This window comes from Capricornis sumatraensis, chromosome 3 (assembly GCF_032405125.1).
Source record: "Capricornis sumatraensis isolate serow.1 chromosome 3, serow.2, whole genome shotgun sequence".
Classification (NCBI taxonomy): domain Eukaryota; kingdom Metazoa; phylum Chordata; class Mammalia; order Artiodactyla; family Bovidae; genus Capricornis; species Capricornis sumatraensis.
The window spans coordinates 163,270,811-163,341,974 of record NC_091071.1 but is presented as its reverse complement, the minus strand read 5'-3'; the positions used below and the strand labels follow the sequence as shown (position 1 = coordinate 163,341,974).

Genomic DNA, 71,164 nt, shown 5'->3' with positions numbered 1-71,164 from the left:
GTATCACACAAGGCAGTCTAGAGATTCAGCATAATCTCAATCAAAATACCAGCGGCATTTTTTACTGAACTAGGACAAAATATGCTAAAATTTGTATGGAAACAAAAAGAGTCCTTGGGCTGGAGAGCTGGGACACAGAGCCTCCACCTGGCAGGACCAGGGACAGGTCTGGGTTTCAGGAAGGCCTCACTGGTAGCTGTGTGTAGGCTGTGAGAGACTTGGGGAGACGAGCTGAAGCTGAGCACAGTGGTGCTTAGAAGACAGCGCTGAGAATGTTAAGTCTAGCAACAGACTCAGGGCTAGCTGGAAAGGACAGGGAGTATGGAATGGGTCCTATTCCCCACCCCCAGCTGAAAATTCAACCAAACCTCTAATTGCACCTTGCAGTCTCAATGCAATCTTCTATGGCCACGACTATGCCCATGCTCTTTGACTGTATTCTTGCCCTTCATACTGCGGCGTGTGTGGCAGGCTTACATCCAAATACAGCTGACTGAGGCCAAAGTTGGTTGCTTCACCACATCTCATAATTTCCGTCTTCACCTCACCTGTATTAAGGTCATTTCCTAGCACTAGCATCAGCACTTTCATTTTTCCATTTTCCATTCACCATCATAAACTATAAGGATTAACCTCAGTTAAAATCCCATGAACAGCAAAACTAGGGTGATACACAGACCAAGAGAGGCAGATGCACAAACAGCTGTGGGTTGCCAGACAGGTGCTCCAGGCCGTAGCTCTTGGGTTGGACAATTAATCATGAATTAATTTTTTTTCCTGATTAAAGGAAAAAATAAAACAAATAGCCAATGATCTCTTTGGGAGTCTTCCCAGGTGGTGTGGTAGTAAAGAGTCTGTCTGCCAATTCAGGAGACACAGAGATACAGGTTCAATCCTTTGGTTGGGAAGATCCCCTGGAGTAGAAAATGGCAACCTACTCCAGTATTCTTGCCTGGAAAATTCCATGACCAGAGGAGCCTGGTGGGCTACACTCCATGGGGTCACAAAGAGTCAGACATGACTGAGCACAAACCCATACACAGATCTCTTTGGGTTGAGTGTGTGAAAGGGGTAGAGAGTGTCAGTCTGGACTGTGGCCAAGGGCGATGGGGCTCTTGGAAAGTTGAATACGCCAAAGTCAAACATGGGAATGTTGACAATGGCTTAGGTTGACCAAGGTCCAGCATGAACCTATGCCAATTCTTATTTACTTTGCGGGGTTCTCTAGAATATGGATGTGCCTAAGACATTCTGATCTCCAGTTTGGGGCAGTGCGTCAAAGAATCCTAGTAGAGTCCTAAAGAACCACACTGGGCACCCACCTACCGTGGCCCTGGTAGGCCTCAGAGGTCCTCAAGGATTCAGTGGGCAAGTCCTGCTTTCTTCTTTCACCACTGGAGCAGAAACTCAGCCCCGGCAGGAACGCACCTTGCCCTACTGGGACTCCCCACCCAGCAACCACAACAACCAACTTCTGCCAAAATTCTTGCATGGATTCCCTCCCTCATTACTCCCACTGACCTCACAACATGTCAGCCTAACACATCAGGGCGTGTCACTTCTGTTGAGGACACTTTTTAAAATTTCCATATAGTAATAGTTGATTTACAATGTTGTGCTATTTTTCTGCTGTATCACAAAGTGAATTCAGTTATACACATACTAATATATACATTTAAAAAATATTATTTTCCATGATGGTTTATCCTAGGAGATTGGATACAGTTCTCTGTGCTGTAAAGTGTGTGTGTGTGTGTGTGTGTGCACATGCTCACGTGTGCTCAGTCGTGTTTGACTCTTTGCAAGTCCATGGACTATAACCTGCCAGGCTCCTCTGTCCATTGAATTTTCCAGGCAAAAATACTGGAGTGGGTTGCCATTCCCTCTTCCTGGGTATCTTCCCAACCCAGGGGTCGAACCTGCCATTGAACCTGAATCTCTTGTGTCTCCTGCATTGGCAGGCAGGTTCTTTACCACTGTGCCACCTGGGAAGCCCATGCTATATGGTGGGACTTTGTTGTTTATCCATTCTAAATGTAATCGTTTGCATCTATTAACCCCAAGCTCTCAGTTCATCCTTCTCCCTCTTCCCCTCCCTTAGCAACCAGAAGTCTTGAGGACACCTTTTAATGCAACCATCACCCATCTTAGCTTAAAAAAAAATGAAAAGTTAGTCTTTAAAATCATTTTCCACCCAATCTGTACTCAGATTTGCCCAATTGTCTCAAGAGTATCTTTTTACAGCTAGTTTATTAGAATCAGGTCAGGACCCAAATGTGGGCACACATTGCATGCATTCTCTTTCCTCTTCCTAACTCTTTTTTTTTTTTTTCCATGTCATTGTTTTTCAGAGGAAACTGAGTCACATGTCTGGGAGTACATTCTTAATGCTCAGCAAATAAGTGAAAACCTCTTCGCATTACTCACCCTCGAAATCTGCTTCTTACAGAGGGCAGCTGCCTCCTGGGACTCCCTCTCCTTCAGCCTTTCTCTCTCTTCAGTCTTAACCACCCAAGCCTACCTCTCCCTAGGCTGGTCTGCAGGGCTTTGCTCTCCCAGCCACACCGTCCTTTCGCACAGATCATCCGAGCCTCCTGATTTCTTTATCCATGAGCAGGGTTTGTTATCACAAAAGACAGCCAGAGTCATGGGCCTGCAGGTACACTCTGGTCCCCGTAGAGCCTGCGTGGGGGTTGGGGGATGAGGAATGAAGTCCCAGCAGCACAGCGAGAACAACGCAGTGAGCACACCCACTCCTGTCTCACAAGGGGGGTGTGGGGCACTGTGATGTGTGTTCAGATAGCCTGGGATGGGGACGCGTCTGACTTCATCATGGCATCTGCAGGGCTGAGCGCAGTGCCTGATGTGTGCAGGGCGTCCGGAAGGATCCCTTATCGTGAGCACAGGCAGTGGTCCTGCTTTGTCCTCTTTGGGACCGGGGTCTGCCTCTGCGGAGCTGTGACAACGAGCTCCATGCCAGTTTGTGAGAGGGTTTTCGGTTGTGCTCTTCTCAACTCCTGAAAGAGCATCTTCAACTCTAGCTGTAGCAGAACATCCCATGCGACATCAGAGCTGAGTCACTCTCGGGGCTCCCCCCACACGACATTCTCATTTTCACTCTGAGAATTCACTCTCGTGCTGTTGTCAGTCATCTCACCACAGAGCCTTCCCTCAGAACAGGCTCTCCCTCAGAACAGCCACAGTTCCTGGAATCCAAGTCCCCTCCACGAGCTTTCGTCCAAACCTGCAGGGTTTGCCCCAGGATCTGAGCCTCCATGCTGTTGGGGCCGTTCATGTCTCAGTTCATAAATTCACATGTGATGGGGCCAGAGTCTTTCTTTCAGGACTTGATTTCTGTTTTGAGAGCCCCTAGTCTTGGTTAACTCAGGATTCTCCTCCTCTTTCCCCAGGATCTCATGAGGGTGGGGGTTCGGCTACAGGGGGTGGGGGCAGGTCAGCACCAGTCCCTAGGGGCTTCTCTGGGCCACGCTGACCGACATCACCCAGGAGCCCTGGCCCGACAGGGCTGGGCCATCAGCTCTTGCAGGTGTGCTTACCTGCCCATGTCTCTCCCTAATGGGATGCTCACCTGTTTCTGACTCCTCCCAGGCTCAGGAAATCATTCCACGGCTCCTGGTGTAGAACCCCCCAGAGCTGACTGGATGTGGTTTCCACTCTTAGGTGTGCAGAGATCAGACCAGTGATCCCACACCAGGCTGAGCCACGGGGATCTCTGGCAGGGGGTAGGGGGTGGTTAGGCACACTGCCTTGATCTCAGTCTCCAGCCGGGCAGCGGGGATGGCATCACCACCCTCACTTTCTGATCCCTACATCCGGTCTGGGACCCTGTCTTACTCTCCCCTTGCCTGCCTCACTGTGAGAAGGAGAAGTCCTTCTCAGCAACCCGCCAGCATCTTGGGGTGCTGGCAAGGAGCCATTGTAATGAGCACTGGTGAGGACCAGAGGGGAGTGGAAGATGGCAAAGAGCTGGTAGAATGAAGAACGGTGGCCTTGGCTCTGGAGAATCATTCGAAGGGAGCTCAGAGATGAAATGAAGATGAGGGAGGGGTACGACGTGGGGAACGGCTTGATGGGGTTCAAGATTTCTTGCCCATTTGCTTGAAGACTGAAGCATCTAGAGTGAAAGGCATGAGGTCACCTGGACTTGCAAGGAGAGGCCACTCAGTCTCCAGAAACCCAGGTTCTTTGGTCCTTGTTGTGAAACTCATGGAAGTTCTAGGCGAAATCAGTCAGTCACACATGGGAGGGGTCAGGTGTGCCCCGATCCAGTGTCCAGTCTTGGGTGATTTCTGTCACTGTCCTGGGAGGTCTCCTTGAAGTCCTTCCTGGGATTCAGAGAGCATAGGGATCCAACTGTGTGAATGATGGGTGAAGGGTGGAAGATGTCTCCACGGAGAGGGTTCTTACCTGACAGTTCTCACTGGTCCTGACTCCAGGGAGAACGGGGGCAGAGCCTGGCTCACGGTGCCCCAGCACACAGCCCCGGGGGGACTCCATGGGTTTTGACCAACCTCCATGGCTGCCTTTGCTGCTCGGGCCCCTCTGGGTCAGGGATGCTCAGAGACAAATATGGGGATCTCTGTTTGCTCTAGGAAATTCCTCAGCCCAAACATCTCCCAGGCACCCAAGCCCTTGAGCCTGCCATGAGAGAGAGGTGATGTGCCTAGCTGGGAGGGACCGCTCTGGAGTGTACCAGCCAGCCAGGCTCTCAGGCTTCTCTCCAAGGGGCAAGAGGGAGCCAGGAGTCTGTCTCATAAGCCCCCAAATGGGGCCTGACATGGGCTGGCTCAGGTTGGAGAGGAGAGAAACACACCCGGTTCCAGCCTAGGTGCTGTCTCTGATGGTCTCCATGTGGACCTCAGTCTCCTCATCTCTACAGTGGGCACAGTTGTGGTGCAGGCAGGGCTCTTTCTCTCTCTCTAGAATTCTCCACTTCTAAGTTCCCTCATAGCTCAGTAGGTAAAGAATCTGTCTGCAATGCAGGAGACCCAGGTTCAATTCCTAGGTTGGGAGGATCCTCTGGAGAAGGAAATGGCAACCCACTCCAGTATTCTCGCCTGGAGAATCACACGGACAGAGGAGCGTGGCAGGCTACAGTCCATGGGATCACAAGAGTCGGACACGACTTAGCAACTAAACCACCACAACCACCAAGATCACAAGAACACATCCTAAGGGAAGAGAGGCAGATTCCAGAACCCCGGGGTCGAGCACTTGCCTTGTTCACTGGCAACAGTAAACCCTACTGTCCCTCTGCTGCCCCCAGCCCGCCCCTCCCCCTCCTCCTTCCCTTGCCTCTTCCCCTTAACCAGCTTCCCCCTACCCCTGCCTTCCGCAGGCTCCCACTCTCAGCCCTGGTCTGGCCCTCCTCCTCCTCACCTACCCTGCCCAGCCAGGCTCCCACCCCTCATTAGCAGGCTCCCTCCCCACTTTGGAGCCCCCAAGGCCCAAGCTTCCACCAGCCCCTGGGAAACTCCAGCCCCTCCACCCTGCTCCCTTGCCGCCTGGCCTTTCCGCCTGGCCTCCCTTTCTGCTCTCTTCTCCTCCTTTGCCATGGACACCCCTTCTGGCCTGTCTCTGGCCTCCAGCCACCCAAGCAGTCTGCTCTCCTGTCCCTACAATTTTCCTACCCAGTCACCGCCTCCCACCGTCTCCCTGCCTTTTGCAAACTGGCCCAGGGGCCTCATGCCCCTGCCGGTGGACTTCCCTGGACCTCTGTGAGCCAGGGGCCTGCCGGGCGCAGGGAGCAGCCCGTGGTGGGAAGCTCTGGGGCAGGCTGGCAGGCCCTCCAGTGCTCCTGGAAGCCCCCTCTTCACAGTGAGTTCTCAGCCCCCTGGGGGAGAGAGCTCCAGCTGGAGCAGCATTGGGGTGGGGAGGATGGGGTCCCTTTCTGAGCCTGGAGGCTCCCGGGCTTCGGGCTTTGGAAGGGGGCCTCCCTACGTGAGTACTAAGTTGTGTGTGCTAAGTCACTTTGGTCATGTGCGACTCTGCAACTCAATGGACTGTAGCTCACCAGACTCCTCTGTCCATGGGGTTTTCCTGGCAAGAATACTGGAGAGGGTTGCCAAGCCCTTCTCCAGGGGGTCTTCCTGTCCCAGGGATCCAACCTGCGTCTCTTGAGTCTCCTGCATTGGCAGGTGGGTTCTTTACCACTACTGCCACCTGGGAAGCCCACGCACCCTTTCCTAAATTCCCTTCCCGTGGGCTCCTCCTGTTTCCCATTCAGGACAAAAGCAAGGAAAGGCTGGACCGGCCAGAAACGGGGGCACCCGTGTTTATACTGTTCTATCTGCCCAGCTGGGCCAGACAGCTCCAGCTGGGGCAGCCAGAAGGTGGCGGCGTGTCCCCGCCGGGAAGGTGAGTGCTGGACCGCTGACGGAGCAGGGCAGGGTGACCCCCGAGAGCCCAGACATAGAGCGCAGTCTCCCTGCCCCATTCCGAGGGCACAGTGCGGTGTGGTCAGCATCCAGAACTACGCTTTCTTTTGGCCCCTGTACACTTCTCAGTCTTGACAACCACCTTCCTGTGGGATGAGAGCTCTTGCTGTGAAGACAGACTCCCTGATCAGTGACTATTCTCCAGGATTCATGGGCTGGAGGGCTGAGATCTCTGCCTGCTGACGGCCTCAAGCTTGCTAATAGTTATGAAGTGAATATAGTACCATGAAACTGTAACTCTGAGCTCTGAATTTTAATGCCAAGGCCAAGTGGGGAGATGGGAGTTTGAGGAACCCTCCACAAGCCCCTTCCGGAGTAGTTACCCACTTCCTCTCTCGCTCCATCTGCTCCAGGGGTAGGTCCTACCCCCAAGTAGAGTTTCTGCTGAGCCCTGGTCCAGGCCAAACAGCCAGGAAAGAAATTGCTCCTCAGGGCTCTCGCTTCCCAGGCCATTTGTATCCTTGTAGGCATGGCGTGGCAGGACACCAGGGATGCCACCCAGATTGAGGATGGAAGGACTGGCTCTTTTCGCGGAGCCCAGCAGGACACTCTGGGCCTGGGTCTGCTGGGGGTGGGGGTGGCAGCCCAGGGAGATGACTGGGGAGCGGGGAGTGGTGGCCTCTCCTTGAACTTCCCCTACCCCACAGTGTCTTTCCAGTGGATGGGCTGCCTCGTTGCTGCAGCCTGTTTGCCACCTGGTGCGGGAGGAATCATGACACCGATCCCACAATCAGAACAAGATTCTGCCCTGTGCACTGTGCCTGGGGCCAGGCCATGTTCAGCTTCCGTACACACTCCTTCACCTGACCCCCGACCCCCAAGTTCCTCCTGTCCTTTCTCTCTCTCACACCACACACACACACACACACACACACACACACACACACACACACAGAGCAGCTCTCCAAATCAGATATGGGGACCTCTTTGTTCACTTCAGACCACTCACTCGTCTGTAATGGGTCCCTCCCTCTTGTGAATGAGTTCAGGGGACACATTTAGCCCCTGTCATTGCCCAAGACCCACAGAAACCTTTACTTTGGGGATCTTGGGGCCACATGGCCACCTGCTTAGGTGTCCAAGAAGATACCCCTGTGTGTGTCTATGGAGCCAGAGGTCTGAGGCCCAGACTGCTGCAACCCTGGGGGCAGGCAGCCAAGAGGATGCAGTCTTCTTGGGGCAGCAGAACCGGACTGCTTTTATGAACACCGCTTCGGACCACCCCCACTCTTTTGGACTGGAAATTTCTCTGGGAAACGTCTGATTCCCATCATTTCCAGGCTCTAAATCACCCCACTCCTGAGGACCCTCCTTTCTCTCCTTGACCTGTGACACCTCCCAGCTCCTCCCAGGTCCCAGCATTTCAGACAGGACCAACCAAGGACAGAGCTTGCAATGTCCAGCCAAGTGAGGAAACCAATGACTCAGTTCCTTGGAACCATGGGAAAGGAGCCCTGTCGCCTAGAAACCCCTAGCCCTCTTTTCCTCAGGGCAAGGGTAAGCAATGGGTGCTGGGAGACTCTGCCCAGCCCCAGGGTGTAGGGGTGTAGGGGTGTAGGGGGCCGCCCATGTTTGCCCACTCCCCATAGCTCTCCATCTTGGAAGCTTGTTCTGTAGGGGAGTCCTCATTCATGATGCTTCCCACCCCAGAGTGGGAGGTGGGAACCATTTCAAAGCTGACTTTCCTCCTCTAGTGTTCGTTTGTATTCAGTCACTCAGTCACGTCTGATTCTTTGCGACCCTGTGGGCTGTAGTCCACGAGCCTCCTCTGTCATGGGACTTTCCAGGCAAGAATACTGGAGTGGGTTGCCATTCCCTACTCTGGGGTTATCTTCCCAACCCAGGAATCGAACCCAGGTCTCCCACGTTGGCAGATGGATTCTTTATCACTGAGCCACCAGGGAAGCCACAGAGGGTAGCTGTGAGCCTGGTCCAAGCCCTGCCCTTTGTCCTCTGCTTGGAGTTCCTGGAGAGTTTCTCATTGTCCAGAGATGGCAGAAGTCAGACAAAAGAGGATCTGGAAGCTTCATTCACTCTCCTGATTTCAGTGTCCCCAGCAACAGTCAAGCTGCCCTAATTTTTCTTTCAAGTGAGAGTCTATCTATAAAGAGCAAATATTTCTCAAAGCCATATAAAAAGTATTTGTTAAAACCTTTTTCTTTTTTTCTGGCCACAGAGAAACGGCAAAAGACCAGAGTATGCAAGGCTGGCTCAACCATTTTTCAGTCACCTGGTTACAGAAAGAGACCCTTGATTGTACTTCTTACAAATTTTAGGAACAAATGACATAACATTGTCTTTTGTAAAGAAAATCAATTCCATAGGAAGCCCAAGCTCTCCTCACTTCTCAGTAAATTTTCTCAATTCTTTTTTTTTTTTTTTTTGCCACATCACAGCATATGAGATCTTAATTCTTTGACCAGGAATCAAACCCATGTTCCCTGCAATGGAAGCAGAGAGGCCTAACCACCGGACAGCCAGGGAATTCCCAGTCTTCTCTATTCTGTTCAGTAATTTCAACAGCATCTGTGCCGCATAGTTTACAGAGTTTGAGAAATTGGCACTAACTTTCTCCTAGATGGACTTCCCTGGTGGCTCAGATGGTAGAGCATCTGCCTACAATGCGGGAGACCCAGATTCTATCCCTGCGTCAGGAAGATCCCCTGGAGAAGGAAATGGCAACCCACTCCAGTACTCTTACCTGGAAAATCCCATGGACGGAGGAGCCTGGTACGCTACCATCCATGGGGTCGCAAAGAGTCGTACACGACTGAGCTACTTCACTTTCACTTTTCTCCTAGATGAGACTTTGTCACAAGACGTTTTCTGAATTATACAGGCAAATTTATTTTCTTAAAGTTGTATTCTAGCTTATGTATTACTCCACAGAATTAAAAATCTAATATAGTTCTTTCATGTGAGATATAGCATAATAAACTAAATGTTTCACTTTCATAAGCAGTATGTTTTTCATTTCTCATTTATTGTTCTCCATAGAATTCATTTTTTAGTTGTTTTTATTCAGTTTGGGATTCTTCAAGAAACTTTTGGGTTAATGACTCTCCAAATGCAAACTGTAAGAATATTTTCTTTTTTTTCTTTCCAGTTTTATTGAGATGTAATTGCCACACAGCACTGTTTAAGTTTAAGGTGTAGAGAATACTGATTTTACTGATATCCATCGTGAAATGATTTTCACAATAAGTTCGGTGAACATCCATCATCTCATATGGATACAAAATTAAAGAAAGAGAAAAAATATTTTTCCTTACGATGAAAACTCAGGATTTATTGCAAGAATATTTTCAAATTCTTCTCTGGTTGCATCTTGAGGTGGTGGGGAGCTCTGGGGTTTCAGCCTGGCCCATGGGCGACCATGAATATGTGTTACAGGAGGCTGATGCTGTGTGTCAGGGTCACTGGCTCAGGCCAAGTTTGCTGGGATCCTGACTCCGTTCCCTCTCAAGTCTCGAATGACCTGCTGTCTTGTCTCTCGTTCAGGACTCTGGGTAAGGAAGGCTTGGGAAGCCAGGACTGTGGCCTTGGGGAGGCAGAGGCCGTTGTGAACCAGCTAGGAGGTAATGGAGCTGCGGCCAGTCTGTGCATGGTTCAGGGGTGTGCCTGTCTGAGAGTGTGTAACTGTGTGAGTGTGTAGCTGTGTGAGTGTGTATGTGCAGTTTTCTGACTTCAGGTCTCCTTACACGTTTGGCTTGTCTGATTGCGATTTGTTGTAATTTGACACGTACCTGTGTCTTTAGGTGTGAGTGAGTCTGTGCGTGTGTGTGCGGGAACAGAGGCATGTGTGGGTGTCCTTGGATACGTGTATGTGGGAGTGTTTGTGCCTCAGTGTGTGTATCTTTGGATGAGTTTGTGTGTGAGTGTGTGCGTCTCCAGGTTAGGTCATGTCTCTGGGTGTGTATTTGTGTGTGTGGACATGTCCATACACCTGTGTGCCTCTGGGTGTGTGTACCTCTCAGGGTAGGTGTGTATAATTCCGGTTGTGAGCCTGTGAAGGTCTGAGGAAAAATGATTGCACACCGCACAAATAATTTGGACTCTGGGACAGACTAACTGGGCAAAGCCTCCTCTATAGCAAGGTGGTCTGTTACCTCTTTGAGGGTCAGTTAAGAAGGAAAGACTTCCTGATGGAGAAAATAATGAACAGACATGTGGAATCCTGCCGACTTTTGCTGCCTGGGCCTCTCATCCAGACAGGAGGCTGAGCTGGGCTGGGGGTGGCCGCTGGGTCCAGGACCACACACTCTAGTTTCTGAGACCCGGCTGCTTCGTGTAACCTGAAGCCCTTGTCTGATCCGTTCCAGACGTTCCCGTGTGCTGGCAGCAAGCATGGCCCGAGGTAACACAGCTCCTTTGTCTGACTGTGGCTCTGGGAGACTCTTCTTGGAAATGTGGTCACTGTGGTGTTGAAACTGGGGTGCCTGCCAGCCGGGTTTGTGGGAGAGAGGGAAATACCCACCCCACCCCCAGGTGTTTGCTCTGAGGCCCAGCGACTCTGCAGTGAAGAGGCCTGTGTGTGCTTGTATGTCCAGGCTGGATGGTTGCTGTTGCTCAGTCGTTCAGTCATGTACGTCTCTTTGCGACCTCATGGACTGCAGCGTACCAGGCTTCCCTGTCCTTCACTGTCTCCAAGTTTGCTCAAATTCAGGTCCATTTAGTCGGTGATGCCATCCAACCATCTCGTCCCCTGTCTCCTCCTTCTCCTCCTGCCCTCAGTCTTTCCCAGTGTCAGGGTCTTCTTTTTCAATGCATCTCAAGAGCCAAAGAGGATCAGAGTGTCCTGGGCACAGTCAGTGGAAACAAGGACCCTGGGCCAAAACCCAGCAGGACAGTGTCCTTCCCTGGGGAGTGGAGTTGGGGAGAGGGCCTGTCAGACTGCTGAGAGGCCAGTCCCCAAAACTCCCTCCCTGTCCGGCTGTGGTGCCTCCTCCACTTGAAGCTTAGTGTCCCATGAACCCCCAAAGCCCTGGGCCACCAGCACCTGAACAGGGGTTCAAGTGCTGAACAGAGGCTGAACAGTCAGCCACCTGAACCCCCAGGGTGCAAACTAGCGTCTCCAGAGGGGAAGCTGCCTCTTGCCCAAGAAATAACTCGGACCCCTGAGGATGGGTGTAGGGACAAGGGACCAGGGTGAATCTAAGCATCTTGTTCACCCACTGGATTTTCCCACTGCTTCCAGCCGTGTCTACCTTCCCTGAAATGAAAAGCTCAGAGTGGAGGCTTTCAGTGGAGATTTACGCTGTTTAGAGTCCTTGGTCAGCTCACATTTGATCTCCAGACTTAACCTGCCTGAGGTCCTGGGACAAAAAAAGCCAACAGAGCAAGGGGATTGGGAGTGTGCCTGGGGACCCATAAGAGTTTAATTCGAGTACATTCCATTGCCACTGCCAAGAGAGGGAGAGGGTCAGAGAGGTCCTGGCCCTCATGCAAACTGAAGTTTTGTGATTGTAGAACCAGAGCTGGGTTAGAAACCACCAAGTTCTGTCATGGGAGGGGGGATGAAATCAGTCTTTGGTGTTAAGGGTACAAAGGAGAAGCAGCAGGGCACAGAGGGGTCCCACAAACAGGGTGACTTTGGTGGCCAGTGCCCCAGGCAGGCAACTGAGGGCTCCCCTGGTGGCTCAGACAATAAAAAATCCACCTGCAATGCGGGAAACCTGGGTTCAATCCCTGGGTTGGGAAGACCCCTTGGAGGAGGGCATGGCAATCCACCCCAGTATTCTTGCTGGGAGAATCCCCATGGACAGAGGAGCCTGGGGGGTTACAATCCATGGGGTCCCAAAGAGTCAGACACAACTGAGGGACTAAACACAGCACACAGCCCCATGGAGGCAATCAAGTTGTTAGCTCCAAAAGGGAGCTTTTTCAAGGTGGGCCAGGAAAGCACATGATCCCTGGTGGCAATTTGGGCAGCTGAGGTGGTTGGGGGTGAGAAGGGCCGACCAGAGTCTGGCCCAGCATCTCCGGGGTGGCAGGATGCTGTATGGTGGGTGTAGCTGTGACCTCAGGAACCTAAGTCAGGTTCTTCTGAGGCCAAACCAGGGTAGGGCAGGGCTGACCCCCCTCCCTGCCCCCTTCCTGCAGGCTTTTATGCCCCAGTACATTATAGCCTGGCATCACCCCTCCTCCTGCTGCCATAGCCGCCCCTACTTAGGCAGCCTTTGCTCTGCCAAAGGGATGCCCAGATGCTGTCCCCTGGAGGCTGGTTTGGGGCATGGGTTATGTACTAGGCATGGGGACAGTCGCTCCTTAATGAGGTGGTCAGTGCCTGGAGACCTGGAAAGGAAGGACCTTATGGGAAAAGATGCTGAGTCCACCGAGTCCAGCCACCCCCTTCCACTGATGGCTTGGAGGGCCTGGAGGGGCCCCAGAGTAGACACAGAGGAACTTGTTTACCCTCTGTGGACTGATCCCAAGGAGGGGCAGCCACCAGGCGACACAGGCCAGTCCTCCCAGATGGCTGAAAACTGACTGTAGGGATGGGAGCTTCCTGAAGCACTGGCGGGCCCACCAGACTCCCTGAGCCGAGGAGGTAGCCATCTCATGAAGCTCCAAGTGGCCCAGGTGCCCACTGGCAGGGGCATACAGCTCCTGGGATGGTTTGCAAGATGGCTCACAGGTGGGGAGATGGAAGGTGGAGGAGACTGGGTAGGAAAGTTATGTGGACAGAGGAGCAGTCTGTTCAGGTGGCTGGAGGTCAGAGAAGGGCCAGAAGTGGGGTTCAGGGCAAAGGAGGAATGAAGGGCAGAGACAGAGGCCAGGAGGCCAGGGAAGAGGGCAGGGGCAGGGGGGCTGGCAGGGCAGGGGAAGCAGGGTGCTCCCAGGGGACCAGTGGAGGTGGCCTTGCAGGCTCCATACCAACGGGGGCAAGGGGGTGCTGCTGCTGGTGAGAGATGGGACCCTGGCTGGGAGAGGTGGGTAAGTAGGAGGAGGGTCAGGCTGATGGCCAAGAGTAGGGGCCTACAGAAGGTATGGATTGGGGGAGCAGGTAAGGGGAAAGAGGGAGGGGAAGGGAACAGACTGGGGGGCAGCAGAGTAACAGTAAATCTGCCTTTTCTTCCTTGCTGCCAGTGAACAAGCTGAGAGTTGGACCCTGGGGTTCTGTCTGCTTCTGTCTCCTCAGACATTAGTGAAAGTGAAAGTCGCTCAGTCTGACTCTTTGTGACCCCATGGACTGTATAGTCCACGGAATTCTCCAGGCCAGGATACCAGAATGGGTAGCTTTTCCCTTCTCCAGGGGATCTTCCCAACCCAGGGATAGAACCCAGGTCTCCCTCACTGCAGGTGGATTCTTTACCAGCTGAGCCATTAGGGAAGCCCAAGAAGACTGGAATGGGTAGCCTATCCCTTCTCCAGCGGATCTACTCGACCCAGGAATCGAACCAGGGTCTCCTGCATTGCAGGCAGATTCTTTACCAACTGAGCTGACAATAGAATCAGATAATCCTAGAGAGAGAGCTTGTGCAAGCTGTGGCACAACTGTGCCCAGAGTAGAGATGAGGAAGCTGAGACCTTAAAGGAGGCTGTCAGAGGGAATGCTTGTGCTTTTTTGCAGGAGGCTGGGAAATGACAGGAACAGGGACTCAACTGGGTGAGAAGTCCTGGCCTGGGATGGAGGGTAGAACTAAGCAAGAAATCCAGACGGCAGAAGCATCTGGGCTAGAAGATGAGTGCCTGGAGAGCAACCCCCTCACCCACCCCTACCCCCGTGGAGATGGTCTGTGTAATTAACACCTTCTTGAGTTCAGAACTTTGAGGACGTTGTTTAGTCCAAGGCCTCTGTGCTTTCAGGTGAGGTGAGGTGAAGTTGCTCAGTCATGTCCAACTCTTTGCGACCCCGTGGACTGTAACCTACTAGGCTTCTCCACCCATGGGATTCTCCAGGCAAGAATACTGGAGTGGATTGCCATTTCCTTCTCCAGGGGATCTTCCCGACCCAGGGGTCGAACCTGGGTCTCCCGCATTGGAGGCTGACGCTTTAACCTCTGAGCCACCAGAGAATCTTATCAATATTCACACCCATGTTCTTTTCATTTAGAAGAGGTGTAGATCCATTATTTTAATGAACACTGAACACTTTTCCTCCCATAATAGCTTTCCCTTCATATAACACTATGAGAGTTATGTAACAGAGGTTAATGTTCTTTCACAGAAATCTCTTTAAAATCATATCACACCTACATTAAGGCTTCTGGTCACCTTAGATTATAGAACAAGTACCCATCCAATTTGCGAGTCATTTTCTTCCTTCAATACCAACGTGTAGGGAATGAAGTTTTGTTCTTGTGACATCCTCGAACATTTTTCTATGCTCTAGGGACACTCCTTATAAACAGTAGTGACAGCTTGACGGAGCAGTTTCCCTGAGGTGACAGGTGAGGTGGGCTGAGCTGGGAGGTGAATTTCTCTAAGCTGCAGAAACACCTTGTGGTAATTGGCTGGGTGCAGACTGTGCTGGTTTGAGGATAAGGAGCCTGAGGTTCCTTGAGAAGCCAGATTTTGTCTGTGACGTTGGAGGCAGAGGCGTCTGCAGGTGGTGGGGATCCTGGGGAGGGCTGAGGGAGATGTGGGAGAGCCTGGGGTGGGTCTAATCTCGCACCAGGAAGCGGTGCTGGTGCTCCAGGACCACTGCTTTGAGTGGCTCCCTTTGACCCTTGGCCTGTTTTCCGCTGCCCCAGTGGCTCAGGGGTGGGGACCGCTCCGGGCGGACTAGAGGGGGAGGGGAGCTTTCAGGGGCTGAGAGGCTGCCACGTGTGCCTGTGGGGAACGGGGGCGGGGCAGGAGGCGAGAGGAGGTCACACATTGAGAGCAGTACATGGAAATTAAAAGGTGGTTAGAGTCCCAGTGACCGTGGGGCCTCTGCAGTCAGGCAGGCGTGGTTTGCGTTGCACCTCAGCTTGTTAATAACTAGGTCATCTTGGGCAAGGTGTTTAACCTCTCATGTCTCCGTTTCTACACCCCTGAAGTGGAGGTGCTCAAGGGCCCTCCCTTAGGGGTTTGTGAAGATATGTCCTGAGGTGGTGCAGGTGTGTGCTGAGTGCCCCGACTGGCAGCTGGGAATCTAGTCTTGACCTTGCTGTACCTCAGTTTCCTCATCTGTAAATGAGGCTAATGATAGTAGACGCTTCACAGTTTGTTTGGGGGAATGAACTTATTTTATTTATAAGTGTGTAGGCCACAGTCTTGAGACGTGCCCTGTGAATGGCGGAGGGTGCTGTCTTGGCCTTCCTGAGGTCTCCTTGAGGGGTGGGGTGTCCAGGGGGTGGAGGCGGCGCCAAGACTGGGGAGCGGCTGAGAAGACATGTGAGGACAGTAAGGAGCAAATGTGGACACCCCCCCCCCCCCCCCCCCCCCCCCGCAGCACAGCTAGGGACAAGAGGCTCCAGGGGTCAAAGGGCTTTTGCATGAAAATAGGGAGGTTGGCTTCACCCTTACAGGGATCTGTCAGGCCCTTGGTATTGGAGAAGCTTTTTCATCCTCCAACCCAGGATAAAAAAATTTTTAATTAAAATTAATTCAAAGATTTCCAGGAAGGAAACGAACATTATTTACTGCAACGGCAGAGGGCTGAAGATGGGCTCATCATTAAGGTGCTGCGAGCCAATTCATGGCAACAAAAGGACCTACCATTATATCTCCATTAACAATTTTCATTTTCATGCAGCAAAGATAAAAATGTGTGTCAGTGAGAGAGGGCTGGGAAGGAATGAAGTGAAGGGAAGACACTCATAAAGAGAAGTAGGACAGACATTTAATAACTAACGCGGGAGATTGTTACACTCCCAATGGACACATGGGTTAAAGGAGGAGTGCCCTTTACTCAGCAGGAAAGCATGAAGGGAAAAGAATTCCAAAATGATCCACTATTCCCCCAAGTCCTCAAGAAACGTACAGTGTAACTGGGAGCAGGTGTCAACGAGCCTGGGAGGCTGGAGGTGAGACGCTCCCAGGGACCAGGCAGGAGGAGGGTCTACGGCCCTGTTAGCCAAGCCCCAGCAGGAAAGACCAGGAAGCTCCCTCCATGGTCCAGCCCAGGACTCCGTCCCTCTAAAGGGCCAGACCGTCCAGGGGCCTTGAAGAATCTGGACAAGAAAGCTAGGGGTGGTAACTTGGAGCCATTTATGTCCAGACTCCCTGGAAGTGCTGGCCCCACTTGCATAACTCGCTGGCTAAAATCATGACAGGAGCTGAAAGGAGAGCCCAGACCCAGATATCTGAGCATCCAGAACTTTCTGCCTTCACCTCACGCTGTACTTCCGGTTACAGCCGGAAGGGGCGTGTGGGAGGGGAGGGGCGAAATCTAAAGGGTTGTTGCCCGCCCCGGCCATATTCTACCGGCTGTGAAGCACCCTGACCTTGATGCTGTCAGCTACCCTGAGTGCTAGGTTTCAGGGTGGCTGGGCACTGTCGGTCTCTACAGGTGCTATTAGGGTTCAGCTGTCTTTGCCAGACGACCAGGGTGCCTGTTGCAAGCAGTCCTCAGGGACTCGGTTCAGGCCTCTGAAAAGGGCCTTGTCTGCACCGCAGTGGACTGAGTCAGGCAGGCTAAAGGCACAGATCGAGTTTGGGGACAGATGTGTGGCCGAGCCTGGAGGTGTGGTGTCGAGGGTGTCTCCCTGCCTGCCCACCCTCAGTTTCTCCTGCCCTCACCTCTCCGTTGAGGCTGCCTCTTATTTCTGGGAAACCTTCCATCAGGAAGGGTTCATTCTCCTTGTTGCTGCTTTTCCTTTTTTTTCTAAGCAAACTTTGAGGCATACATAACGTCCATGGGGTCTGTTGGGGACTCTCAGCAAGTATCAGACAATTGCTGGTGCTCTGACCTCTGCTGTCGTGTCAGCTCCTAAAAACAGTGTCCTGAAGCAAGTCCTACTGTCCGTCTTGACCACCACTGCCTGGTGAGGCTTTTGTTGATAGAATGAATGTCTGATCCCTAATTTACAAAAGTTAGGCAGCGAGCCGAGTCTGCCAAGTGGTTATCTTGTTCACTCACTAAATTGTGTCCAAGTGTTTGCAGGCCCGTGAACTGCAGCATGCCAGGCTCCACTGTCCTCTACTAGTTCCCTGAGTTTGCTCAAACTCATGTCCATTGAGTTGGTGATGCAGCATGGTCCAGGCTCCTCTGTCCATGGGATTTCCCAGGCAAGGATACTGGAGTGGGTTGTCATTTCTTTTCCGAAGGGATCTTCCCAACCCAGGGATCAAACCTGTGTCTCCTGAAACTCCTGCATTGCAGGCGGATTCTTTACCATCTGAGCCACTGGGGAAGCAAAGCGGCTATACGGGGAGTGGCTACTGAGCCTGGCTGGCCTGAGGCTCTAGGAATTAGGCTGCCTCTGATGCCAGTGGCCCTTCTATCAGACCCGCAACCACCCCTTTCCCTTCCCGATTCCTTCCTGTTGCTTCTGTTGCCCTCACTGCACCCTGACCTTGTCAACTGAGAGGGTCTGTGCTGTGTCCGGTCCCTGAACTGCCCCAGCCTGCAGTAACTGGTCCTGAGTTGGCTGGGAATGAGAAGAAAAGCTCTGGACTATGTCAGACCGTTCTGTTTTATTGGACAACTTCCTGTATGACGTTTGATTCAGTGTATATGTTCCCTGGGGCCCCTAAACTCCCCTGCCCCTGCTGCTGTCTGGCCAGCCCTCCGATTATGCCAAGAAACCCCTGGATCCCCTAGAATGCCAAGCTCCTCCCCGCCTTGAATCTGCACTAAGACTGTTCTGTGTACCTCCAGTATCTTCCTCCCCAGCCTTGTCCTTGCCCCTGTTCCCAGGGCTCCCCTCTCTGGGCAGAGTTGAGAGGCATCCTCTGACCCAGCACTCACAGCCTGCAATGCCCCCACCCCCACCCTGTGGACCACTCTTCTCACCAGGAGGGGATGCTCCATGAGCACAGGAAAGGCTCTGATGCTAAAGGAAGAATAAAGCAGCGTTGGGAGAGGGTGTGGTGAGTCCCCAGTGTTGTGAGCTGCTCTATGGCAAATAGAATGGCTTGTTTCTTGATCTAGGAGTGACTTCCAAGCTCGGAGGCTCCCCAGGAACATGCTGAGGGTGAAGGTTCTAGCTCCATTGCCCTCCTGCTCTGGGCTCCCCAGCAGGCAGGCCAACAGGGACCCACCCAAACTCCCAAGGCCTCTGATTTGTTCCAGGTAGTGAAAGGTAGGGCAGGACTAGAGAGGCTGGCTCTGGGACTCTTAGCAAAACCTTCTAAGCAAAAGTCTTCAGACTTTTGACTTTGACTCCCCAGGGAAGTGGCTGCGGTGAGGGAAGGAGAGGAGCCGGGTAGAGAGGCTGGAGCCATGGGTCAATCCTGGGCAAGTCTCTGCCTGGTCCATCCCTAACAACCCAGCACACTCTGAATCTCTCTGGACCACATGTTCTCCTGCCAGGCCTCCACCATCACTCCCTTGATGAGGACCGTTAGCAAAACTCTTCAAGAAAGGAGGTGGAAGATGACTTGTGTTTGTGTTAAAGGGGAGAAAATAAGGACACACGGATGTTTACATGCTGATGCAGAGACTCTGAAAGAAGCTGCAATCAGGGGTCCCCCCAGGGGAGATGAGTACTGGACTGAGGGACAGTGGTAGGGCACAGACATTTTACTGTCTGTTTACAGATGTATTTGAATCACGTGTATGCATTCAGAATTTAAAATAAAAAGCCACAGCAATAAGACACAGATACTCATTAAAAAAAAAAAAAGTAGACCGCCAGAACAGGAGATGGATGAGGCTCCCTTTGAGGAGGATCTGTGTGGTGAGTCACTCTCTGCAGGGTCCCCAAGGCTGACCCCTTCTCAGGGCTCCCACGCTCCATGTCCTGGACACCTGCTTGTCTCCACCTTACCGCTTTCCCCCAAGACTCCTGGCCTCCCGCTGCTGCACCCAGGGCCCTCACCTCTGCTTAGATGGGGCCAGGGACCTGGGGTGGGCTCGCTTGGGGAGGGCCTGTCTTATGCCCTGCCCAGCCAGCTTGGGGTACCATGGCCTGATGCAGTGAATGAACTTGGTTCTACCCATCACACAAGCACCCGTATGATGGGATCGGGGACAGTGAGAGCTTAAGGGGCTGTCATGGTTCTGTCAAGCTCTTCCCTGAATGATGGGGGGGCCTGGGCTGGGGAGGGCCAGGTGATTCACCCACAGTCACACACAAGCTGTTGATTACTTGGAGACCACATATGTGGGGATGAATCACCCAGGCCCACTTTGGAGAGTTTCTATTCCTGGAGGCGTCTGAAAGCCACGGCCTGCCAGGCCTGTAACATCAATCTGTGCCTTGGTCTTTAATGGGATTCCTAGCTCCTCCTGGGCAGGAGGGGAATCTGCCAGGCTGCTTTCAGCCCAGACTTCCCTGCATCTCTGGAATCTGCAGAGGTTCCCTGCTGGGAGCACCCTAGGGCCCAGTGGTGAATCTCAGCTCTTGCTGCCCTGGAGAGACCTCTGCTCCCAGGGCTCTTGAGAGCCGTGTCACCCCAGGCTGACCCCAGTCCCCATGGAAGCTGGGCCCAGAGAAGCCAGGGCTGGGGATAGCCTGGCAGCCATGCCGTGGCCCTTGAAGACACGCAGGTCGGGGCTAAGGTGTCCCCCTAGGCTGTCCTTCCCAGCCCCTAAGTCCTAAACACGAAGGCTTCCAACACCACCCTCCTTTCCGTGGGCAGCAGTTCTGGATCCTAAACCCCAGATGCGCTGGAAGCCACGAGGGCCCTTTTTCAGAAGCTTGCTGCCCCTGGCGTGACGCCAGGCTCCAAACCTCTGCTGTGGGTGACGTGTCCTCTTCCAGATGTTCCTCACACCCCGGCTCAGGCACTGGCTCTTGACTTGAGTTAGAAGCTGAGCAAGTATGCAGACCCTCTGGGAGGGCACAAGAGCCCAGAGCCTCTTCCTGACTGCGTGCCCCTACCCCTGCCCAGGCCACATTCTAGCCATACTTGGGAGGGAACACCCCCACCCCCACCCCAGGGAGCCCCTCTCCAGACCAGAGAGGAGAAGCCCCTCTGCCAGATGAGACTGATGCAAAGCAGCTTGATATATATGGTCCCACGCCCTCATTTGACAGATGAGGAAGTTCAACCCCAGAGGGGAAGTGCCTCTCCCCAGCTAAGGTGGTGACCATGCTGGGAAATGACATCTCACACCTTGCTCAGCTGCACCGGACTTCCAGGAGGTAACAGCCCCCAGGAGGCTCAGAAAACCCGATGCACCCGGAGTCCACCCACTGACGTTGGTCTCGGGGACCACGGGGTGACTTTCCTTCAGGGCTTGGGCTCCATCGGGACCTGCCCCGACTTGCCTGGCTGTCTTAGACGTCAGGGACAGAAGCAGACCCCCGGGCAGCCTTCGTGACAGCAGCAGCAGCAGGGGAAGACTGGTCTGTCCCTGATTGCAGGTGACATTTTCTATGAATCCTCAACTTCCTCCCGATTTGACTCAGAGTGGCAGCATGGGCTGGTTGGGGAAACCTCGCTGTAGGCAGCCCAGGAGCCGTCCCCAAGGGAGCTCGACTTGCGTGTCCCCACCTCCCTCCCTTGGGTCGGCTGCCTGCTGCCCCGGAATCCGGGCCGGGAAAGTACCAAGAGGCCAAGATGACAAGCTCTAGGAATCACCCTGCAGCCACTGAGCAAAGTGCTCACGGAAGGCTAGAGCTGCGCTCAGGAGCCCAGGCCAGTCCCTTGCCAGCTGGGTAATTTCCCTGGCCTCAGTGTACCTCTCAGGGGAATGGGAGCAATAAGAGTTTCTTCCTCACAGGGCTCTTGAGAGCAGTAAGTGATGGAAGCGCTTGTCCCATAGCCACCCACCCCGTAAGCATTCAGCAAGCTATGGCCACTGTTATATCTTATAACTAGATTATTCTCCAATCCTCATCAAGTGTCTCTTGGAGAAGCTAGAAGGGAAGTTACAGCATTTCTTATGAGTGGAAGTGAACAGGAGGTGAAGGAATGTTTGTAGGACTGGCCTGGAATAAGCTGTGTACTCCCGGGGCAGTGAGGCAGGGGTGGAGGTGTGCACAGTGCAGCCCTGGGCTCCACAGAAGGCTTGGTGCTCTTGAATCTGGCCAGTCATCCCAGCTGCACAGGGGACACCTATCACCCTGGAGCTGCTGCAGACCAGGTCATTCACTTGGTCCCTCTTTGATTGAATAAGTCCTTGTTGAGGGTCTGTTTTGCATTATCTTCATGAGGTGGTATAAAGCGCAAAGGATATATGGTCCTTGTCCTGGGGTTGTTGGAGGAAAGCAGGGACTTGGCCCAGTGGCAGGTGGCCCCAGCCGGCCATAGCAGGGAAATCACATCAGATGATGCTGGTGGTTTGTGGAAGTGGATTGAAGGAAGGGATGGGGTTTTTAAGACGGGAGGTGAGTCTGAGGGGATCAGACTCTGTTGGGTGGTGCCAGCTGCTGAAAGGAGTCAGAAAGGGGTTTACCAGATGGATAACCCCCTTGATTTACCAGGTCTTCTTGCTGGTGATAGGTTTTCCAGGTGGCTCAGTGGTAAAGAATCTGCCTGCCAATGAAGGAGATGCAAGTTAGACCCCTGGGTTGGGAAAATCCCCTGGAGAAGTAAACCCACTTCAGTATTCTTGCCTGGGAAATCTCATGGACAGAGGAGCCTGGTGGGCTACAATCTGTGGGGTCCCAAAAGAGTCGGATACAATTTAGAGACAAAACAATAACTTGCTGGTGATGCTTGTGGGGGTGGGGTAAAGGAAGGATGGAGAGGTCCAGAATGTGAGTCCAACGGAGGCCCCTCACTACCTGTTTGGGCTTGGGGGAGTGCTTTGGTTTCTGTGAGCCTCATTGTCTTCATCTATAAAATGGGCATAATTATAATAGCATCCCAGGAATGAACGTATTGAGTTCCCTCTGTAGAGCACTTAGCACAGAGCTGGCCACGTCTCAAGTCCCCGAGCTCGTGCCTGCACTCCCCCACCCACCCATACTCCACCCTCACCAAGCTTAGTGTGCAGCTATAGCAAAAGTCTGGACTCTGGAGATTCTGTCAGTGTGCTCCCTCCCCTGTGTCCTGTTCTTTCTCAATCATGATCCCCAGAAGCCCAGCTCAGGTGTTCACCGATGAGTTTACTCATACTGTGGTGTTAGTAGCATATAACTGCATTCAAATAAATGTTTATTTTCTGCCTTTGGGGTTCACCACTGCTTGCCCAGAGAAAACTGGAATTGCAGGCGAGGATGCTCCTCCTGCCATGATACCCCTCCAGCTGTACTGATGCCGCTCTGCCACCAGCTGGCCCTCCCACCTCTGAGTTGGCTCACACCTCCACTCTCTGTGTGGATGAAGGATCTGGCAGCACAAGAGAAGCTTCTTAGCCTGCAAACCACCTAAAGTTGCATATTGCTGGTGTTTTCTGGAAAAGCCAGGACTTTCCAGGAAGGAAGGGTGGCTTGGTCTGAGCCACACAGCTGGGTTTAGATGCTCTTGCTGTGCAGCCGTGGGATCAGGGCTGCCCCAGGAGGGGTGCTGGGTCCTTGAAGGTGTGGGTAGCCCTGGGTCCTGACAGCTGCAAGAATCACAGCCCAGCGTGGGGTCGAGTTGGCAGTCAGAGAGCCACCACGGGCTCCTGTCCTCAGGGCTGGCTAGTGCTGTGTGGATGAGAGAAGCCAGACAGGCCAGAAAGAGGCCCCACAGCCAGAGAGAAGCAGAAGCAGCGCAGGGGGCCTCAGGGCTCCCAGGCCCATCCTCTTTCATGTACAAGATGTTTCCTCTCTTCACCAAACATTAGAGAAGCAAATATTGCCAGAATATTCTATTTCAGCCTTTTTTTTTTAAAGCCTTTCATATATGAGGATTTTCTTGATAACATTCCAAATAAACAGATATTCTGCCTTTGCCTGCATATCTCTGGGGACAGAGAGCTCATTGCACGGCCAGTTGGTCTGCTCTCTGACTCCAGTGGAAGATAGATCTGCTTCCTACAGCATCTGAAACTTCCTCTTATGGCCCCGTGGAGTCATACAGTGGAGCCTGTCTCGAGCCTTGGAGATGCTGATATAACATCTCCAGAATGATGGAGGTATCTCCAGATGACATCTCTAGAAGAGCTATAAGAATATCTATACTTCTACGGATTATGAGCAACGCTAGTCCTTCCCTTATGTCCTCCCGTGCTGGGGCATCCTAGGCTCTCCACATGATGCCCCTGCAGACCGACAGCCTCTGGGGCCTGGGTGCAGTGCAAGGGCCGATTGTCACATGTCCCCTATGTTCCTCTTCTAGAGTGTCTGTGTGTAACCGGGTTCACCTCATTTCTCGCTGTCTTTCCTGTCTGCAAGAATACTTAGAAATGATTTTCCTTTCAGCTGTGGCTTCACTGGTGTTTTACTGTAAATATTTGTTCCTTTCCAATATTCGGGCTCTATCTTTGACACACTACTTAAGAGACTCCTTAACAAGAATGCATGAAAATGCCTATTGTATCCTATGATTAATACCATCAGTGCTGCAGCAAAGACTTGTGTTTTCTTACTGTCTGTAGGAAAAGGATCTGAAAACCGAAGGGTGAAATTGCCGTTGCCTTGGAGTCCTTGGCTGGGCCTAGGAATGGGATGAATTTGATGAAAGATACTTGCTGTCTCCATAACAGAGCGTATTCCCTCGATCTGTGACTTGGTCCTCACTAAACTGTTAGTTCTACATTATTAATTGAGCTGCTCAGAGCTCTAAACAGCTCTGTCTGCTTGATCAATGATATTCTAAGAGGGGAGCATTAGGGCCTCTATCTACAATTATATTTCTTTCTCTACTGTTTTGCATTTCTGCTTGTTCCCATCATGTACAGAAGTACACGGAACATAGATTTTATATTTTAATTGTTTATTATAACATTTACCTTGTAGGGTCTCCATATTAAAAAAATTACACCGTCACATTTCCTTCTTTTCTAGTGGTCTGTGTACCTGATAATCCATAGATGATCTCATCATTTTACTCAGCTTATACCTTTTTTTATGGGTGTTTCTTATCAACACAAGATGGATGATTGGGTTTTAATTTTTTTTTATCAGATTCCCCCCTTGACAGGAAGTATTGTAGTTAATATAATTATTAGCCAGTATGGCATCACCTACTCGATGGACATGAGTTCGAGTGAACTCCAGGGGTTGGTGATGGACAGGGAGGCCTGGTGTGTTGCAATTCATGGGGTCGCAAAGAGTCGGAAACGACTGAACCACTGAACTGAACTGACTGAACTGATTATGATTTGATTGTAATTGTTACATTTGTCTAAACCTCCATGGGGTTGCCCCTCTGCTCTCTATATTGAGGTGTTGCAGTTTTTTTCACTTTGTTTCTATAGTGAATTTTCTCTTCCTTTTGTCCCTTTAAAATAGACAAGATAATTTAGCCTAAATAACCACTCTAGAAAATAGTCAAGTTTAACGACTACATTTATTTCTATTAATAGCTCTCTCAACTTTGGGAGAATTGTGTTAAAAGATCTTCCCTCCTCTTCACCCACTCTCTGGCCCTTGAATGATCATCTGGCAGTTTGAGTCTCTTTCACACGGTTCCTTCCTCCTGAAAGTGAAGTTGCTCAGTCGTGTCCGATCTGCAAACCTGTGGACTGTGTCCAGGGATTTTCCAGGCAAGAGTACTGGAGTGGGCTGCCATTTCCTTCTTCAGGGCATCTTCCCAACCCAGGGATCAAAACCCGGTCTCCTGCATTGCAGGCGGACGCTTTACCATCTGAGCCACCAGGGAAGTCCTTCCCCTTCTGTTACACACAATTTTGATGATGTGATGACTGACATGTGACAGAGGAAACCTTGCTTTTATCATGGATTTGTTTCTTGTGGCTATTCTCTGGTCTCTTAAGTGGCACCAGCTTCTCGCCTGTCCAATTCGTTGTCATATTATGCTTTGTTCTCAAGTCCCTCTGATGCTACGTGTTAACATCTTTGACCTGGCAAGATGTGTGCCTCATCAGCTGAGCATCTTTCAGTTCAATGCATTCCTTTAAATTCTGTGTAAACCTCCCTTCCGTCCCCGCTGTGCCTCCAACACGCACTCAGATGTTGCTTCTTTGAAGGGAAAGTCAAAAGCTGTTGCTATTTTTCTTTTACCCCAGCATTTAATACATTAAACCATTTAAAAGTTGTTTTCATTTTATTATTAATTAGAAAAATACACATACACACAAAAGAAAAAGAGAGATAAAAGATTTAGAAATCACTCACCATTTAACTGTTTGAATGCAACCAGTGTTTGGCATATGGAAATTTTTTTCTAGGTTTTTTCCCTGTGCGTGGGTTTTTTTAATCATATTTGAAATCATTCTGAATGTATAATTCTGTAGTTTGTGGGTTCTTTATTTAACGTAGTCAGCATAAACATAATATAGTCAGGCAAAAATTTTCCATTGAGTAGATTTACCGTAGTGAAATTGAGCTCTTGTTGACATTTAAATGAATGCGTGTATTTTTTGCTATCAGAAAAAGATGCTAAAGTGAACATATTTCCGTACACATTTTTTCCTTTTTTTGCATAATTTACTTAAGGTAAATTTTTAGAATCACTGAATGAAACCCTAAAGAAGATTTCTAGGGCTTGTAATATAAGTTATCAATTTCCCAAATTTGGGTACATATCTGTATGCTCACTAGCATATTGATTATTATTTTATGGAATCCTTGTCAGCATCTCTAGATAATATAAGCAAAAAATTTATTTATCCATAAATCTTATGGGAACCACTTGTGTCTTTTTCTGTTAATCTATTGTGTGTCTTGATATTACTCATCTTTTAACACTCCTCATAGCAAAGGAACATCATTTATCTAACTTATTTGTTGTATTTTCTTTCCTTCAATATATTCTTAGATGTTAAGCTTTTTTAAACAAAAAGAAATTTTCTAATTTTTGTACAGTCAAACCTGTCCTATCTGTTTTCTGATTCTTTTGCTTTTCCATTATTCTAAGTTGCAAAGAGCTTTTCCTTCCTTCCACTGGCTTTTATGAATTGGCCACTAACTAAGTTTTCATGTAGTTTTTCTATGGTTTGATCTCTTGAAGTTTTTTTCACTTATGAATTTGGAATTTCTTTTTCTACTTGGTGTGAGATGAAGATTCGAAAGTTAGTTTTTAGCCCTCAAATTCTTCACTGCTAGTCTTAACATCATTTATTGACTAAGCTTTCTATTTGAGTTATTTTTTATTTATTGTTCTTATACTTTTCCCTTTTTATTGATTGATTTTAAAAATTTTTATTGGCATTTATTTGCTTTACAACGTTGTGTTAGTCTCTGCTGCACAGTGAAATGAAGCAGCTGTATATATATATACGTGTGTGTCTGTGTATGTATATATATGTGTGTGTGTGTGTGTGTGTGTGTGTGTGTATACATTTATATATATCCTCTCCCTCTTGGACCTTCCTCCCACCCCACCCTCCCATCCCTCTAGGTCATCACAGAGAACCAAGCTGAGCTCCTTCTGCTATTCAGCAGGTTCCCACTAGCTATCTATTTTATACATGGTAGAAGGCAATGGCAGCCCACTCCAGTACTCTTGCCTGGAAAATCCCATGGATGGAGGAGCCTGGTGGGCTGCAGTCCATGGGGTCGCGAAGGGTCGGACACAACTGAGCGACTTCACTTTCACCTTTCACTTTCATGCATTGGAGAAGGAAGTGGCAGCCCACTCCAGTGTTCTTGCCTGGAGAATCCCAGGGACGGGGGAGCCTGGTGGGCAGCTGTCTATGGGGTTGCACAGGGTCGGACACAACTGAAGTGACTCAGCAGCAGCAGCAGCAGTGCATATATGTCAGTCCCAATTTCTCAATTCGTCCCACCTTCCCCCTTCCTCCTCTGTGTTCACATGTCCATTCTTTACATCTGTGTCTCTATTCCTGCCCTGGAAATGAGTTCATTTGTACCATTTTTTCTAGATTCCACATCTATGCGTTAATATACGACATTCGTTTTTCTCCTTCTGACTTCACTTTGTATGACAGACTCTAGGTCCATCAGTGTGATGGAGAGGGTGTGGAGAAAAGGGAAACTTCATGCGCTGTTGGTAGGAATGTGAACTGATACAGCCACTGTGGAGAACAGCATGGGGGTGCCTTAAAAAACTAAAAACAGAGTTACCATATGCCCCAGCAACCCCACTACTGGTCATATACCCTAAGACTTAGTCTTTCAGTTGTATCCTATTCTTTGCGACCCCATGGACTGTAACCGAGCAGGCTCTTCTGTCCTTGGGATTTCCCAGGCAAGAATATGGGTTGCCATTTCCTTCTTCAGAAGATCTGCCTGACCCAGGGGTCGACCCTGCATACCCTGCATTGGCAGGCAGGTTCTTTACTGCTGAGCCACCAGGGAAGCCCATAGTCTGAGAAAACCAGGATTCAAAAGGACGCTTGCTTTGATTCAGGGGAATACCTCATTTCTTCTTACTGTTTCTGTTGGTTGTCTACTTGGAACTTCTGGTTGTCGGCAAGTGCCCAGTTTCAATAAGAATGCCTCTTTTTTTTTTTTTAACTATTAAATGCAACTGCTGCTGCTGCTAAGTCGCTTCAGTCATGTCCGACTCTGTGCGACCCTGTAGACAGCAGCCCACCAGGCTCCCCCGTCCCTGGGATTCTCCAGGCAAGAGTACTGGAGTGGGGTGCCATTGCCTTCTCCGATTAAATGCAAAGTTGGCCGTTAATGTGAACAGGTTACTCTTTTATCAGGTGTAAGAAGTATCCTTCTCTTCCTCCATTTAAATGACTTGTGGAAAAACTATCATACAATGCGATGGCTTTTCATTTTTGTCCTAATGATGTAACGCACAGTATTAGCAAATTTCCTAACATTGAACAAAGGTCTTACATTTCTATGGTGAATATGACTTGGTAAAATGATGAGCTATAATTTTAGTATATTGAGTTCTATTTGGTAATATTTTAACTCAGATATTTGCATCTATATTCATACATGCATTTGAGCCGTTTTCCTCTTTTGTTCTACATTTGTCAAGTTTTGGTGTTTGGATAAAGTAGTTTCAGAACAAATTCTTGATTGTCATTATCTTGTGTATCTGAAGAGTATGGGAATTATCTGGTCCTTGAAAGTTAAAATATGTTAGAGCCCCCCACCTTTAGATATATTAAAATCTATTTATTCTTTGATAACATTCTCAGTTTTACTCATGGCTTTTGATCTAATCAATACCACTTGTGTTAATTCTTGTATTAATTGTGGTAAGTTATGTTTTGCCCCTAAATTGTCAACTACCTCATGGTTTTTAAGTGGATTAGTAATACGGTAATTTCTTTTTATTTTTTTCTCTCTCCTCTATTAGTCTTAGAAGACCTTCTCATTTCTAGTTTTGCTGGAATCTTGTTTATCGATCACAATTATTAGAGGTGTTTGTATTGTTCAATTTACTCTTCAACTCCCTCTCTCTGCCAAAAAATTAAATTTACAGATTTTGGTTATTTTCCTCTTTGCTAATTCTTTTATTTTCACTTTTATCTTTATACAAATTTCCCCAATTTCTTTATTACTTTAGTGTTCTTTTTTTCCCTAAATGCCCATGTTGACTGTTTCAATCATTTATTTAGTTTCCTTTAAAAAAAAAAATTCAAGCTATCTGGGCTATGTATTTATCTCTGAGAATAGTTCTGGCTGCATCTTGTGAAATTTTTTTTAAGCAATCAATCCAGAAAGCTCTTGTCATTCTTGATTATGCCCCATGCATTTTGTTTTGTAATCCTGGCTTTACTTAGTTTTTTAAAGGCCAATTTTGTTTTTTATTTCCTAGGCTTCTGTGTATTGTGGTCAGAGTATATACCCCACAAAATTTCTGCCTTTCTTTTAATGGAAAGCTTTGTTCTTGCTAGACAGGTAATTTATCCTAACAACTCTTTCTCGGATATTTGAGAAAAAAACAGACTGCTTTTTTATTTAAAATAAGATCTAAGAGCTATTAATTAAATTATATTCATTACCTTATTTATATAATTCTGTATCCTAATTTACATTTTGCCAATTTGATCTGTTCAAATCTATTCCATATTAAAATCTGAAACTGCCATATTTTTGCCAATGGCTCTTGAATTTTAACAGTATTACTTTCTGTACTTGTATACAGCATCATCTAGTACATAAAATTACTATATTTGTCTTCACAATTTTTCTTTTATTAATATAAAATAAGCTCTTAATCCTGATGCGTAGTTTTATTCTTAATTCTACAGTGCCAGGTATGAATATTGCCACTCGGACTTTCCTTGTGCTCATATTTGTCTGATACCTCATCGTGGGACTTTTACTTTGAATATTTCTGTCATTAAGTAAGTGTGTCCTTTATAAGCAACAAAGAATTGCATTTTATTTTGTAATTGAACTGAAAACATTGGTTAATTTTTTAAATTTAAAATCTTCAAAGTTTATTTGGAGAATGTAATTGATTTTATTGATGTAATTTCTATGCTTGGTTACTTTTCCCCATTCTATTTACTCCTTTACTGTTTTGTCTGATTTGTTTCTCTTTATCAATTTTAGTGATTTTGAGGATAAGCATGCTGTTTTTAATAGTCAGTTGTTAGGTCAAGGTTTAAAAAACCTTATGCTTTCTGTAACTATCAAAGTTAAAAAAGAAGACAGAACAATGACTTTTAATTTCCCTTTTATGTAATGTTTTCTTTTCCTGTGTCCCAGTACTCTCTGTCCTGCTTGCCCTCTGCAACCGAAGAATGTCTCCCTTCTTCGTTACTTTATCTGAGGTATTACAGCTTGTCTTTTTTTAAAGACATGGAAGATCTCTTGGGGCTTCCCGGGTGACACTAGTGGTAAAGAACCCGCCTGCCAATGCAGGAGACTCAAGAGATGCTGGTTCGATCCCTGGTTCAGGAAGATCCCCTGGAGGAGGGCATGGCACCGCACTCCAGTACTCTTGCCTGGAGAATCCCATGGACAGAGGAGCTTGGCGGGCTACGTCCACTGGGTGGCTCTGAGTTGGACCCAACTGAAACAACTTAGCATGCACGCAAGATCTCTTTTACTTTTTTTTCTTCTAAATCTGTAACTATATTCATCATAGCTTTGGTCTCTTTCCAGTTTCCTGTTCTGATTCTCTGAACTTGCCCATCTTGATGTTTGCATCTTTTATTGTTGGCATCTCTTGGAGAGCTAAAGTTCTGCCTCTTGGAGGCAGCTTCCCCACTCCATCCCCCCGGAAGCCATACATACCTAGTTGGCTTTCTCTGATCTTCACACCTGAACAGCCACCCAATTGGGCATGAAGTTCTTGTGCTCAAATTTAACCCCTTGAAACTTTTCTGGTGTTATTTTTTTCAGAGAGGTTTCCAGGAAACTTGGCTTATTTATTCACAAATGTTTTAAGCTTTTATATTAGTGACATTTAAAGATGTTAAGTCCTGGAGGAGGGCATGGCAACCCACTCCAGTATTCTTGCCTGGAGAATTCCCATGGACAGAGGAGCCTGGCGGGCTACAGTCCATGGGGTCACAAAGTCAGACACAGCTGAGCGACTAAGCACAAAGATGTAAGTAGGACATCTGAGAGTGACTTTCTTTCCAAAAACTGCATAAAACATGGTTCCTCTAATCCAAGTTCTCATCTCTGTGGTGTAATTCAGCCTACCTCTCAGGCACCAGCTGCTTGTGTTAACAAAGTTCCTCTCAGGCCCTGCAGGTCTGTTCACAGACCCAATTTGCTTGATCCATGACCTTTCGCCATTCATCTTATTTCCTTCCTAGTATGAAGCTGGGACCAGGGCCCTGGTGACTGACAATCCAACTGGGGTCATGCCCACCTTGGGCTGGTTCTACCCAATGACGGGGCTCTGAGAAGGCACTGGTCCTGGGAGATTCCTGCTGGACATGGAACTTGAACAGGTGACTTGTGCTTCCGGTCTCTTCGACGACCTGGCCCATCATTCTTAGAGCTGCGCTATGGTCTGAAGTTCTACCCAACTCTTCCTTCCCGCTCTCCTTACACAGGTGTCAGACTGCTTTGCGGTCTGAGGGCTCTTCCTGTCCACTCCTATTTTTGTTTAGTCACTAAGTCCTGTTCGACTCTTTTGTGACCCTATGGACTGTAGCCTGCCAGTCTCCTCTGTCCATGGGATTCTCTGGGCAAGAATACTGGAGTCGGTTATCATTTTCTCCTCCAGGGGATCTTCCTGATCCAGGGATCAAACCCACAGCCTCCTGCATTGACAGATGTGTTCTTTACCAGTGAGCCACCAGGGAAGCCCGTACACTCTTGTCTCTCGCCTTTTATCCTTCACCGGCCTTTCCCTTAATGTATCTGTCAAATGTCTAATACTGTCTCAGCATTTGCATCTTGGCCTCCACCCCTGCACCATCTTACAGATGATTCAATCAGTTGATTCAGTTGATTTCAGCGGATCCCAGAGCTGGCCAGAACAGGTGCTGTCAACAGCCCCAGACAACAGGTCTACAGTGGGTGGTTGCTAGCCGCCACTACAAGTGGATTGCTTTTTATTTGCAGCCCATCTTTGGGGGAAAAATGACTTTTATGTCTTGCTGCAGCCTGGAGGTTTTTTTAATCTTATTCCAATGAAGTTCCTGATCTTTCTAGAAAAAAGATTGTTAAAAAGATGGTTTCCTTGAACTTTCAGAGGGAATTCAAGGGATTCATTTTTCAGATTCTTTGCTCACTCTATCATTAGCTGGAAGTATTTTTTTTCAACCTAATTTCTTATTGCCAATCCATGGTGTGCTTTTCTAGCTTCAAAAATTAACATTTGAAAAGCTCACATTTGAAGTCGTTCAGCAATTCAAATGTGACCTTTAGGATTTCCCTGCTGGAGGACACTGATAGCTGACTTGTATCTTTTCCACACGAATACTTGTACACGAATAATTGGTACAGTCAGTTCAGACAAGCCCTGGCATCTTAGAACCATTTTTTTTCCTCTGTTAGTTTTTCATCAATTTGTTCAATTCAGCCATGTTTTGGGCTTGAATTTGGGTTTATCTTTAAACATCACTAATTTTTTTTTTCTTGGCCACTTTAGTTCTAATCTTTGAATCAGAAGCAATGAGCTGGGTTCACCCATGGAGTCTGCTTGAGCATGACCCAGCCCCAAACGGATGCCCCAAGTTCCTTTCTCTTTAAGCACAAGCTTGTATTTGCTCTTATCTTTGTGGTTCTTGGTTTTTTGTTGTTTCTGATGTTGAAGGTGACTTCTCTTAGCCACATGAGTCTTCCTCTTTGGTGTTGCAACACTTTCAGTTAGATCCAAATTGGGTTCTTGTCTGTTCTTTTTGTCATTTTTCAAACTTATCTTGTTGCTTCCAAACTATTCTAGCTTTTTTTTTTTTTTTTTGAGATAAGCTTGTTGGATAGTTTGGGGTATTCAGTCAGGAGGGGGCAACCCTCCAGCTTACAGTAAATTTATTCCAGGCTTCCTAGGGTTGGGGCAGTTAAGTTACACCTGGGACTTACACTGCACAACTCCAGGAGGTGCCATTCACACAGACCACAGGAGTCTGAAGCTTTTAATATGAGTCAGTACCTTTTCTTAGATCTTCCATGACATAAACCTATAAGAAAAGTTAGCACATAGGAAAGTGTTGAATTTCTGGAAAGGCACCAGATAATGTATATTATGTATTTACTATATAGTGCTCAATGGATGATATATATATATATATATATATATATATATATATATATATGTATATATATTTCTGTTTTTGCCAGCAGTTAGAGAGGGTTTGGGAATGATATTCTATACAGGGTCTTAAAAATACTCAACTGCTGCCTTCCCAAGGGCTTGTGATCTCTATCCGTCTGCTGGTATCCAGCGACTATCTGCAGCCACACCTGCAACCTCGGACTTCTTGTTCCTGAAGCCAGCTTTAATTTTCTCTCTGTTCAAAGGCCTTTCTTTGCCTTAGGGAGACCTCAAGCCTTCACTTCACTTCCCGGTGACTCAGTGGTGAAGAGTCCGCCTGCAATGCAGGAGATGGAGGTTCGATCCCTGGGTGGGGAAGATCCCCTGGAGGAGGGCATGGCAACCCACTCCAGTATTCTTGCCTGGAAAATCCCATGGACAGAAGAGCCCAGTGGGCTACAGTCCATGGGGTCACAAAAAACTGGACATGACTTAGCGACTGAGCACACACATGTGCACAAGCCCTCACTTCACTCCCTTTGGGAATGTTTTTTCTTCCATGTTTTTCCAGTCTCTGTGTGGTTTTCTTCTTGGAGAGCAAGAGGCTCTAGCAGCTTCAGACTTTATCCTCCAAATTTCAAATCCTCAAGAAGAAGCCCCAACACCTTTCCTAGAAACCCAAGCAAGAAGTTCATTACTTTTCATCTGCTCTGGGTCAAATATTCACCCCTGGACCTATAAATGAACCAATGACAGTGTCCTGGGAATGTGATGCACTGATTGCCACCAGCCCTACAGTTAGGGGTGGGGTCAGCTCTGTCCAACCTTAAGGGTGAGGATGAGGGGGAGCAGAGGGTCAACATACAAAGAGGAACTGGGTTCTGAAAGCAGCATTTGAAGCTGTACAATCTGCAGCTCAAGTCAGCAGTGCCCTAGTTTTCTTGTTTCCAGTTCTGTGAAATTCTCTCTTTGATGAAACCAGTTTGGGTCAGGACTTATGGTCTTGCTGATACTTTCAACAGAAAGACTTCTGATAGGAGAAAAGGGAACAGAGAAAGGGTCGTGCACATTCTGTTTTTGTAAAAGATAAAGACACATACACACACGTGTGTGTGGTATATATAATATATATATCTATATATATTCATATATAATATATATATCCATATATATATATTCATATATATATATATCACAGTGATTACATCTGGGCAACAGAATTAGAAGGTGATTTTCCTTCCTGTGTTTTCTAATTGTTGTTCGGAGAGCATAGATTGCTGTGTGATAAAGGGGATGTTTTCATGAGTCTTGACAAAGTTGTTTGACTCCATTAGTTCTAGAGAGTAAGAGGAGCTTCATCTCATCTATTGTTGACATTGTAGGAAGGAATATGAGCCAGCAGAACCAGAGCGAGAACTGCTCCTTCAAAGATGTGGACGACCTGATGAAAACCGTGCAGTTGGCTGTCCAAATCCCTACCTTCCTTCTTGGTCTGCTCCTCAATGTGCTTGCCATCCGAGGCTTTAGCTCCTTCCTGAAGAAGAAGTGGCCTTGCTACACTGCCACCTCCATTTACATGATCAACCTGGCAGTCTTTGACCTCCTGCTGGTGCTCTCCCTCCCATTCAAGATGGTCCTGTCCCGAAGGGAGGGCTCATTCCTTCCCTTGTGTACTCTGGTGGAGTGCCTCTACTTCATCAGCATGTATGGGAGCATCTTCACCATCTGCTTCATCAGCGTGGACAGATTCTTGGCCATCCGGTACCCAATCCTGGTCAGCCACATCCGGTCCCCCAGGAAGATCTTTGGGATCTGCTGTATCATCTGGGTGCTGGTGTGGGTTGGGAGCACTCCTGTCTATAGCTTCCATGGCAAAGTGGAAAACTACACGTGCTTCCATAACATGTCTGATGGCACCTGGAGCGCCAAGGTCTTCTTCCCTTTTGAGGTCTTTGGCTTCCTTCTTCCCATGAGCATCATTGGTTTCTGCTCCTCCAGGAGTATTCACATTCTGGTTGCTCGTCGGGACTACACCCAGGACTGGGTCCAGCACAAGGCCTGCATCTGGACTATTGCGGTCAACCTGGCTGTCTTTGTGGTCTCCTTTCTCCCCGTCCACCTGAGTTTCTTCTTGCAGTTCCTGGTGAGGAATGGCTTCATCGTGGAGTGCAGAACCAAGCAGAATATTATCTTGTTCCTGCAGTTGTCCATGTGTTTCTCCAATTTCAATTGCTGCCTGGATGTTTTCTGCTACTACTTTGTCATCAAAGAATTCCGCGTGGACATCATGACCCACCGGCCTTCCAGGACCCAGCTAGTCCACCAGGATACCATGAACACCATGGTTAAGGGAAAAAAGTCATGCCTGGAGGAAGGAAACCTCAACCCAAATTCCACAGGGAATATCCCTTCCCAGGGCTCTGATGTGGTGGGCTGACAAGTGGTGCATTTACTGGTGTGCCCTCCCTCTGATGCTTACTTGAATGGCATCTTTGCTCACTGTGGCCCCAAAACCTTTCCTCTGAACTCAGACAACTTGACATAAGCCACTCAGTGTCAGTATCTGGGGAACTCTGAAGAACCCAGGTGAATTCTCGATTTCTCAGTCTCCAAAGCAGGAGGCCTTTGACTATGTGGATCACAACAAACTGTGGTAAATTCTAAAAGAGATGGGAATACCAGACCACCTTATTTGCCTCCTGAGAAACCTGTATGCAGGTCAGGAAGCAACCATTAGAATTGGACATGAAACAACTGGTTCCAAATTGGGAAAGAAGTACATCAAGGCTGTATATTGTCACCCTGCTTGTTTAACTTGTATGCAGAGTACATCCTGTGAAATGCTGGACTGGATGAAGCTCAAACTGAAATCAAGATTGCTAGAAGAAATATCTACAACCTCAGATATACAGATGATACCACCCTAATGGCAGAAAGCAAAAAGGAACTAAGGAGCCTCTTGATGAGGGTGAAAGAGAAGAGTGAAAAACCTGGCCTAAAACTCAACATTTGAAAAACAAAGGTCATGGCATCTGATCCCATCACTTCATGGCAAATAGGTGGGGGAAAAGTGGAAACAGTGACAGATTTTATTTTTTGGGGGTCCAAAATCACTGTAGATGGTGACTACAGTCACAAAATTAAAAGATGCTTGCTTGCTCCTTGGAAGGAAAGCTATGACAAACCTAGACAGCATATTCAAAAGCAGAGACATCACTTTGCCGACAAAGGTTGGTAGAGTTGAAGCTATGGTTTTTCCAGTAGTCATGCATGAATGTGAGAGTTGGACCATGAAGTAGGCTGAGTGCTGAAGAATTAACGCTTTTGAATTGTGCTACTGGAGAAGCTCTTGAGAGTCCCTTGGACTGCAAGGAGATCAAACCATTCAGTTCTAAAGGAAATCAACCCTGAATATTCATTGGAAGGACTGATGCTGAAGCTCCACTACTTTGGCCACCTGATGCGAAGAGCTGCCTCATTGGAAAAGACCGTGATGCTGGGAAAAATTGAGGGCAGGAGGAGAAGAGGGCGACAGAGGATGAGATGGTTGGATGGTATCACTGACTCAATGGACATGAGTTTGAGCAAACTCTGAGGGTTACTGAAGGACAGGGAAGCCTAGTGTGCTGCAGTCCACGAGGTCACAAACTGTCAGATACGACTCAGCAACTGAACAACAACAACAAACGCATGAGGCAGAAGAACTGGGGCCGTCTGAATAAGGCTGTTTCCCATCTCTCCTCTGTCCTTCTGTTAGCCTAGAAGATTCTGGAAAGGAAGAGAGTTAGGAGAATCAGGAGAGTTGGGCATGGCGGAAAGATGGAGTGGGAGGGACTGATGAAGCTCCTTTTTAGTTTGGGAATCCCAGGGTGGAGTGGTTGGAATTTCTGGTCTCTTCTGGAGCTCTGTTGACCAATGACCACACTGAGATGCCAGCAGAGGGGTTGACTGGGGAGAGTAAGTATGCACAGAGAACTCCAAGTTTTCTATGGGCTTTGGAAAGGCCTGAGAGGTCACCCAAACCTTCCTGTCCCCAGGAGAAAGCTGCAGAGGAACTGAGGGGGACTGGTGTGGACCAGGCTGTGTGAAGCTGTGGGCACTATGTAGAAGCAGTAGGGACAGAGTGAAAAGCTGTTGGTGGCACCTGAGAGCCATGAGGGGACAGGATATACCTGGGAAAGGCAGGTGACAGACCAAGGGCTGGAAGTGGACAGCCCATTCCTCGTTGCTATCTGAGCATCCGCCGCGTGGAGTTTGAGCACTGGCCCAGGTGGGAGCAGAGGCAGTAGCGACAAGCCTGGGAGAGGAAAATTCCCGGACATGACCAGCTTGCTCTCTTGAACAGGCTGGGACGTTGTTGGTTTAGGTTTAGTTTTAGATTTAGTTGGATCAGTTTCCTTGAGAATGATGAGAAGGAATCTGGCTTGATTTGGTACAGCCAGAGAACAGCAAGGTGTTTGACTTGCCCATCAGAGTCCTGGCTAGGCAGCTGGCCACAGTGGCACTGTTCACAGAGCTGTCCCTGTTCTGTGGCTGGGAGGGAGAAGATGAGAGAGCCAGGGACAGGGATGAAGGACCCATCACAACGAAACAGGGCTCCTAGCAGTTCCTGGTTGGAAACTGTAAATGATTGACTCAGGGTTTGGACTGGGCTTCTCTGATACTCTAGACAAGGTACGGCAGTGACAGCTGAAAGCCTGCCGATGACTCAGCTGCTCTGGGGAGTGAAATGATTATCAGGATAAATTATAGGGTGGTTTGCAAGATGGAGTGAGTGGGATGAAATGTGATGAATGAGACGATGTGCACAGAGGGGAAGTCTTTAGGAGGAAAAGCAGCCACTTTCTACCTGCAGCATAAGAGGGGAGGGGATGGGGGGCTTGCAGTGGGGAGAAGAGGGTGATTTAGATAAAACCCTGAGTGGGGAGGAGGCGAGCTTGGGTAATCACCCAAGTCTTGAAGTGCTGGGGTTCTGCTGGGGTGGGGTGTGGGGTGGGGGTGGGAGCAGCAGGAAGGATGGAGGGCAGGGTGGCTTCCTGCCTGAGAACCCTCAATTTGACCGAGAGCTGTTGACAAGCAGGAACCTCGCCTTCTCCTGCCTCCCCTGTGGTCAGTGGTCAGGTCCCACTCCGTGGGGCTGGAGGGAAGGGTGAAGAAGAAAGGGTAGAAATGGAGCAGTGATCATGCCCAGGACCAGAGACTTTGCCCCTCAGACAGGGCCTGCATGGGGCGCCAGACAGAGTCAGGGCTCTGTGGACCCTGAGATGAGTACTGCCCAGCTGCCCCAAGCCCTGGACACTGCTCCTCCTGCCTAGGGCTGCACAGTCCCACAGCCATCCTGGATGGAGGCACACCTGTGCCACTTTCAGAAAGACAGACATGCATCAGCAGGACACTCGGCTGGATGCGGTCAGAGCCCGCGGTGGGTGGAGTTATGAGTCGCCCCTCCCCCAGTTTCTCTCTTTGCGCCAGAAGCTGGGAGCCTGCCTGGTGGAGCTGAGTGGACAGTTGATGCCACCATTGCATTCAGGGCCAGACGGGCTTCTAGAGAGGAAAGAGATGAGGGGATCTGACAACCCATCATCCCCAGTGATGGAGATGTCTGTAAGCATACAGTCTTGTCTTGCGGGCAGCATGACTCTGCCTGAGCCAGGAGACAGAGGGCGGGAGGGGAGTCTAGACTCAGAAACTGTGCAATTAGCTGTTAGGTGTAGGTCCTTGGGGGGCTGTGATGGTATGGAGTGGATGTGACAACTGTGGGCCTGTGGGTGAGCCTTGGGGACCCTGCAACTGATCCCAGTACTCTCAGGGGAGGAGATGGACCTGCTCTCTCTCTCCCCAGGGGGACCCATCCTGGCCTGTGGGGCAGGGCTGGGCACAGGTCCAGTGCTGCAGGCCAGGCTGCTCTGTAGGAGGGTCCACCCTCAGGGCTCAGCCTGGCCCATAATCAGCAGTCAGGCCCAGCTGGCACAGAAGGGGCAGAAGGGCAGGATTAGGGTCAGGGTGCTGATGAAGCCACCTGCAGCAAGTAGCAGTCGGTGAGTTGGGGACAGCTGTGGAAAAGCCAAAAGTGCCACCACTACAATCAGTGCAGCCTTAGGGACGTCGTCCGGGCATAGGTGTCACCTTATTTGTACTCCTAATCTGAAAAACTCTGAGATACACTTGGTGTACAGACATGTGTGAAACTGAGACAATTAATTGGAAACAATAATTTGATTGATCTGATTTTCCAAGTAAATAGATTCCTGTGATGCTGAGTAATAAATAGATTCCTGTGATGCTGAGTAACCTTGTGTTAGGCTACACTTATTGGCTCCAGAAAAGAGCTGGCAGCTGATGGCCCTCGTCAAGTGACCCAGTAATCTTGGTCAAAGGAACTATGAAGGTGCCAGGTCAAAGAAGCCACCTAGACACTGAGCCTGGGACCACAGAGAACTACACTCTGGCCTCAGGAGCATAGCTGGGACCTGTCCCAAGTGGCCAGGAGCCAGACCCTGAAGGGTCACAATGCAGCTCCTCACAGTCACTTGGGTATGTCTGGTTCTCTCTGGTGGCAACTGGGCCACACAGACCCCACAGGCTGTGGTGCTGAGTCCACCGCACCCTGCTACTGCCATCTAGTCCCACCACTGCTGTGACACTGGAGCCACCTCCAAAGGCTCTGGCTCCTCTGCACACATTGTGCAGCCAAGCACAGGAGACCTGCTGACCGTGAGCAGGCTGAAGACACAGGGCCAGTTCTCCAGGAGCCTTCCACCAATGACCCCTCCCTGCTCTGACTGCCCACTGAGTGAGTCCATCTTGCCCAGGTTAGATCTGATTTTTCCTTCATGGCTCATCCCACCTGAGTCCTTCTGACACATCCAGCACTCCTGGAGAATGTGAACTGCCAGGTGCTGGCCGTTCTCCTGAGCCTCCCAGAATCCTAAGCCCAGCCCAGCTATGGCCTGGGTGCCAAGGGATGACTGGGGACACCCTTGCTCCATGACAGCTGTTGTGGACTGAATTATGTTACCCACCCTCCCCACCAAATCAGGTTTATTACTTTCTAGATCTCCAAAATCACTGTGGGTGGTGACCACAGCTGCAAAGTTAAAGATGCTGTTTCCTTGGAAGGAAAGCTATGACAAACCTAGACAGCATATTCAACAGAGACATCATATTCAGTGGAGACATCACTTTGCCTACAAAGGTCCGTAGCGTCTAAGCTATGCTTTTTCTGTAGTCATATGCAGATGTGAAAGTTGGACCATGAAGAAGGCTGAGTTCAAGAATTGATACTTTTGAATTGTAGTGCTGGAGAAGACTCTTGAGAGTCCCTTGGAGTGCAAGGAGATCAAACCAGTCAATCCTAAAGGAAATCAACCCTGAATATTCATTGGATGGACTGATGCTGAAGCTCCAATACTTTGGCCCTGATGCAAAGAACCAACTCATTAGAAAAGACCCTGATGCTAGGAAGGATTGAAGGCAAAAGGAGAAGGGGGCAGCACAGAATGAGATGGTTAGATAGCATCACTGACTCAATGGACATGAACTTGAGCAAACTCTGGGAGACAGTGAAGGACAGGGAGGTCTGGAGTGCTGCAGTCCATGGGGTTGCAAAGAGTCTCAAAGAGTCAGATACAACTTAGTGACTCAACTACAGCAACCCTAATCTGTATGTTGAAGCCCTGACCCCCAATATGATGGTATTTGGGGATGGGACCTTTGGGAGATACTTAGATATAGATAAGGTCCTGAGGGTAGAGCCCTTGTGTTGGGATTAGTGCTCTTATGGGAAGAGACACCAGAATGCTTGCTTCCTCCCCCTCCTTTCACTGAGAAAAGGCTCTTTGAGGACACAGTGAGAAGATGGCCTTCTGCAACACAAGTAGAGAGCCTTCAGCAGACATCAACCCTGCTGCCACCTTGATCTTGGACTTCCAGCTGCCAGAACTGTTGTTAAAGCCACCAGGCCTGTGGTATTCTGCTCTGGCAGCACAAGAAGGCTAAGACAACAGCCATCTTCGGCTGACCCAGAAGCCACCCCATGTCTGGATCACGATGTCCCTTCAGGGGGTAAGGATGGACCCTCCCTTGGAATATCGGCTTGCAAGGAGCTTTTACATGGAGAATGCTAGTCCACAAACTGCACTCGCCACTGTATTCCTGTTGAGTCTCTCTCTCCGGAGACCCTGTGAAGCCGAGAGTCATTGTATGAATGCTATGTAGCTGCCGCAGGATACAAATGACATTTGCAGTGAGATGACAGCCTCGTTACCACAAATAAACAGACTGCACGGAGGCTTGAAATGGTTGAGACCTGGTGGGCGACTGTAGAGACTAACAGAGGTTCAAAAGCATTCTGTTGAAAGATAAGTGAAGAGAACAGTTGAGAGGTGCAATTGTGTGGGTGTGAGGAGAGTCTGGTGTGCAGAACAGTTAAGAGGCAGCGACAGAGGCGTTCCCACATAGGAACCGTGTGCGGATGGTGGTCATACCCACATCAGAACCTCCTCCATCAACCCAGAGCGTAGGCTGTGCTCTGGGCTGTCACCTTCCAGGGCCACTATTAGACCCCACTTCTGAGCGGGATAGAGGACTCAAAGGTCTGCAGAAAAGTGCCACAGAAGATCTGGGGAAGGGGGGTTGGGAATAACCCCTGAAACCTCCATCACAGCCACCTCTCGCTTTTTTTCACCTAGAGGCAGCTTCTCCAGTGTTCACAGAATGCAGAGCTGTGAATGGACATTTGATGGAGAGCGTATGGCAGGCAGGTCAAGGTGGGCGCAGGAGCTTGGGGTGGAAGGACCAACAGACGTCTTTTTGCCCTAACACTGGCCTGAGCATCCCATCCCCGCCTCCCCCCCGCCCCACCATAAGCCTGCGAGATGTGTCCTCCACACAAAGGCACTAAGAGAGCCTATAGGGCACTTGATCGGGAGCTAAACGTGCCCCTCAGGGCTTTGAGGTCTTTGAAACTCAGGGGAGGGGCCCTGAGTTCACCCTGAAGCCTCAGACAGACTTTGTTCTGTGGCCCTCGCAAGCAACCCTGCAGGGAGGCTGGGAATCCGAGGGGCACCTATAGTCATGCAAGAGGGACCTCAGGGTGCGTCTGTGTAACAAACGTCTCTGTGAAGTGTGTTCCCGGCCAGAGAGCCCTCTCTGCAGGCGGCACATTGTGGATGGTGGTGCACAAACACGTGTGTGCATGGCCTCTCATTCAAGGTGTGAGGGCCAGTGGAAGCCACAGAGAAGTCAGGGAAGATGTGCAGTTATCAGCCTTGACCTGGCTAAATGCAGAGGATCCAAGAAGCTGATTGTCATGGCTGGTGGTGCCTGAATGACCCTGACTTGGGAAACATGCAGACGTCCAGTGACCCAGGGACCGTCGTGTGAGGTCCAGGTCCAACCACAGCTCAAGGGTGGATGGTGGGGTTTCGTCCTTCCCTGAAGGACAGAGAGGCCTCATGGCCAAGGGTCTGGGATGGTCAAGGAAGCTTCCAAAAGACCTGGCACCAGACAGGTGGGCAGACCACCCCCAAGCGGAGGGGCCACCTCCAACAGCAGATACAAGCCTCTTGGCTGTGCTTTCCTTCCCATTTTTCTGAGTCCTCAGCACAGACTTCAAGTGGTAGCTGGGTTCAGCTCTCACTGATTGGAATCACGCACATGCAGCAGAGCGACTTGGGGAGGGAAAACTGGCAGGAAAATGCACTCCTGCAAACTAATAAAAGATGGGAGCAAGGTGACCATTCTTGGAGTATTAAGAAAATTTGACTTCAAAGGCTGGGACATTGAAGTCACGTGGATAAAATGGGGATGAAAATTGATGTCACGGAGCTGGAAACTCTTGATATTTCTCTTTTTTAAAGATTTTTTTTGGATGTGAACCTAATTTTTTTAAGGTCTTCATTAAATTGGTGACAATATTGCTTCTGTTTTATGTTTTGGCTTTTTGGCCACGAGGCATGTGGGATCTTAGCTCCTGGGCCAGGGATCGAACCACATCCCCTGCACTGGAAGGTGAAGTCTCAACCACTGGACCACCAAGGATTTCCTCCCTGGGATCTCATGCTGCAAACCCGTTTCTAGAAAGAGACTGGTGCCTAACCAGTAGGGCTGCCATAACAAAACACTGAGGGGCTTAAACAACAGAAATTTATTTCTCAGTTCTTGCAGTCTAAGTTTAAGGTCCCACAGCGTGTGGTTTCTGGTGAGAGCCTTCAGGCACCTTTTCACTGTGTTCTCACAAGGCGGCTCAGCTGGTAAAGAATCTGCCTGCAATGCAGGAGTCCCTGGTTCGATCCCTGGGTTGGGAAGATCCCCTGGAGAAGGGAACAGCTACTCTCTCCAGTATTCTGGCCTGGAGAATTCCATGGACTGTGTAGTCCATGGGGTCGCAAAGAGTCAGACACGACTGAGCAACTTTCACTTTCACAAGGCAGGGAGAGAGGGCAAGAGAGGCAAGCACGTGAGCTCTGGTATCTCTTCTTATAAAGACACCAATCCTGTCAGATCAGGGTCTCAACTTTACGACCTCATTTTACCTTAATCGCCTCCTAAAAGCCCTATTTCCAAATGCAATCACATTGGGGGTTAAGTCTTCAACACAGACGTTTTCTTTGCGGGGGAGGGACAGTTCAGTCCCTTGCATACAGATTTACTCTGTGACCTGGAACAAAAGAATCACTGTGCTTCTTTTGTTTCTTCAATGCATACATAACCTGCTCTGAGCTCAGCAAGCCTTTCTGTAGCTCCAGCTACAGTATTATAGTATATTCTGTGTTACAGTACTGTATATTACAGTATACAATATATTCCAGCTCCACCATCTGGGGCTCACTCCCTCTCCCAGGACATGCCTAAGCCCTAGGAATGGGGTCCCTTGATGGCTGCCCTATTTACAGGGGCCTCTGAGTCTCAGGTTCTACTGGTCACAGCCACGGTGTCCATGTAACAGGCTCTTCAAACACTTGGGCAAGAAGCTCCTCCCTGCAGCCCCTGAGAACTCAGTGTTAAGTGGTCTTTCTCCTTCAAGCCCGAGGCTCTCTTTGGCCATCCTGACACTCCATGGGGTGGCAGAATCTTGTCCTGGCTGTTCCAAGGAACCAGCCCAGGCCTGCACTCTCCCAGATTTGGGGGCTGGTGCTCTAATCTTGAGCCCAGCCACACTCCTCTGTAACCCCCAGCCCCTAATCCTGCAGGGCTTGTTTTTTAACTTGACCTTTGGACACAAAACCTGGCTTCCTTTTCAGGTAGAGGTAACAGAAGAGACTTCTCACCACTGTGTCCTGGTCCTGTGGTCCTGATGGGCAAGTGCCCTTCGCTTCTGCAATGGAAGCACTTTCAGCTCCGACTCAAGCCCACTATTTCCTGAACAGCCGCTGTGTGTCCACTCCTGTGTGAGACAAAAAGGACAGAACTGGGGGCTCAGAGCCCTCTGAGAGCTGTTGAATACATGGGGATCGGAGAAGAGGGCGAGTCCTGAACCCAGACCACCTGTAGATCTTGTATGTGGCCTGTGGTTTCTAGACTTAAAAAAAAAAATTGCAGTGGCCATTCAAATGACAGGCCATGGTGGTCTGACATGTAGGATGATAAAAGAGGAGTGATGTCGGGGCTGGGTCCCCCAAGTGTCTCTACAGAAGCACCCCAACGCAAGCTGACTTAGCTGTGGGCTCACAGAAGGTGTCCTGAAGCCTGTGGTCTGAGTGGCCAAGACCGTGGGGCTCTGGTGGTGCCCACAGATCCCCCCATTGCCACCCACAGCTCCTCCCAGCCCCACTCTCGCCTCTGGAAGACCTGGCTTCCTCCCCGGACTGGAGCCTAAGGGCGTCTTGCAGGTTGGGTTTCCTGAAAAGCTAGCTGCCTCTGAGATGGAGCTTAGCAAGTGGGTGGTTTTTCAAGGAGCCTCCTAAGCAGTGGGGGAGGGTGGGGAAGCCAAGCTGGGATGCAGGTCTGAAGATGCCTCAGCCAGTGCCCACAAGACCCCTTCAGCCCTGAGGTCTGTCCTGAGTTGTCCCAAGTTGGAATGGGACCCATGCCTGCAGACCCCAACTGACCCAGTCTCAGATGTCAGCCTTGGAATTCATGACCTAGCATAGGAGGCTCCCTGCACCGAGGGCCTAAGAGCTGCTGGGCAGTAGGTCACTGCAGGAGGCCCGGGCCGCTCACCTCCACCCAGAAGTGAGCAGGCCTAATGCTCAAGCCACTCGGCTGGATGTCCAGCTGGGTCTAGGAGCCGTGATTGAAGGATCATGCGTGGCTGGCCCCAGGAAGCAAGTGGCTGGGTCTGGGAGAGGTGGGAAATCACAGAGGGCAGAGTGAATCACCTTGTTTCAGAAAGGAAAGCAAAATGGGCAGCTGGACAGAGAAAGCCCTCCAGAGCAGAGGTGGTGAGAGACGTTAGTGCTTCAGAGAGACCAGACCAAGGGGCCCTGCCTTGAAATGTCTTTGGGACTCTGTGAGGGCCCGGAGTATGTTCAGGGCAGCTCCCTCATCCTGAGTGGGCCGATGGGGCTGGGGCTGAGTGGTGGGCTTTCTCAGCACACAGCTAAGGCCTCTCATTTCCTGATAGCTGGACAGCACAGAGGATGAGCTGAAAAAGCCCCGGTATCCGTCATGTGAGTGATGTCCAATCCCAAGGATCAAGTTCAAACATGTCACCTATTCAGGGCTCCCTCCTCCCTTGATTGGGATACTTGGGGGCTGTTAGGGACTGAATATTTGTGCTCCCCTCTCAATTCATATGCTGAAATCTGAAACCACCCCCACTCCCCAGTGTGATGGTATTAGGATGTGGGCCTTCTGGAGGTGATTAGGGTCATGAGAGTGGTGCCCTCATGAACGGGATTAATGCCCTTATCAAAGAGACCCCAGAGAGCTCCCTCACTCCTTCAGCTGTGGGAGGACACAGAGAGAAGTCAGCAGTCCAGGACTGGGAACAGGCCTTTCACCGAATCCCAGCCGTGCTGGCGCCCTGATCCCAGACTTCCAGCCTCAAGAACTGAGAAATACCTTGGTTATTTAAGCTGCCCAATCCATGGCATTATGTTATAGCAGCCTGAAATAAGACAGGACCCAGTGTAGTGATTAGGGAGACAGAAAATGCTGGGATTCCCGGGTGGCACTGCTGCTGCTCAGTTGCTTCAGTTGTGTCCGACTCTGTGCGACCCCGGAGACAGCAGCCCACCAGGCTCCCCCGTCCCTGGGATTCTCCAGGCAAGAACACTGGAGTGGGTTGCCATTGCCTTCTCCCCCAGGTGGCACTAGTGGTAAAGAATTCGCCTGCCAGTGCAGAAGACGTAAGAGACCTGGGTTCAATGCCTAGATTGGGAAGATCCCCTGGAGGAGGAAATGGCAACCCACTCCAGTATTCTTGCCTGGAAAATCCCATGGACAGAGGAGGCTGGTAGGCTACAGTCCATGCGGTCACAAAGAGTCAGACACCACTGAGCACACACAACTACTTGAGAAAATTGTTATTTACAAAAATTCCCCTTCAGAAAATGAACCATTTGGGAAAATCCTTGTAGTTGAAAATGGTAAAACTGTTCCAAGAGACAAGGGGGCTGTGGCCTGTTGCTTCAGAAAGGGAGGAAGGAGGGAAGGAGACTGTTAGGAAGCAGGAAAGAACCAGAAGGATGGCAGAGGGCGTGTGTGACCTGGACCACCTCTAGTTCATGGTGGGCATCTTGCAGCGCCTGGTGGGAGCAAACATCGTAAAACCGGGGAAGGAAGGTTTGGTGGCTGGCGGCCAGAAGCAGCACGGGAAAGACAGATGCTCTAGGAGGTGAGCCCTGGAGTGTGTGTCTGTCCTGAGGAGAGTTCTGCCCCCTCAGCCCCCTAAGACATTGGGGTTCCAGTCTGGTTTATCCAGGCCAGCAAGGGACAGGGGAACCAGGATGAACCTAGGGGACTGAAGATTGCCTGGTGCCTGTGGGATCAGACCTGGCCACAGCCACCCCAGGTGAGTTGAACACTTGACCCCCTGAGACCACCTCCCTCCTGTGGACTGAGCTGGCTACGGCCCAGCCCTCAGCCCTCGAGGATGAGCTACACTCTATTTGAGCTTCCTGGGACCTAGCAGACAGTCTGTCTGAGAATGGCAAAAGCTCAAGTACTGGTTTTAAAAGGTCAAGGCTGACTCCTGGCTCCTACCGTGACTGCTGTGTGCTCATGGCCACGTTATCCCATTCAGTGCACAATGCCTTGGCTTTAAATGGAAATAACAGCTCTAGCTACAATGCAGCAACACACAGAAAATGTCTGGCATGTGGTAAGGGCTCCATAAATATTAACTCTTTGGATTGTGGTGAGGTTCTTCTTCTTCTTCAAACAAAAAAAGTGGCCAGTTGTTCTCTGAGTGGCCATGGATCTTAATCAATTTTGTGGCATGGGTTCCTCCTGCAGTCAGGGGAAGCCCATGGACCTTCCCCAGGATCATAATTTTAAATGCATGAAGCAAAATGCAGAGGATGTCAAAGGAAACCAAATATACTGAGATACCTTGATCAGAATTTAAGAGTAGTTATATAACAATACAAGCGCTTCTTTGCTGAGAACTTGGATAACATCTAGTGACAGGTTCAATAACTTATCATGATCTTGAATTAGTGATGAGCTGAGCTGAAATGGTATTTAAAAACATCTGCAGTAACCATAGTGTGATGTGAAAATAATAGCTGTGATTTCTATTGGTGACAAAGTCCCAGGCACCGTCTATACTACTGTGGTGTGATGCCTATAAGCACCAAGGAAGGAAATGCTAGTTTCAGTGATTAGTGAACATAAGTACATAATGCTTTTCCTGCACCAGTTCATACCTTGCCCTTGGATTCCACTCCTGATCCCCAGGTTAAGAACTCCTGGTTTAGGCAGAGACAAGGAGTACCTGGAACATATTTTCTTCCTCTGGAGAAAGATCATTTGTGTGCCCTCTTTATTTTAACTTTAGATTTATTTTTTATTGAAATGACATTGGCTTATATGTAAGTGTCGTGTGTACATCATATTTCTACTTCTGTATACCCTATAGTGTGCTCACCGCAAAAAAATGTAGTCTTCATTCATCACCATACATCACCATCCCCTTTACACAATACATACCTCTTCCTCTCTGGAAACCTCTACCCAGTTCTGTGTAGCCTCTTGGTTATACAAATGTGGGTCACCACAGGTGCCAGCCTCTTCCTCTTGGACTGTGAGCTGTCGGGCTTAGCAGAAAAGGACTCACCCCTGCTGGTATCGGTGAGGCTCCCTGGGGCTCTCTGAATACAGAGACACCCACATCTCAGTCCTCATCTCTGGGATGCAAAGTCAGGCACACTTGTCCTGGCGAGCTAGGGTGATCCAAGAAGCAGTAGCAAGGAAGAGTAGAGAAGCCCTCCAAGTAAATCGCCTTGAGTGGAGGGGGATTTTGGCTGATATGCTGTTCTCATTTCAAAGGCGGAAGGCTGAGGCTAACATGGAAGGAGGCTGATGCTAATTACCATGCCCACTCAGCTGCCCCGCCCCAAGGGCCATGATTTGGGAAGTGATGACTGAGTGTGGGGATATAAACTAAGAAGAGACATAAACTTGCACCTACTCATGAAGGGCACCCATCCTCTGGGGCGGCAGATGGTCCGTGAGAGCAAGTGTCAACAGTGACACCTTGTGACAGCAAGAAGCAATGGTAGCAGTGGGCTCTTGGGACCCTAGTTCTCCTGGTGTAAGGAAACAAAGCTGACCTCCCCTTGGACGCTTAGATTTTTTAATAATTTGGGGAAACTTTCTTCTTGCCCAGAAGACACACAGAGACCAAAGCCATGAATTGAGGCAATAAAAGAAATGTGAACATATTTGTAATCTGAGTTGATGAAGCAGGTCATACCAGCTCCATTATCATCATATCATAATATATGATAATTTACTATTATTACTCTTCCTCCCATGTGTGGCTGTAATAAGTTCTGCTCTCAGAGGATGAACTTACATAACCTTATCATCACCCCATAAAGCATCTCCGATCACACCAGCAGATCCAGCCTTTGGTGCAGTTGAGAATCCTGTTTCCCAATTCCTCCAGCACCCCCTCCCCAGTACTGCTCCCAACCCCACCACCATCTGCTTTCTTCCCACTCTTCAGCCTTTGCTCTTGCGTGTTGTTGCTCCTGGTTTAGCTGCTTGGCTATGTGGTTCTTTTTCGGGGGGATATTTACAGTGAAACCAGACAAAGCTGTAACTCAAAGAAGGAATCAAGACAGCAAAAGCGTTAGTCACTCAGTAGTGTCTGACTCTTTGCACCCCTGTGGACTGTAGCCTTCCAGGCTTCTCTGTCCATGGAATTCTTCAGGCAAGAATACTGGAGTGGATTGCCATTCCCTCCTCCAAGGGATCTTCCCAATCCAGGGATGGAACCTTGGTCTCCTGCATTGCAGGCAGATTCTCTACCATCAGTCACCAGGGAAGCCCCAAGAGGGCAAAGGGGAAACACTTTTAGAAACACCCCATGCTTCTGAAATTACACAAACAGCCTGCATGAGTAAGGTGCTGCAGACTTCCCAGGGCTGTGGAACACCCAGCATCAGTGCACCTGGGGAGGGGTCCTCAGAGGCGAATGGGGGTCCCTGAGCAGAGAATGGGGCTTGAGTATGTGTTAAGTTGCAGTACATTATAATCCATCTCTACTAGCCCTGTGCTTCCATGGAGCATCCCACACTCAATAGCCCACGTCAGTCACCCATTATGGGAGAAGGGAATCAGAGAGGTGTTCCACGTGAGTCAGACACACAGACTTGTAGGACCCAGGGCTAAGATGAAGGATATTGCATTTTCCTGGAAGACTCCTAAGACTATTGTGGGGACACTGAAGGGAAGAGTCAATTCTGACTCCATGTTGGATCTGTTACTTTAACCTTTGCTTCCTGTTGCTTTTGTTCACTAAAAGCATACTGTTTATACATAATGGCCTGCCTTGGGGAACCCTGCCCCTCTGCCTGAATATTAAACCAAAGTGCCTTTGTTCAGGATGCTGTTCACCTGTGGAAGGCTACAGGAAGGAAGGCTTGCCATTCTAAGACATATTTGCAAGACTGCTGAGCTTTATACTTGCTTCCTCACTTCTTCCCATATCTCTTCTGTAAACGAACCTGGCATCCAGACCCCAGTAAGACGGTTATCTTAAGACATTAGTCTGCCATCTTCTCAGTCATCCAGTTTTCTGAATAAAGCCATGTTCCTTGCCTCAACACCTCATCTCTCGGATTTACTGGCCTGTCGTGTGGTGAGCAGAGTGAGCTTGGAGTTGGTGAAGGGGACACAAGTGTTCCCACTGAATGTGGGATGAAATCTCCTTCTGTTTGGAGATTAAAGTAATGGTGACCCCATAAAATGGAGGACTTGGGGCTAGAAATAGGTATGAACAGGACTTTGCCTTGGAATGGAACCTTTTCACAGATGTGGAAACAGATGTGAACAGAAGTATGAAAGACGGCAGCTCTCTAATTTGCGGCGGGTGGGGGCGGTGGTGCTCTTTCCATGACACCACTTTGGGTCTCTTCTTGGCCCCCCTCCCCTCCCTGAGATCCTCTCGGGGCTCTTCAGACACCCTGAGCCATCACGGCGTGACCATTCTGCCCCCAAGATGAACGCAGCCTGCCTGCCAGCCTCCCGAAGTCAGCACCTTATAGAGAGCAGATTTCTCTCCTCTGTTCCGCCTCATTTGTTCCTCCATTACTCAGGGCACCAGCCATGGAGCTCTAAATAGAAACAGTCCTGCTTAATTGTCTCTCCCAGTGAGCGCTCTCATCCCCCTCTCTGCCTCGAGGGTTTGGCACAGGCTGGGTGCACAGTGGAGTCGTTAAATGCCTGCTGACTGACAGCTTCAGCCAATACCATTGTCCCAGCCTGCACTTCAAGTCAGGAGAGAATGGGAGACTTGACTACATCTGGATCCTGGGCCCCATAGCACCTGCTGGAGGTAACAGAGAGTCAGGGTCCCCTCACCATGTCCCTCATCCCCAAGCAGGTACAGGGAGCTTCAGCCCACCTGGTAGGAGTGATGACTATGTCGGGGAGACTGGGGTGTCCCACGTCACAAACTGCAAAAGAAGATCACATTTCTCATAAGGTTCAAATAAAAACTCCAATGTTATAGCAAGAGGTACTTGTGGCTTGAGATAAAATCTCCAGTGACAGTGTCACATAGGGATTCAAAAAGTGCAGAATCTGAGTAACTGAGACATGAGGGGAGGTCAAGGGCTTTGAAAGCTCCTGGTGGCTCAACCTGGCCCAAGGGATGGTGAAGACACAGACACCCAGAAGGCTATTGAAACACTGAGATGAAAATGATCCATAAAATGTGAAAGTGGAAAGGAGTATTATTTTCAAATTAACGTACTAGTCACCTTTTATGAAATTAAAATATATCTTTAAAAACACACACATGAACTACTCTCTGAGATGTTTAAACAATGAAGCTTCAGTAGACAGCACCCTCCTGCCCATTGGACAGGATGACCAAAAGTGTTAGCCTGTCAGCACTGTGGATTTCCCAGGACATGCGACAGTTAGTGGGAAAGCTGGCAAAGTCTTGGGCACACCCAGACACTTTGGTCACCTTATGCTCATCAGCCTGGCCTCTTTCTATCTGGGGCATCTGCTTGCTGCATTTTGGCTGATGAACTCACATGGGTTGCTGGTAAAGCTGCATGCCCAGCAGAGACAGGTACGTGTTGCTGTCTAACAGCAACAGATTCTAACAACTGGTTGTAAGAGCAAGGCCTGAGGGTGGTAAGGGGGGTGGAGAGGCAATGGTGCTGGAGATCTTGGATATTAGTGAGTGAAGCGGCTGAGATCTCTTTGGGCCAGAATGATGAAGAAAGTTTTGGGGCCAGAATGATGAAGAAAGTCTCCTGGGGAGCTGGAGCCCAGCCAACTCTTGATTGAATGAAGAGGAATCCATCACTATTGGAGAAGAAGCAAGGCAGTGTCTTTATTGATGTATGAGGCCTCCAATGTCCATATGTCAATTTCTGGGGGAAACTCAGCTAGGTCCCCTGGCTGTTCCTGAGCCAGTTTCTATAACCAGAGTATGAGGTGTTGATCAGCTAGATGGTCTCATGACCATCTCAGAGGGTGCAGTGGGGTGCTGACTGTCCACCAAAAGCATCCCTCAGACAGGAACAGGAGCTCTGAAAAGGAAATAAATTGGCTTAGGTTTGAGTTCTTTGGAAAGCAGAGCAGGAAGCAAAGGGTCTGTTGTTGTTACTGTTGTTGTTCAGTTGCTCAGTCATGTCCAACTCTTTGTGACCCCATGGACTGCAGCATGCCAGACTTCCCTGTCCTTTACAATCTCCCAGAGATGGCTCAAATTCATGTCCATTGAACCAGTGATGCCATCCAACCACCTCATCCTCTGTGGTCCCCTTCTCCTGATGCCCTCAATCTTTCCCAGCATCAGGGTCTTTTCCAGTGAGCCAGCTCTTCGCATCAGGTGGCCAAAGTATTGCAGCTTCAGCTTCAGCATCAGTCCTTCCAATGAATATTCAGGGTTGATTTCCTTTAGGATCAACTGCTTGGATCTCCTGGCAGTCCAAGGGACTCTCAAGAATCTTCTCTAGCACCACAACCCAAAAACATCTGTTCATGAACAGTATGAAAACATAAAAAGCCTCAGTGAGGCCTGTTTATTAGGGAGCAGGAGAGGGAGAGGGACTATGTCTGGAATGGAGGGGAACCCTTTCTGGAGCGAGTTATGGAGCTGACCACAGCTTAGTAACACAGGCCACTGGGTGCTCAGTCTCCCAGGACCATCCTCCAAAAAGCCGTCCAGTTCTCAGCTCTGTCCTGCAGAGGAGAAGGGAGACCATCTGTCCACAGGCTCCCATCTCTCGCTGGTTCACCTGCAGGGTGTTACTTCCCAGGCTTCCCAGCTGCTCAGGGGCGGGTGTGGGGTCTCACACCCTCATGGTCAGGGAAGTCCCAGGCAGGAAGTGTACAGTGTGGACTCAAGACTGGAGGCCACTGGATGGAGCCTGGTCCAAGTCCACACAGAGGTGGTGGCCTCAGCAGCAGCTCAATGACCCAAAGATAAGTGAGAGGGTCCAAAGCGGCACCGAGAGGTGTTGGATCCAGAGGGGTGCAGATAGTGTTCAGTGAGATAAGAGTGACCACCTTCCTCCTCCACACCCTCTGGTCTCTTGCCTCCGCTGAGACCACGGCCAGCTGGCGTTTGTGCAGAGACAAGCAGGGCTGGAGCAGTCTCTGGGTCAAGGATAGGTCAGCTATCTCTAGTGAGAACCAAGGGACAGGCCTTCATGCCCCACCTCCTGAGGAAAAGGCAGGATGAGCTTCTTTCAGTGGAACCCAGAGAGATCTAAAAATGTTGCTCAGTGGTTATTTCTTAATAATTAAGCTTGAAGAGTGCTTCCCTGGGGGCTCATACGGTAAAGAATCTGCCTGTGATGCGGGAGACCTGGGTTCAAGTTGGGAAGATCTCCTGGAGGGCATGGCAACCCACTCCTGTATCCTTGCCTGGAGAATCCCCACGGAACAGAGGTGCCTGGTGGGCTTCAGTCCATGGGATTGCAAAGAGTCAGACACGACTGAGCAACTAAGACACACACACCCAAGTTTGAAGAAGTCATAAACTCCAGGAGCCCAGTCTTGCATGCAGTGGGGTCTGGGTGGGGCAGTGTGGGACTCCGGAGTTAAACAGCGAGGTTTGAAATGTTGCCGAAGGACCTGGAGGAGCTGCAAGCACGTGGGAAGCCAAACATCTCAGAAGAACCGGGGTCCGCCCAGCAAGAGCTGTGGGCAAAGAAAGCAGAAGGATCTGGTCTCCAGCCCCCATGGGGCAGGACTCTGCTCATCTCACTGTGTCCACATCAAGCCCCTGCCCTCCCCTCTCTGCTGGTGCCAAAGGTCACGGAACTCCAGGAGCTGTGTCCTATCCCTTGGCCTTGAGGGAGGGTATGTGTGAGGGTGGTCTTTGGTGGCTGTTTGTGGGGTCTGAGCTTGTCTTCCTGTGCAGGAATGGTCAAGGCTTCTGTCTGATGGGGACCTGGCCAAGGTCAAAATGGCAAGTGAAACAAGTGACATCACGAAACTGAAAACACATGGTCTTGATGACAGAGTTTGTCATTTAATGTGAACCCAACACATGGGTTTCCTGCTTTGCATGTTTGGCCCCCGTCTCCACAGTACCCTGGACTTCCCCATCACAACACTGAACACACCACCTGACAACTTCCAGTTTACTCTCTCCCACCAGACCTGGGGCCCTGGGAGGGGAAGGTCCGTTTCTTGTTCACCATCCCACGCCCAGGGCCAGCCATGCTGCAGGCTATCAAACGTGCTCTGAATGCCGGTGTTTTTTATCTTGATCTAGATGGCAGGTCTACCCAGGCCGGGGAGGCTGGCTCTGCGGTCTGTGAGCTCCCAGAGGGCAAGGCCATGTCCTGCTCATCTCTGTCCCCATTCCCTGGATGGGACCTAGCAGGTCGGGGAGCTCAGAGCTCTTTGTTGAGCGAGTGACTGACATCAGCTCCTCACTCAGCGCCTTTCTGGCTCCATCTCAGCCTTTGGCCCGAGTGAGCCGAATGATGTTCAAAAGGCCTTCTCTCAACAGATTGGAAAACCGGGACAACACCCTCGCCATGCAGAGGCAGGAGGGGACGTGGTGGGGTTTCCTCTCCGTCCCCTGAGGACAGCTGTGTGCGGTGCTCTAGTCTGTGGATGCCCGCTTGCCCCAAGGAGGGGCAGCCACGTGACTGCCTCACAAAACTGGTAGGAGACAGCCCTCCTGAATCAGCGCAGCGCATTCCCTGGGCTCGGGACTGCCCAAGGGGGCTGCTAAAGCCTGGGACTTGGTGTGCACCCCTGAAATACTGTTCTTCCCAGGGCTTGTCCCAGTTCTGGGAAATGCGAGTTGCATTAGCAGCAGCAACAGGCAGGAGCACAATGCCAGCTGGAGGGGATCCAGCTGGAATTGCTCCTGGTCCCAGGCACTGTCTCTGCTCAGCAAAGCCCAGCCCTGGAGCCCTGGTGACCACAGCCTCCTGGGGAACGATGGCCAGAATGGGGCTGTCAGGCCCTGCTGGGGGGATCTCTGGAGCCAGTGGGGCAGCCGGTGTGGGGCAGCTCTGCTCTGATGGGTTCCCTGAGAGAAGAAATGACCTGGGTGGGTCACACTGCAGGCCAAGGAGATGGGTGCAGCCTGGGTGGTCAGAGGCTGGGATGTCCTCCACGACACCCGGGAGGTGGGGACACTCCTGAGACAGAGGGCATCTCACCCCTCCAAGCCCACACTGTAAGGCCCCCAGTCAGCACAGCCCAGGCCTGCGCCCGCCCTCCACTCTGGCCCATGAATAGGGCCTCTCTGAACACCCAGAGAATCAGGTTTTCCCCTCTCTTTTGAAACGGGAAGAAAGGCCTTTGGCTTCTCAGATCGGTTAGAGCTGCCTCATTTCCCATATCACTCAGTGCTTCATCAGATTGCTGCCAACTGCTTCCAACCGCCCAGATCCAGAGAGGCCTGGGGATGCCCCAACCCAGCCAGCGGCACCCCTGCTTTCCTCCAGAAACAACACAGCCTGGGCCCCGCAGAACGGGGGTCTCGGTTCACTAACGACCTGGCAGGGCTGCCCAGGCAGAGGCTGGGGCAGGGGTTGCAGGGGTGAGGGTTGGGGGGTCTGTCCTCTTACAAGCCTGGACTCACCACTTCTTTCTCTTCTCCAGCTTCATTCTTTCCGTCCCCACTAACTTTACCGAGAGAAGACTTTGTGGAGGCCCCAGGAGTTCAGTTACAGTTTTACAACCATCAGTTATTCCCAAATAGTAGGAGCCCATGGGGGAGGGGCTTCATGTCAGGAGGGGCTTCATGTCGGAAGGGGTGGGCAAGGTTAGCATCCTTACACAGGAGGGAAGGGATGTGTCCCAATCTGGGGAAACTGATGGAAGAACAAGACACCCCCCCCCACCAGTGGTGCCTGGAAAAGACCTTCCAGGAGTGAAACCCAGACCCTCAGGCATCTTGCTGCATGCCCAGGAGAAGGGGAGGAAGGCTGGGGGATCTCTGGTGAGGCGCCTAGAGGCCAGAGACCAGAGAGAGGAAACGTCAAAGGCAGACACCAAAAGGCCTAATGGTGGGGAAAGTTTTCCACTGTCTTCTGGATGTTGTGTGTGCTCAGAATTGTCTGATACTCATATTGAATTCTTTTGAGCTCCGGATTGCGCTTATACACTCTTCCAACTATTGTGAGCTCAGTCGAGAGCTTATTTAATCCTATCCATAACCAAGTGAGATAAAAATTATTATCTCCCGTTTACAGAGGAGAAAACTGAGACTTGGGGAGATTAAATACCTTGCTCCAGCTCACTGTAGCCAAAGCCAGCCTCAAATAACTTCATCCTCTCCTGTACACGGGTGCTACCTTCTCCGCTTAAGAGATGGAACTTACGGGGACTTCCCTGGTGGTTCAGTGGCTAAGAATCCACCGCCCAATGAGGGGGACTTGGGTTCAATCTCTGGTCGGGGAACTAAGATACATTCTGCGGGGCAGCTGAGCCTGCGTGCCGTGACGCCTGAGACCACTGGCTCCGGAATCCACGCGTCACAGCTAGAGAGAAGCCCACGGTTCTCAACGGAAAGATCACGGATGACGCAGCAAAGATCCCATGTGCTGCAGCTAAGACCTGACACACCTAAATAAATAAATGAGTTTTTAAAAAGAGAGAGAGAGAGAGCTTATATCGCTTCTTGAATCTGGGTTGGGCCCAGAACTTCTTGACCAATAGAATGGAGAGGAGATGAAGTGTTGGGACTGCCAAACCCAGGCATTAGGGGCTTAGGGGCTTAGGGGCTGTGACTTCCTCCCTTTTGGAACCCAACCTCTAAGGTGTGGGGAACCCAGACCTTCCGGAGGAGAGGCCCACTGGGAACAACATCAAGGCTCTTGGCTGACGGGCCCAGCTGAACCCTGAAGTGATGTGAAGCTATCTTAGAAATGTATCTTCTTTCCCCCATTAAGACAACTCAGCAATGATATATCGGGTAAAGTCCAGCCATCCCCACTGAGCCCTGCCCAAACTGTAAAATCTTGAGTAAATACCTGCTACCCTAAGCCATGGGTTTTGCAGTGTTTGTTATGCAGCAATAGATCACCAAAACAATTGCACAGCTGGTAAGCGGCAGCAATGGGATTCAAATCCAGATCGGGTAGTCCAAGGTAGTCCAAGGGAGACCACTGTCTCCCAGGGCTGACCTGCCACCCTGACATGCAGGGCATCATTGGACCCGCCACCCCAAGATGAGGCTGTGCAAACTTCCTTTTATGTCCGGGATGCAGGCTGGACACCCTCCGTCTCCAGGAACCCTGGAGTGTCTGAGCCTTCCTTCTCTCACAGCTGCTGGAACTCCCAGCCCTGCCTGGAGGATGCAAAGTGCTGGCCTAGGGGTCAGACTCACTGCTCCAGCCTCTTCTCAGCCACTGCATCAGCTGTCTGCCATGCCCACGGGGGCCACTTCTCCCCACATCCCCCTCTGGGTGTAGATGAAGAGTCCACCAGCTGAAAGAAAAAGAAGTCAGAGGCAAGTGAGGTTGCAGAGGGTGTCCTGTGTCTTCCTACGCCTCCTCACTGAGGTCAGCTCCCAGGAGGAGACTTGCTACACCCTTTGGGGATCTGAGAAAAGAGGAAAATAGTGTCCCCTAGTCAGATTGCTGTTGTTCAGTCCCTCAGTCGTGTCTGGCTGTTTGTGACCCCATGGACTTCAGTACACCAGTCTTTCCTGTCCTACACTATTTTCTGGAGTTTGCTCAAACTCACATCCATTGAGTCAGTGATGCCATCCAACCATCTCATCCCCTGTTGCCCCCTTCTCCTCAGGCTCTTTTCCAATGAATCGGCTCTTTGCATCAGGGGGCTGAAGTATTGGAGTCAGATTCTCCAAAATAAAGGACTTGCTAAGGAGGTGGCCCCAAACCAATCCTGCAGCTCTCACCCCTCCCCCACTCCAGAATGCTTCTGGACAGAGCGACTCAAAGGAGCGAGAGTGAATAGCATCCGACATCACTCAGCCTTTGGCTAAGTGAGAAGGGCTTCCCTGAGACTGCCGGGGGACTTGTTTCTGCTGCTGAGATGGGCGATCCTGAGGACCTGGTGAGTGACCAGCACCTGAAGAGTGACCAGCTGTGGCTGGAGCTGCCTGCATGGAGCACAGAGCAAGCAGAGGAGGCTGTGCAGGAGAACCTGTGCATCGAAAGATACACGAATGTCTCAGAAGCTGTTCTGGGTTAATTGAATCCAGCCGGGGAAACTGGAACTGGTGGAGGGTTCAACGGCGCTGAGATGAAGCAGGAGGTGGGGGTTGGGGGGAGGGTGGATCAGAGGTTCCCACAGGTGCCAGAAACTCCATTCAGTGGCCTCTCCTGTCCCTTGTCTCCTCGCAGGCCTGCACTAGCCCCTCTCTCCCATCAGCCGGTAGCCTGATGGGGTGGGGAGGGGGCAGAGAGGAGGGCTGGAAACACAAGGCAGACAGAGGGGAGTGGCTGGAGGGGCTTCCCTGCCTGGACCAGAGGGGCTTCCCCATGGTACGGGTCTCCACAGTGGAGGGGGCAGCTCCAACGTCCATGAACTTCGGAGTCTCCACTATTGTGCATAACTCCAGGCTATAATTACTGAAATCGGATTGTTGTGGCTAAAATTGACCTGAGGAATTTTTATTATCTTGGATTGACCTGAAAAATGAAGAAAGTGACCTTAGATTTCATCCAGGGTTGGGGGAGAACCAACCCCACAGAATGGGTTTGAAAAGGACAAGAGAAGAGAGGATGAAGTGGTTTTCTGACTACCCACCTTGCTCAGTAAGACTGTTATACAAACAAGGAAGAATTCTGGTGAATTTAGCCAGCAAGGGATTTATTGATAGGCTACTGGGTGGCTTGGAAAATCAGTGGGCTGGAAAGGCAGCTCCAGTGACTGGGTGGTGTCAAAGGGGACCCTGGAGAGGATGCCACTACCTCCTTCTGCCCAGAGGGCACTGGGGGATGCAGTCTTCACTTGTTTCTAGAAATTACTATAGAGGGCAGCCACCATCTCCCCTGTCAAGGCCTCGTTGGTGGGGAAGATGCCAAGTCCAGGCCCATGATTCAGGTGCTGGGCCCTGGAGGGAGGGGAACTGACAAAAAATGTACGAAAAGGGTGAGTCTATTGATTACTCTTAAAACGAAAGTAACAGCTGCATTTACCCCCCAAATTATCAAGATGACATTTTCTGCCACCAGGCTCAATGAGAACTTGAAAACTAGACTGCTCTACAAGATAGAGTAGTCGAGAAAAAAATAAAGATGCTTTCTTGCATGCCTGAGTTTGCAGCTATGAGATTCCTACTCACCCCAGAGACGATGCAAGAAATGAACGAAATGAATCCGTGAAAGCTCCTGGCTTATGCTTGAACACAATGGGTCACCCACTCAGTAAGCGTTGGATAAGGATGCTGGTTGAAGTCATGGTCTTCCTTCTCGCCCCGTCCTCTCCCGGCTCAACTATCTCGCCACTGCCCAACTAGGGGCGGAGCCTTCATCCCTGAGGGGCCACACGGGGCATGTGAGCGCTTGGTCTCACAGGTGGGAGGCTCAGGCTGTGTTCTGGGCTACTGGAGCCTGTGCGGCAGATAGCAATGCCAGGAGATCAGCATGAGGGGCGGCAGGATCAGGACCTCGCTGATGCTCTGGACCCACCCTCCTGGGCTGGCATCACTCATCTCTGGAGCCCCCCAAGCCCTGGACTCCAACATCCCTTCCAGCCCCCAACCCTCTCTCAAAGGACTCAGCCCCAGAGAGCCATAGGTGCCATGTCCTCTGGCCCATGGAGGGCGGACCTCTTGCATTTCTGCCCTGTTGCATTTCTGCCCACCCCCAGCCCCAGCCACTCCTTCTCACCATCCTTCCAAGCCCTGATGAATTCCTGGGACGCCTACTCTGGTCACTGTGAGGTCTCTCTTTCCTATGAGCCCCATGCTGCCAGGTCACATGCAAACCAGTGTTTGTAAAGCTAGGAAAGACTTAGTCTTTTCAGAATGACTTAGTCCAAACTCTCCACTTGATTTACTTTTTGGCTACACTGCGTGGCCCGCAGGACTGTTAACACACCACAACTGTACAACCACACCAGTGATCACTGGCAGAGTCCAGACCCCCGGACCCACAAACCCCAGCCCGCCTTCTCCCTGTGGGGGTGCTGCACACACTGCCTCGGGTGTCTGCTTCACACATGGGTGCTTTGCCTCCCCACAAGGACATGTCCTGTGGGGATGGGCTCTTTCTGCTTCTCAGGTGGGCAGCAGGTGGTGCTCAGAGCCCACCAGGCATCTCCGGGGTGGGCAGAAGCCTGTCTAGCATTCCCTCCCTAAGCATTTATTGATGCTCTGAGGTCTCTTATAAGTAAGACTCTAGCACCAGTGGGTGGTAACTCCTTCAGGCAGAAGGCTGAGAATGGTTTCCATGGAGACCACCCAGGCGCTGGTTTCCATAGCAATGCTTGCAAGAGGTTAGGGCTTCCTACTTATGTCAGCTTAACGTTTCCAACAGCTCTACTGGCCAACCTGGGACTAACGCAGGGTTTCCTTTCTAGGATGGGGGACAGATCTCAAGGGCCAGAGGGGAAACAGTTGAAACTCTGTGCGGTTAGCTGACAGTGAGGCCTCCCCTCAGCTAGCAGGCCCTCCTCCTCCAACCCAGCTGCAGGGTATATACATGCCGAGTCAGGCACACACTTAAAATATAAAAAGAGCACATCTTCGTGATGTGGAAGGATTAAAGTCTTACAGCTCCCAGCCACCTCTGTTCTCCAGAGGTAACTGGTTGTTACAAGGCTTTGAGAATCTGTTCAGGGGCTTCCCTGGTGGTCCAGCGGTTAAGAATTAACTCTTTCATCACAATGGGTCCACGTCTGATACCTGGTCAGGGAACTAAGATCCAACATGCCGCATAGTATGGCAAAAAAAAAAAAAGCGAATCTTTCCAGAAGTAGTATGTGCACCTCCACAGAGCTAGTTTTTAGAAAGTTCACAAATGGCATACATATATATATGTATGTATATATATATATGTATGTATATATATATATATTTTTTTTTTTTTCCTTGCTCTGCCACCTGCTTTATCCTAATTATAGACCTTGGAGAACTTCACACATCAGCACAAATAGATCTACCTGATTCTTTGCAATGACGACAAAGTACTGCACTTTTCTTTTCAAAGTTAATTCTTCAATTGGAGATCTTTGGTTTGGTTTTCAGTTTATTGCTATTACAACAATAAATATCCTCGTACATATATTTCTATATACTTGTTTGAGTATACCCATAGGATAAATTCCCTGGGGTGGAATGGCTGCGTCAAACACATCATTTTAAAATTTGAAATTTTAAAATCTGATTCTTGTCAAGCCAATTTACTGCCACTATTGATGCAAGAAGGCCTATACACACTTGGGAAGAGTGAGTATTATTAAACTTAAAACAAAACCAGAAAACCAATCTCCTAACCACGCTATTAGACCAGCAAAAGTTTAACATAAAAGCCTGACAAGGACAGTATGAAAAAAGGAAAGTTACAAGTCAGTCTTAATAATAAACATACCTAAAACTTCTAAGCAAAATATTTGCATATAGAATCTGATAGCATAGAAACAAGATAATACATCCTGACTAAATCAGTTATTGGGATTCCCAGGTAGTGCAGTGGTAAAGAATCCACCTGCCAGTGCAGGAGATGCAAGAGATACAGGTTCGATCCATGGGTTGGAAAGACGCCCTAGAGGAGGAAATGGCAACGCACTCCAGTATTCTTGTCTGGGAGATCCCATGGAGAGAGGAGCCTGGCGGGCTACAGTTAGTCCATGGAGTCGCAAAGAGTCAGATACAACTAGTGACCAACACTTTCACTTTTGTCCTTTCTAGTATAAACATTGAAAGAATACTTTTTTGAGATTAATTAAAGAAGTTGCCTTCTAGTTCTAATTTTTATTTTTAATCAAGGATATATGCTGAATTCTTTTATCAATTTTTTTCTGCATTTATTCATATGGCTACATATTTTCTCTGCTTTAATTTAATAAGATGAGTAGCATTAATAACTGATTTACACGCATGTTCAAATCGTGTCCGACTGTTTGCCACCCCATGGACTGTAACCTGACAGGCTCCTCTGTCCATGGAATTCTCCAGGCAACAATACTGGGGTGGGTAGCCATTCCCTTTTCCAGGGGTGGACCTACACTCAAAGTGAATTCCCTTTAAAATCAAGAACAAAATAAGAGTTGTAACTATCTCCATGGTAGCAGAGTTTCTAGTCAGTGAGGTAGGATAAGAAAAAGAAATAATAACAGTTTTAATTATTTGAATGGAAGAAACACAATCTACTTATAATCAATACAGTTGCTCATACAGAAAACACAAAAGAATACTTGGGCAACCTCTTAGAATAAGAAAGATGGCTTGGCAAATTTGCTGAATCAATAGTCAAAAATAAGTTACATTTCTGCACACTAGCAACAAATTGATATTGTAATTATTAATTACAGTATCAACTGCATAAGAGATTTAGGAATAACTTAATGAAAGCTGTGCAAGACCTCTACTGGGGAAAGTATGAAATTATATAGGAAAATATTAAAAATCCAAAGAAGTTTTAAAAATATCATGTTCATGGATTAGGACAGTCAGTATCATGACAATTTCAAGTCTCCCCAAGAGGATCTATAGATTTACTACAAGTCCAATAAAAACCTCAACAGAATGTTTCATACTACTACTGCTACTGGTTCACTCAGTCGTGTCCGACTCTTTGTGACCCCGTGGACTGTAGCCTACCAAGCTCCTCTGTCCATGGGATTCTCCAGGCAAGAATGCTGGAGTGGGTTGCCATTTAGAACTTGATAAATCATTGCCAAAATGCATACGAAAATAAAAGGCTAAGCATAGTCATGGCACTGCTGGAGAAAACCGAGGTGGGAGACTTGCACTTGTCAGATGTGCACACCTTATTTTAAGTGTGTTTATAGTTCAAAGAATAAACCAACAGGACAGACTGGAGAGGCTAGAAACAGACGTTATACATGTGGAAGCCAGGTCAATGCAGACACACACTGTGGCTCAAGGAGGAAAAGAAAAAGCCCCACCCCAAACAGAGCAAAAGAATATCCCTACCTCATACCACACAGAGGAATAAATTCCAGGGGATTTTAAAATGTAATATACAAAACTTTAAGAGGAATAGAAGAAAATTTAGGAGAATCTCTCTCTATTCTTTGGATAGGAAGGCTTTCTAAAACAAGGTGCAATAAACCCTAATCATAAAGAAAAGGATGGAAGGGAATTCCCTAGTGGTCCAGGGGTTAGGACTCTGAGCTTCCCTCACTAGGGGCACAGGTTCAATCCCATGTCATGTAACTAAGATCCTGCAAGCAGCATGGTGCAGCCAAAAAGAAAGAAAGAGATGGATATATCTGAATATCTGACTACATTAAAATCAATAGGGACTTTTCTGGCAGTTCTGTGATTAAGACTCCACTCTTCCAATGTAGAGGGCTTGAGTTCATCCCTGGTCAGAGAACTAAGATCCCAGATGCCTTGTAGTATGGCCAAAAAATTGATTTCTGCTCATTGAAGAGGCCACAAAGAAAGTGAGCAGACAAGTCACAAATCTGGGTATTTTCCATACATCAGTGATAAAGCCTCTAAAGATTGTATAAAGTATATAATGAACTTCAAGTCGATAAGAAGAAAATGAAGTGTCCAATAGAAAAAGGCCAAAGAACAGAGACATTTTATAAGAAAGGTCTGATACACATGTGAAACTTGACCCAGTGATCAAGGAAACTTTCCTAGTAATCAGGGAAATTAAAATTAAAACCATAATTAATATCACTTTACTCTCAATCCATTAACAAAATATCTCAAGGGTTGTTAACATGAAGTGTTGGCAAGAACTTGGGAGTCTCTGGTGGCTCAGACAGTAGGTAAAGAATCTGTTGACAACGCAGGACGCTGAGGTTCAATCCCTGGGTCGGGAAGATCTCCTGGAGGAGGGCATGGCAACCCACTCCAGTATGCTTGCCTGGAGAATCTCATGGGCAGAGAAGCCTGGCAGGCTGCTTTCAGTCCATGGGGTTGCAGAAGAGTTGGAAATGATTGAGCAACTAAAAACAACAAACAGCAAGAACCTGGAATGAGAAGGATGCCTGTGAGGTACAGGTGAGCAAGTACATCGGTCCAACTCCTTATAAGAAACAACCTGGTAGAATTTTTGTGAGTTGAACATTTGCATACTGCATGACCCAAAGATTGCCTTTCTAGGTATACGTAATAGGGAAACCCCTGCAGAGGTGGACAGAAGCCTTATTAAAGAAATACTCATTAACATTTTGTTGTAATAGTTAAAAAAAAAAAGGCAGAAAGAAGCCAAATAGTCATTGTTAGAACAGGCAATTACATTATATATATTTACATAATGGATTGATACACAGCAGTACAAATGAATTAAATGCTATTATCGGTGTCGATATGAATGAATCTTAGATATACAAGGCTGAAGGGAGGAAAACAAATCAGAGAACAATACAAGCACTTTATTACTGCTTTTACAATAGTCAGATCTAAACAAAATTACATTAAGGGCTTTATAGATATGTGGTTATAAAGACTTATAAAGGAAAGCAGTGAAACTCAGGACAAGAGTTAACGTTGGTTAATTAATATAAGGAGACTGGTTAAGAGATGGAAAATTGATATGCTTTTGTGATTGTCCTTGAATCTAAGAAAAGATGTATTAATATGTTTACTATCTCTCACAGGATATAGAGGTGGGGGCCAGAGAGTAGAGGCTGGGATGACATGAAAGCCTCAGGATATGGGAGCCAACAATTTGTTGCATCCCTGAGCATGTGTGTCTTGCCCCATGTCTGGAGGTGGTTAACTTCTCCTCCACTGAAATCGGGGCTAGTTTGATGACTTGTTTTGATCAATACAGAGTTGAAGTAATGCTCTGGAACTTCGGATTCCAGGCTTAAAAGGACTGGCAGCTTATGCTTCCTCGCATTTGGTGCTCAGTTGCCAAGCTATAAGGAAGGCCAGGGTATTGATTGGCAGCTGTTCAGAGCCACACCCTGGAGAGCAGGGGTCATTTTTGATGGTCCAGCCCAGCTTAGCCTCCAGCTGAATGCAAAGAGAAAGGGAGCAGCTAGCCCACAAAGACTTAGATCAGTCAGCATGGATCTCAGCCATCCTGCAGAATTCAGTCCTGGGGTGGTTTGTTACTCAGCAGCAAGGGGAGCAGTACATACAAAGAATCCAGTGATACTGGCAGGCTTCTGCTTCATGAGTTGACTGTGGGGTCATTGTGTGTCATAACTTGTGTGCTCAGCCGCTCAGTCATGTCCGACTCTGTGATCACATGCAGCCCACCAGGCTCCTCTGTCCTTGCAATTTTCCAAGCAAAAATACAGAACAGGTTGCTATTTCCTACTCCAGGAGATCTTCCCAACCCAGGGATCAAACCCACACCTCTTGAGTCTCCTGCATTCAATCCAAGGCAGGTGGATTCCTTATCACTGTGCCACCTGGGAAGCCTGCTTCAAAACTTACATGCTGGCAATTCACATATAGTAATCTGAACATATGAAACACTTCAGAATAAAAATATTTTTATTAATAAAAAAACCCCAGACTTACTGCAGATTGTATCTCCCTAGTTTTGGTTTGTATTTTCTATGTAACTGTGATTAAACATCTGTTCTTGTTTGAGCAATGATCCATTTGTATTTCTCTGTGAGTTGCCTGCTCATATTCTTTGCTACTTTATCTATTGGGTTGTTCATTTTTCATATCAATTTCTAAGAACTTAGCATATTAAGGAAAATAGCCCTCTTATGTCCAATGTTTGTATTAACCAAGTATCTCCCTCAGTTTGCCACTTATAAAACTTGACTTTGTGGTATGTCTTGTTGCGTATAATTTTTAACTTGTCATTAGTCCAAACCTGTATGCAGGTCAGGAAGCAACAGTTAGAACTGGACATGGAACAACAGACTGGTTCCAAATAGGAAAAGGAGTTATGTCAAGGCTGTATATTGTCACCCTGCTTATTTAACTCCTATACAGAGTACATCATGAGAAACGTTGGGATGGATGAAGCACAAGCTGTAATCAAGATTGCCAGGAGAAATATGAATAACCTCAGATATGCAGATGACACCACCCTTATGGCAGAAAGTGAAGAAGAACTGAAGAGCCTCTTGATGAAAGTGAAAGAGGAGAGTGAAAAAGTGGGCTTAAAACTCAACATTCAGAAAACGAAGATCATGGCATCTGGCCCCATCACTTCATGACAAATAGATGGGGAAACAGTGGCTGACTTTATTTTGGGGGGGCTCCAAAATCACTGCAGATGGTGATTGCAGCCATGAAATTGAAAGATGCTTACTCTTTGGAGGGAAACTTATGACCAACCTAGACAGCATATTAAAAAGCAGAGACATTACTTTGTCAGCAAAGGTCCATCTAGTCAAGGCTATGGTTTTTCCAGTTGGCCTGTATGGATGTAAGAGTTGAACTATAAAGATGGCTGAGCGCAGAATTGATGCTTTTGAACTGTGGTGTTGGAGAAGACTCTTGAGAGTCCCTTGGACAGCAAGGAGATCCAACCAGTCCATTCTAAAGGAGATCAGTCCTGGGTGTTCATTGAAAGGACTGATGTTAAAGCTGAAACTCCAGTATTTTGGCCACCTGATGTGAAGAGCTGACTCATTTGATAGAACCCTGATGTTGGGAAAGATTGAAGGCAGGAGAAGGGGACAAGAGGATGAGATGGTTGGATGGCATCACGGACTCAATGGACACGAGTTTGGGTAGACTTCGGGAGTTGGTGATGGACAGGGAGGCCTGGCATGCTGCGGTTCAAAGGTCGCAGAGTTGGATACGACTGAGCGACTGAACTGAATGGAAGTCCAACTTATAATTCGTGGGTATCATGCTTAAAAAGATGGCCCTCCTCTAAGATGATCTTTTAAATCATCTCAAGTACTTTTATGGCTTTATTTCATGCCTAAAAAGTTTGAATTAATTTTGTACAGGGAAGTAGGATGCAGGTTAATTTTTTGTCAAGATGACTAGTCAGTTCCAATAAAAAGAACCCAAACATCCTCCACTAACCTGAATTTAAGTCAACAACCTAACTCTTGTATCTTAAGTCAACTTCTGGACTCTCCATGGTGTCTCACTGATCTTTTGCTTCGCTATGCCAAACTCTTAAATTACGTTTCACATCTGTAAACTGTTCTCTTTTCAGGATTTACCTGTGCACTCACCACGTTTACTTTCCCCGAAAGAACTGAATCTGTCAGTTAAATGTCGGCGTTTTAATCATGATTGCATTGCATTTAGACTGGGGACTGTAATAGGACATGACACCTATACAGGATTGACTTTGGATTTGAGAACAACATGTGTCTGCATTAATTTGAATCTTTTACATCCTTCACAGGATGACAGAGCCTGTGAGTGAAGGTTGTGGGCACTCATTCTGTCCACAGGGCAGGATCCGGGTCACACCCCTGGGCTCCACTTGCCACAGCTCCCATCCCCTCCTTTTCTGCAGAATGTGAGCCTGTGACTCATGCCAAACCTCAGTTCACACCCAAGATGGTTACTAATTGCCCAGAAATTGTGGAGAACACGCCACTGTTCTTGCGCTTAAGGACAAGCAATAATGATGTCATCTTCCGTGTGGAACTGAACGGATGGTTTATAGGCACTTAAAAAGCAGCTTGACCTTGGGCAAGCTGCATAATCTCCAGGCTTTTTCCTCCTCCCTTGCCTGTAATAGGTGAATCCACCTGGTTCAGAGTGACGTGAGGACTTGAGGGAGGGAAGAAGGGGACACCTACGTACCTTGGCTGAACCACGGAGCAGGGCCAGATGTCAAGGCCCAGGAGCTTCTCCTGTATGTCCACCTGCACCTCCCAAACCCCAGGGACACTCGCCCAGTCTACAGGGTGGAGGCGCACCCCTCACCCACCGCCACCACCACCACCCACCTCTCCCAAGCCAAAATCAGAAGTCAAAGATGTTTATTGTTCTACAGACACTTCTGAAAAGAGATCTAATTGAGAAAATATACAAAGCACTTCAAGAGTTTTTATCTCCAGAGAGCACCAAAGTCTGACTGGAGGTGTCAGAGCCCTCCTCTTCAGGGCTCGGGCTGAGAACGGTTAGCATATCGAACGATCAGTAAAAACATGCAAAAGTGAGAAGGAAAAGGAAAGTAAACGCTGCATTCCCCCAAGCAGAGGGGGCTGGAATTCCAGAGAGGAGGCAGGGTTCCCAAGTACCAGCTGGCTCTCCCTCCCCTCCCCCCCACCCGTGGTTTCCTACAAGAGCTCTACCCCAAGACAGCAGGGAGCCCCCCTCTCTTCCAAGGACTGAGCATCCCTGCTCAGTTCTCAGCTGGCAGGGTCACCCCTGGACAGGAGAAGACACCCCCACCCTGTTGCTCTGTGGCTGTGGCCAATGAGGACCCCGCGTGTGCTCCTGGGGGCCAGTGCCCCCAGCCCTGGCTCTTTCCTTCTTTGGTTCCACCTGGAGATTGATTGTGCTTGACGGACTTATCTGAACCCCCCACCGCAAACTCCAGGCTCCCACAGGTGGGCTGAAGGCACTGACTGGAGTCCTGGGGACAGCCCCAGGACAGCCACCTTCCCTTGTGCTCTGGGAGGGGTGGGGCGGGGGTCCATCCTTGGGCATGTTCCCTCTATCCTCAGTTCAGGTCTGAGAGCTGCAAAGTAGGGGATGCGTGCGGAGCAAGCAAAAGGCCTTTTAGGCCCTTCCCAGCTGTGCAGACGGTCCTGAACCTCACTCCACACCCTCTCCCCCGACCCCATCCCTTCGCCAGAGCCCCCACATGCCTGGTTCCTTCCGTCCTGTCCTTCCCCTTGGGCCACCAGTGCCGCTGTGGGCCAGGGCCCCAGGGACCTGACCTCAAGATGCTGGTCACAGAAACCATCTTGGGGCGTCCCCTCCCTCCCCCACACCCGAGAGGTCAGCAGAGGGGGAGGCCTTGAGAGGTCACAGCTCTGGTACAAGGAGGCAGGCAGGGCTGGAGAGAAACGGGGAGAGAGACATCACATCTACGGGGAAGGCGTCCAAAGTACAAGCTAAGCAGGGTAAGGAGGGCCAGAGAGTGGCCGGAAGAGAAGACGAAAGAGGGTGGGGGCGGGGCCTGGAGGTCGGGGGCGGGGCTTCACACCACCCCGCAGATGACCGTCTCCACCACGAAGGTGTTCTCAAAGTGGCGGATGGCGTTGCAGTTCTTGGCCTCTCGTTTGTTGATCCCTGGGAGAGAACAGAGAAAGTCTAGTGAGGCCTGTGTCCTGGCCTAGAACTGGCTGGGCCACGAAGGCCACCAGCCTCGGAGTCTGAGCAGGGTCTCAGGACCAGGGGCGGGGAGGCCCAGGAAATGACACCCATTTCACCCAGAGGCAGCATAGTAAACCGGCATGAGCGCAGTAGCCGGAGTCAGACCTCACAGCTCTGCCACCTTCCTGCTGTGTGGTCTCAGGGCTGTTTGTTGACCTCTCTGCGCCCCCTTTCCTCATCTCTAAAAGGGGCAGCAAGAATAAAAGACGACAAGGATGATGATGATGACTCACACTGCCTTAGGAGGACAGAGAATGTAAAGCAGTGCCTGGCATGCAGTAAGTGCCCAGTTAACATTAGCTGTCGTTACTGCTGCTGCAATCCCAGCTCTCTGACAGCTGGTCTCCAGCTCCGGGGCCAGGCTCAGCTGGGCTGTGGTTTGGAGCTCAGGGCAGGGGCCAAGGTGGGTGGAGATGGCCACTCACGCCTCCGGGTGGCCCGGCGCCGCAGGCGGTAGGTGTCCTTCCCGCTGCACAGGTGGTAGATGAAGGAGCCCAGGGCCTCCTTGTCGCTGACGTGCTCCGTGACCACCATCTCCTCCTGGATGATGTACGTCTGAGGGAGGTAGGTCCCCCTCTGCAGAGGGAGAGCCGCCCAGCACCAGGTCAGTACTCGGGCCCAACCTCAGGGTCCCCAACTGCCCACAGACCTCCCCCCACCGACATCCTTCTGCTCACTCGAGTCCCCTCAGCACCTGAAATGCCCGGCCAACATGCCCACCCCTCCATCCAGAGACCGCATGGCTCACCCTTCTGACGTCCCCGGGCACTTCCTGCATCTGCACTGCCAGTGAGTCGTGTGTGTGTAGGCATGTGCGCATGTGAGTGTGGGCATGTGTGTGTGCTCACACACACGAGTCTGCCCCCTCCCCACCCTAGGGGAAGTGCTCCTTCGAGGCAGGGCCCTGGCCTCCTCCTTGCACTGCTGTCAATAGGGCAACATGGGGCATGGCCGTGAATGCTAAGGAAGCTGGTCTCAGTTCTTAAGTGAGGGAGGCAGAAGTGGGGGGCTGGAAAGGCAGAAAGGAGATGCATTGACTCTGTGTGAGGGAGAAGGGAGCTGGAGCCAGAGGGACTGACTAAGGGTGCTGGGACCAGGTGACAGCAATGCCCAGGCCCCCCATCACTGCTGGCCCCAGAAATCTCCCTTGTCTCATGGTGGCGGGGGGACAAGGGAGGGACAAGACGCTGCCGGGGTCCCGCTCACCTTCACATTCATGAGGAGCTCCCAGAAGTTGCGGGGGGGCAGTACGATGGTGGTGTTGAGCTCGATGACGTAGCACTTGTCCAGGGAGATGTCATGATAAGCAGTGAGACCCTGAGCAGAAAGAAAAGGCCACATCAGTGTCTGCAGGTGAGGGCTTGGCCCCGGCGGGCTGTGCGAGGTGTGAATCCACGTGCTCCCAGTGATGTACCCCGGATTCCTCAATATCTGGGCGGGGCTCCCTTCTCCCGCTCTCCTTTCCTGCTGCTGCTGCTAAGTCACTTCAGTCGTGTCCGACTCTGTGCGACCCCATAGACGGCAGCCCACCAGTCTCCTCCGTCCCTGGGATTCTCCAGGCAAGCACACTGGAGTGGGTTGCCATTTCCCTCTCCAATGCATGAAAGTGAAAAGGGAAAGGGAAGTCGCTCAG

The 71,164-nt window shown here is 49.5% G+C and overlaps 2 protein-coding genes across 3 annotated transcripts in view; one reads left to right on the top strand and one right to left on the bottom strand.

The window, feature by feature from the left end:
* Positions 1–34,476: 34,476 nt before the first annotated feature.
* GPR55 (G protein-coupled receptor 55) lies at positions 34,477–35,523 on the top strand. The gene has a single exon (XM_068968499.1). The coding sequence runs from the start codon at positions 34,477–34,479 to the stop codon at positions 35,521–35,523; it is 1,047 nt and encodes a 348-aa protein (XP_068824600.1).
* A 32,731-nt stretch (positions 35,524–68,254) lies between these two features.
* Positions 68,255–71,164, bottom strand: part of ITM2C (integral membrane protein 2C) — a 13,905-nt gene continuing 10,995 nt past the window's right edge. For both annotated transcript variants that reach the window (XM_068967956.1, XM_068967957.1), the window contains 3 exons: positions 70,738–70,848; positions 69,957–70,107; positions 68,255–69,447 (listed from right to left, as the gene is read on the bottom strand). In XM_068967956.1, coding sequence (XP_068824057.1) covers positions 69,356–69,447; positions 69,957–70,107; positions 70,738–70,848 — 354 coding nt within the window. In that variant the 3' untranslated portion in view covers positions 68,255–69,355. The remainder of the gene's footprint in view (positions 69,448–69,956; positions 70,108–70,737; positions 70,849–71,164) is intronic.

What these genes read in the sequence shown, in the direction of transcription:
- GPR55 (XM_068968499.1), top strand. Translation starts at nt 34,477, where the DNA reads ATGAGCCAGCAGAACCAGAGCGAGAACTGCTCCTTCAAAGATGTGGAC.